This window comes from Phocoena phocoena, chromosome 20 (genome assembly GCF_963924675.1).
Source record: "Phocoena phocoena chromosome 20, mPhoPho1.1, whole genome shotgun sequence".
Lineage (NCBI taxonomy): Eukaryota > Metazoa > Chordata > Mammalia > Artiodactyla > Phocoenidae > Phocoena > Phocoena phocoena.
The window spans coordinates 2,602,814-2,674,413 of NC_089238.1; the positions used below are offsets into that span (position 1 = coordinate 2,602,814).

The window sequence follows — 71,600 nt, forward strand, 5'->3', positions numbered from 1 at the left end:
GATTTATTACTTAGCTAAGGAAGACAAAGTGTTCTCTGGAGCAATACCAAGGAAATTATCTAACATACAAACATGCCACTTTGAACAATGTTTTCTGATATGCTCACTTTGAATCAAGTTTTAATCTGTCCCACAAACAGTACAACCAGAGACATGATCCAAACTGAGCTTGCATTATTAGCTCACCTTGGCCTTGGAATTGAAGAATGACTTGGGAAAGAGTTGAATGGGGAGGGAAGGTTTAGAAACATTGTTATTTCTCATTCTTTACTTGTCCTTGCCTAGATTTATTTCCTGTCTATGGTGATTGATCCCAGTTGATGACAGATTGTTCCCTTCTTGCTGACATCAATCCAAACTTTTCATTTTAAAAAATCTGCTGTTTTCCTAACATGCTTTTGAGATGCAATTGTTTCTATATTGTTCACCTATGGTTGTTAACAGATCGTTTTTGTACTAATTTTAAATGTCAAAACTAATCTCTGTTTTTTCAAGTTAAACTTTATAATTGTGGACCTTAAAGTTGAATAGAAACTTAATCTTCAATAAACAAAATTGTAAAGGAAAAAATCATCTGTTTTCCTGATTCCGTTTTGTTGCCTATCTCTGTTCTCCTGTAGCTCACGGAGCTTCTTTAAGACGATGACTTTGAATTCTCCAGCAGGCTGTTGGTAGATCTCCATTTCTCTGGGATCCGTCACTAGGGCTTATTTCCTTCATTCGATGATGTCCTGTTTCCCTGATTCCTCGTGATCTTTGTAGCCTTGCGTTGATGTCTGCACTTTGAGAAGCAGTCGCCTCTTCCAGTCTTTATGGACTGGCTTCAGGAGGGAAGGACCTCCAGCAGACAGCCCGGCTGGAGATTCTGGGGGTCCCTCCTGGAGGCGATGTTTAGGATTGTGTGTCTTCCCTCTATGCCACAGTGATCTCGGGTGGCCTCAGCCTGCAGCAGCTTCAAGCAGGATTTCGGATCCTGGCCACAGGCTGAAGTCAGGCCATGGCAGAGAGAGCACTGAATCCTAGTCACTAGACCAGTGGCCAGTGACAAGGCCCTGGCCCATATGGCTTTGGAGAAAATGAATTTCCACAAAGAAACGGAAAGTAGTGAAACAAGTAAAGTGTTTATTAGGAGGAAAAAGAGTACATATGAATAGGCACACACGGGTGGGCTCCCAGAGAGAGTCGCGCCCTTGTGGTAGTTTGAATCACTTACATGGGGCATTTCTTCCGGGTTTCCTCTGGCCAGTCATCTTGCTTTGCCTGGTTCTGAGTCCGTACTTGGTTTATCTCAGGGTCCTCCCCTGCGTGTGCGTGCATCTCTCAGCCGAGGTGGATTCTTGCGAAGAGGCGTATGGGTAGGCTGACATCACCCCCTTTTTGACCTCCAAGGAGCCTTTCTGCGCATGTGTAGTCGGGAAGGTCTCCTCGACCTCGAGAATGAGAAATACGTGGTGTCTTATCTGGGCGGGGCTCAGCTCCTTCTCTTCATCTTGGAGTATCTGTCCACAGGAGACAGAGTCCAGCTTCTCAGCCCGGGTCCCGTCTATCTCCTGCCTCAACAGGGCTGAGTCAGGTGTGTAGCGCTGCCAACCTTTCCCCAGGGCACTGCCCCAAACTGCTGGGGCGATGGGTACCAGCTTCACCCCTTTCCCTTCTCCTGACGGACCAGCCTCAGGACCGGGGTGTCTCCCTCGGTTCTGGCAGGGTCAAGCCAGTCCGTGAGGTCTGTGCCATCCGTGGGGGCGCCCAGGTGGTCCTTGAGACCCTCGAGCGGGTTGCTGCCATCCTTACCCCATTTCTTTGATCTTAGCTCTCCCCAGGCCACAGCCACGTGGGTTTCCTCACATTCCGTGTGTGAAGAGACAAAAGCAGGTCTGTCGGGTAGCGGGTCTCAAAGGCTGGAGAAGCTAGCCCCTCGCTCTGCTTTCTCTTTCCCCACTGGGTGAGAAGGGCTGGGGGTAGGCGGCTCGGCACTGAGATGTGGCAGCTTTGGAAAGGGTGATGCGGGCAGGGTGAGGCTGTTCTCATCCTGTCCAACGTGGCTGAACTTGGATTCCGTGGTCCATGTGGGGACTGGAACTACCCTCCTGGCTTCCAGAGCCCTCACATTATTATCATCCGGGGCCAGGGCCTCCTATTTCACCATCCTGCTGACATCACTCCCACACGGCCCTTTATGATGTAGCAGAAGCTAGTTGAGGCACCCCCATTATGTCAGCCCTTATTCAGCCACACATCCAACTGGTCTCCTGTAGACTTTTTTACTTTTTTAATAAATGTATTTATTTATTTTAGGCTGCGTTGGGTCTTTGTTGCTGTGTGCGGGCTTTCTCTAGTTGCAGCGAGTAGGAACGGGGTGGGGGGGCTGCTCTTCGTTGTGGTGTGCGGGCTTCTCATTGCGGCGGCTTCTCATTGTAGAGCACGGGCTCTAGGGGCGCAGGCTTCAGTAGTTGTGGCGCGTGGGCTCAGGAGTTGTGGCTCGTGGGCTCTAGAGTGCAGGCTCAGTGGTTGTGGCGCTCGGGCTTCTCACTGTGGTGGCTTATCTTGCTGCGGGGCACAGGCTCTAGGCACGCAGGGTTCAGTAGTTGTGGCCCACGGGCTTAGTTGCTCCACAGTGTGTGGGGTCTTCCCGGACCAGGGCTCGATGTCCAGCCAGGGAAGCCCCTGGAGACGTTTTTTATTTTTCCCTTCTCTTTCTTGCTTAGCTGCACTCTGACAGTGACTGCCCTCTAGCTAAAGTTGTACTGTGCACCTGATGTTTACTCCTCCAAGACAACACTCCCTAGCACTCCTTTCCTTTGTGAGCGTTCTTCATTCCAGAAAGAGCGTCATGGAACGATAACTTTGAGGACCACCAGAACCCCTTCCAGAACCACCTGACGCCAGCCCTAATAATCCCAATGTCTCCAGGAGGAAAGAAGAATGAAGACTACATCAGCCCCCATCCTTATCTACAGCCTTGTTTTCCACCCTGAAATTATAAGACCCCTTCCTATTGCCTAGGAATCAAGGCACAGTTTTCTGTTTTTTTGTGGGGTTTTTTTTGTGGTACGCGGGCCTCTCACTGTTGTGGCCTCTCCTGCTGTGGAGCACAGGCTCCGGACGCACAGGCCCGGCGGCCATGGCTCACGGGCCCAGCCACTCCGCAGCATGTGGGATCCCCCCGGACCGGGGCACGAACCCGTGTCCCCTGCATTGGCAGGCGCACTCCCAACCACTGCGCCACCGGGGAAGACCCAAGGCACAGTTTTGAGGGCGTTAGCCTGCTGTGGCCCCCTTTGCCTGGCAAAGTAATAAAGCTACTCTTTTCTACTCCTCCAGGTTCTGTCTCTGTGTTTCTATTCGGCAGCAGTGAACAGAGGCCGGGTTTTCGGTGACATTTACAACCCTGATGAATCCATCTGAGGTCATTGTCTCCACTGCTTTTTGCATTAGTGGCACTTTTCAAAAGGCACCTAATTCCACAGTCCTAAGAGTTACTGTTCCCCCTGTAACAATCACATTCCAGAGATACTGCACATGACAGGTCAGCCCTTTCCACCTGTATCCCAACACAGTAATGAAAACCTTAGCAGGGGACTTCCTCGGCGGTCCAGTGGTTAGGACTCTGCGCTTCCACTCCACGGGGCACGTGTTCGATCCCTGGTCAGGGAAGTAAGATCCTGCATGCCGTGTGGTGCGCCAAAAAACACAAACAAACAAAAAGCCCTTAAGATTTGCCCTGGGATAATATGCCAGGGTCTGTCTGTATGTTCCCCTCTGCTAGTATTGGGGTCCTCATTGTTGTCTGGCTGGTAAGTGATCAATTCCAGAATCCCATCTTCACAGTTTTATTCCTAGGATGGCTTCTGGGGTTAAGTTTCTTGAGTTGGGTTTCTTAGAAACAGCTTGAAATGGGTGCTTTTGTATAAATGATTCAATGAATGAGTGTGCTCTGCAAAGGTGTGAGGCCAGCACAACACGGCGGGGGTGAGTGGTGGGTCTTGGGGAAGAAGCCAAACACAGATGTGGTTTGTTCTCATCCCCCAGAGAGCTTGACAACAATGCACACCACGAATCTGCTCCTTTCCTAGCGCAAGGTGTTAGTCTTTAGTATTTATCTCTGCAAGTCATTTGCTGGGTGCCGTTTGTTTTTCGGGAAGCCTAATCTTCCAGGAAAGATGTCTCTCGTTTTGCTCAAAGCAATGTTGCAGATAAGAGGGCACCTGCAAGCCCTCAGCCGGCTCCCTCACAGTGGCTGGAACATAAGTGCGTCGGTGTGGTGATCTGAACAAGGTATCCCCTACAGAAACGTACACACTAAATTCTGAGTAGTTATTAATTATGAGATGCCAAAGATACAGAGGGAAGATATGATTGGGGAATGGCTACAGAAGAAGAGGTAAGTATATTAATATATGTAATGTTCTGTGGTGGACTTTCATATACTCACCAATATGGGAAAGTATTCACTTTTACTTTTTAACAGGTTAGAATTCATATGAGGTTTAAAATATTGTTTTCTTTCTTATTCTGTGTGTTTGAAATATTATATAACTTTTTGAAGCTGGCATGTCTTACAGTTAATAAGGAACATGATTCTTTTGTGTGTGTGTGTGCATGTATGTGGGTTCCATTAAAACTTTATTTATGGCACTGAAATTTAAATTTTATATGACTTCCACCTATTATGAAATAGTATTCTTAGAACATGGTTATTTTCAATGAACCACACATTGAATTGTAGGATTAAAATTTGCTTCCTAGGAGCATGGTCGAACACAAGAACATCAGGAAATTCAGCATTTATATCTGATCCAGGAATATAAGGCCATTATTCCCACGGGAATAGGTCTTGAGCGAGCCCAGCCATCTTCTCCTGGTATATTTTATCAAAGGCTTCACTCTGGGCCACTGTAAAGTGACTTTTCCAGTCCCCAATGATTCCTGTCAAATATACAAAAAAATAAGTCCAGATCAGGTTTATAAATAAGGTCTCAAGACTTCACTTGAGCGTCTTCTGTGTCTGTCACCACTGCCAATCTGTCACGATCACTGAACTGGAAATTGCAAGGCAATATAACCGAGTGGTTAAAAGTTTCTTGTCCAGAGTCCGACGGCCACTGGTTTTTGGTAGTATGTTTGAGTCTCCAGTTTGCAATCTGTTTATATTGTGAGGTTTGAATAATCACAAAAGGCAACCCCAACAGTAATAACACCTAACCTACATGAAGTAATTTCTCATATGCCAGGCATTGTGTTAGGATATTACATGTATACCTCATTTAACCAGCAACACATTTCTTTAGGACAGTGGAGGTTCTTTTCTCCCATGCTGCTCTTACCCTGGGTCATGTAGGTAGATATGGTGTACTTGTGATTGATTGCTACCCCCAAATCATGCCTTCTCTTTCCTTTCTTTTTATTTTATTTTTAGATGTGGACCATTTTTTAAAAGTCTTTATTGAATTTGTTACAATATTGCTTCTGTTTTACGTTTTGGTTTTTTGGCCACGAGGCATGTGGGATCTTAGATCCCCAGCCAGGGATCGAACCTGCACCCCCTGCATTGGAAGGCAAAGTCTTACCCACTGGACCGCCAGGGAAGTCCCTTTCCTTTTATTTTTAACTCTCCACCCTTGAATATCACCGCAAACAGCACTACCCAGTGTTTTGTACCTTGCAGTTTTTTCTACCTCGAATGCTCTTCCCTTGGGGTAACCAAGCAAACAGTCACATGTCATCTTTTCCTTGAGGTCTCCCCAGCCCCACTCTTGTACACTGCAGGTTGAAAACGGAAACTACCCACTACATGCCGTCAACACCCTCATTCCTTCTGTGTAGTGAACATCTTTGGTCTTTAGTATAGGGTCTCAACAGAAGGTTTGGCCTGGAGCTAAGTCACATGTCTTTCCCCTCATTTTTCTTTTCCCAGGGTTTCTATTTGCCAGCTCCTTTTGGTGGAATAGATATTCCCATTACAAGTCAATACTTGTAAAGGGAGGGTCACTCCATGGGGCAAGGGACCACACCAGTGTTGTGAGCGGGAACTCTAACAAGAAAATGTGAGGGTGCCCTACACAACAACCAACACCTAGGACATGAGTGGGGACAGGTAAATACATTATTCATAGGCAGTGCTTCACCTTCACAAGTTTTCTTTATGACCTTATAAATATCCCAAATCATTCCTTAAACTCTCCAAGTCAGGTGCCACTTTTGTGATTTTATAGACTCAAGTATTTTCCTCACCCCATATCTTAGTTTATCCACAGAAGCAGAGGAATTCTCTGTCCATTTCTTCCAGGTCCTAAAATTAGAAATGCTCAGGCATAAAAAAAGAATGAAATTCTGCCACTTGCAACAACATGGATGGACTTGGAGCTATTATGCTCAGTGAAGTAAGTCAGACAGAGAAAGACAAACACTATGTTTTATCACTTATGTGTGGACTCTAAAAAATAATACAAATGAATGGATATAACAAAACAGAAACAGACTCACAGATATAGATAACAAACTAGTGGTTACCAGTGGGGAGAGGAAAGGGGGGAGGGGCAAGATAAGAGTAGGGGACTAAGAGGTACAAACTACTATGTATAAAATAAATAAGCAACAAGGACATATTGTACAGAACAGGGAATGTAGCCATTGTTTTGTAATAATGTTAAATGCAGTATAATCTATAAAAATACTGAAACCCTATGCTACACCTGCAACTAATCACCTGCAACTAATATAATATTGTAAATCAAATATACTTCACTTTTAAAAAATGCTCTCTTACCTTTTCTCATGAAACCTTTGCTTTGATCCATAAAGATATCAGGTGATAGGGAATAATTGCTATTTTATTATCTCTCATGGTCTTGAAGGATACATTCTTGAGGACTGCGTTCAGTTCTTCTGGGCTTAGCTTCTTGCCCAAGAAGTGGCTGAGCGTCTCTACACTAGCTTGTATGTCCTAGGATGAGAACCACAGAGAGTGGAAAGAAAATGACAATCGGGAAAAGGAGAGCAAACAGAGACAGCAGAGTGACGACCAGGAGGAGACAGAAAATAAGCGAAAGCAGGAAGAGGATGAGCTCGTCATGCTCGTCTGGAAACGTTCAGTCCAAGTGTGGGACAGAGGAGTGTTTATAAGAGACAGTCTATTTATTTTTTACTTTGCTTTTATTTATTTATTTATTTATTTATTTATTTATTTATTTTTGGCTGCGTTGGGTCTTTGTTGCTGCGCGCAGGCTTCTCATTGCAGTAGCCTCTCTTTGTTGCAGAGAACCGGCTCTAGGCTCATGGGCTTCAGTAGTTGTGGTTCAGGGAAGTCCTGAGACAGTCTATTTAAAGTTATGTTGGCCACGGGCTTCCCTGGTGGTGCAGTGGTTAAGAATCCGCCTGCCAATGCAGGGGACACAGGTTCAAGCCCTGGTCCGGGAAGATCCCACATGCCGCGGAGCAACTAAGCCTGTGAGCCACAGCTACTGAGCCTGCGCTCTAGAGCCCACGAGCCACGACTACTGCACCCATGTGCCGCAGCTACTGAAGCCTGCGTGCCTAGAGCCCGTGCTCTACAACAGGAGAAGCCACTGCAACGAGACGCACGTGCACCGCAATGCAGAGTAGCCCCCGCTCACCGCAACTAGAGAAAGCCCGCACGCAGCAACGAAGAGCCAATGCAGCCAAAATGAGATTAATTAAAAAAAATTTACGTCGGCCACTTTCTCTGGAGGTCAGCCAATGCTTCCTATGAATACTGACATATTCAATTCCTATCAGTCGGTCTGGGAATATGTAAATACTTTTGCCTCTATCCTGACCCTGCCAAGCCCCACCTGCCTTCCATACCCACCGGATACTGCCCCTGGGTTCCCAGATTGCTTCAGATTTTTGCCATGAAATCGTTGATAGCCCTCAGTATGTTACTAAACTCTTTGTCAGTGCCTGCATTAAATGTTGTAAAAAGAAATAAATGAGAAAATTGAAGAAAGAATGTGTACAACCTAAGGAGGTCAAAGAAGAAATGACCCCTCTTGATTTCCTCCCAGGGATAAGATCCGATCGAAAGGGTAGGATAGAAATATTAAAGAATGGATGAGAGAGTGGCATGGACTTATATATACTACCAAATGTAAAATAGATAGCTAGTGGGAAGCAGCCGCATAGCACAGGGAGATCAGCTCGGTGCTTTGTGTCCACCTAGAGGGGTGGAATAGGGAGGGTGGGAGGGAGACGAAAGAGGGAGGAGATATGGGGATATATGTATATGAATAGCTGATTCACTTTGTTATACAGCAGAAACTAACACACTATTGTAAAGCAATTATACTCCAATAAAGATGTTAAAAAATTAATTAATTAAATTAAATTGAAAGAATGGATGGAAGATAGACAGCCATGAGATGGAGCTAGAGAGAATGGTTACCTGTTGCAGCTCCTCATACTATATCACCAGAAAATTCTCTTTTCCTTTCATCTGCAGCCACTTGTGAACATGGTCAAACCACGATCCATACAGCACTGCAAGAGAAGCGGGGAGAGAAGTACCTAGTTCACTCTCGTGGACCCCACCGCCCCGGGAATGCTGCCCGCTTGATACACACCCTATGTGTCTGATGAGCAAGTAAGCAAAGCGGGAGGAATCCTTGTCCTTTCTTCTTCGTTGACATGAGAAAGAGAATTTCTGCCTTTACTGCCTGGATGGCCACCAGGTGGTGCCACATACAATGCAGTATTTAAGATGGGCATCTATTTAAAATGGATAACCAACAAGGACCGAGTATAGCACAGAGAACGCTGCTCAATATTATGTAACAACCTAAATGGAAAAAGAATTTGAAAAAGAATAGATACATGTGTATGTATAACTGAATCACTTTCCTGTACACCTGAAACTAACACAACATTGTTAATCAACTGTACTCCAACATAAAATAAAAAGTTAAAAAAAATAATGTATCTCATCTACCTGTGATGAGATTTTTGAACTGTAAAGAGAATTCAGTTAGCAAATTAAAGAGCTAATTTTAAACTCCTTCTAATTTGGAGTCCATGTCTTTGTTCTTTCTGCTATGAATACAGTTTCTTTCCCCTATACCAGAAACACATGTCTTTTGTATGTCCTTCACCCATCCCAAACCTTTGGAACAGCACATAGTGTGGAAAAAAATTTTTTTTTCCTTTCACAATGTGCATTTGAGGAGTCATAGGTCAAATGATCTTGTCACTTAGACATTGTTGAATAAGGCATTAGACACATGCAAACCTGCGTCTCTTCCCTGAGATTTTTGGTCTTCATATCAAGAGTAAACTTTCCAGAGGAAAAAAAAAGAGCAAACTTTCTGTCTCTCCTTGTATAACTGCACAATACTATATAAGTTCCCCAATTCAGGAATGGTCAGCTCTCTTTCATATCATGTGAACCAAACTAGCAGAAACCTATGTTGAGACAGAAAAAAAGTTTTTTCATATTCTTTTTCATTGTGGTTTTTTACAAGATATTAAATATAATTCCCTGTGCTATACAGTAGGACCTTGTTGTTTATTTATTTTATACATAGTAGTTGTATCTGCTAATCCCAAACTCCTAATTTATCCCCCCAACTTTCCCCTTTGGTAACCATAAGTTTGCTTTCTATGTCTGTGAGTCTATTTTTGTTTTGTAAATAAGTTCATTTGTATCATATTTTAGATTCTACATATAAGTGATATCATATGGTATTTGCCTTTCTCTGTCTGGCTTACTTCACTTAGTATGATCATCTCTAGGTCCACCCATGTTGCTGCAAATGGCATTATTTCATTCTTTTTTATGGCTGAGTAGTATTTCATCGTGTGTGTGTGTGTGTGTGTGTGTGTGTGTGTGTGTGTGTGTGTATCACATTTTTTTTGTTCAGAAAATGAAAATTTCAAGGAGAAAGGTGCAGAGATATAAGATCTTCTGTTTAATCCCATGGTTCCAGCTATTCCTACAGGAATATAGCTCGTTGACTTCTTATGTTGGATTCACTGAGACATGCTTAAATTATTTATCCTGTTTAATTATAATTGCTTGGACTTCCCTGGTGGTCCAGTGGCTAAGACTCCAAGCTCCCAATGGAGGGGACCTGGGTTCCATCCCTGGTCAGGGAGCTAGATCCCACATGCCGCAACTAAGAGTTCCAATGCCGCAAATAAAAAGAACCCGCATGCCACAACTAAGACCCGGCGCAGCCAAATAAATAAATCAATAAATATTTAATTATAATTGCTTGATCTGTTTTTTATGTTTAAGGTTGTTTGCAACTAAGGGTTTGGTATAATTAAATAGGAGAGACAGTTGTGTTTGACATAATTAGATGATAAACTCCAAGAAGTTAAAAAAACAAAAGGCAAGATTTTTCTCTACCTTGCAATAAAGACACCTAATTTTTTCTTACAAGTGTGGAGCAGGTTTCAGCACAGTCTCAATTATTACACTCCCAAATCCAATACGGAAATCGAAGCTCCTAGAAGTTAGGTCCTCCTTCTGCTGAAAATATAGCTAGTAAAATGTTGAACATTCACTGTCTGCACACGGACACTGGGAACTGTTTTTTTTTTTTGGCCGTGCAGCTTGTGGGATCTTAGTTCCCCGACCAAGGATCGAACCCATACCCACTGCAGTGGAAGGACAGAGTCCTAACCACTGGACCACCAGGGAAGTCCCCACTGGGAACTCTTAAAGGAGGGCATTTCATCCAGGAACGTCCAAGATTATGGCCAGGAGGAGCATGTTTGTTATAGGAAAAATTGTAGTAGTTAAAAATATGTTTCCTCTGTGGCTCTACGAGGGAATCAGATAGGATTCCAGAGCATTGGACAAGCTGACACAACTAAAACAGGTATTTAAATTTTTTTTGGCATTAAAGCCCTTTAAAAATATCTTTGATGGAAATCCAGATCCAAAATTTGAGTTTTCTTCAGAAATAATATATTTTTTTAATCAAAATATTGCATAAGTTAAATTCCAAGCTCTTGGGAATTCCCTGGCAGTCCAGTGGTTAGGTCTCCGCACTTTCACTGCTGTGAGCGTGGGGTCAATCCCTGGTCGGGGAACTAAAATCCCACAAGCTATGTAGAGCAGCCAAAAAAAAAAAACCAAGCTCTTTAATACAATATTTAAGGTTGTCTCTGATGGTGACCAGGCAGATATTAGTTGCTTCTTTTATATATATCTTTATTGGAGTATAATTGCTTTACAATGGTGTGTTAGTTTCTGCTGTACAACAAAGTGAATCAGCTATACATATACATATATCCCCATATCTCCTCCCTCTTGTGACTCCCTCCCACCCTCCCTATCCCACCCCTCTAGGTGGTCACAAAGCATCGAGCTGATTTCCCTGTGCTATGTGGCTGCTTCCCACTAGCTATCTATTTTACATTTGGTAGTGTAGATATGTCCGTGCCACTCTCTCACTTCGTCTCAGCTTACCCTTCCCTCTCCCTGTGTCCTCAAGTCCATTCTTTATGTCTGCGTCTTTATTCCTGTCCTGCCCCTAGGTTCTTCAGAACCTTTTTTTTTTTTAGTTTCCATATATATGTGTTAGCATACAGTATTTGTTGTTCTCTTTCTGACTTACTTCACTCTGTATGACAGACTCTAGGTCCATCCACCTCATTTAGTTGCTTCTTTCTTATCACACCCAACTCTCCAAATTTTGCCAAACTCTTCTCTCCTCATGCCCTTTCCTGTACTTGTCCTCCGTCGTTGTTCATTGGTAGCCTATGCTACAAACTTTTCTCCACATCTCAATTTTTAAAATAGTTAGCAGTGGATTCTAGAGGTCACTCTGTAATAGAATGGCAACATTCCATTTTTTTTTAAGTTGAGTACCATTTCATTATATATTTGGTTGCAACTTTATTTTTTGCTATTACAAATAAGGATAATTTGAATAGTCTAGTAAATCCATCTTCTGCTTCTCCCCACCGCAACTTTTTTTTTTTTTGTATTTTTGCTAGTACATTTTTTTCCACTGGAGAAAGGGGAGTTAAACATGAATGTGTAAATGCTAGAATGCTAGAACTTGCAAGATGACCCTACATGGGTTAGTACTGTTATCCATGCTACCAGCAACATATGAGCGTGTTGGTCTACCCAGAGTCTCACCGCCACAGCGTGAGTCAAATGTTTTGAATGCTAGCTGTGCTACAGCAGAATGATAGCCACACAAAAGTGTCCACAGCCTGATCCCCAAGTCTCTGAATATGTTACTTTTCATGACAAAATGGACTTTGAAGATGCAATTAAATTTAGGATCTTCAAAGGGAGAGATTACCTTGGATTATCCAGGTAGAAACAACATAATCACAGGTCCTTATATGAGAGCGGAAAGAGTGTCAGAATCAGAGAAGGAGGTGTGATGACAGCAGAGTGTGGAAGGATGTGGTCCACGTGCCAAGAAATGTGGGCAGCCTCTAAAAGCTGGAAAAGGCAAGAAGTGAATTCTCTCCTTGAGCCTCAAGAACAGAATGTAGCCACGCCAGCACATTAATTTTAGCCCATACGGCATATTTTGGATTTCTGAACTCCAGAATGTAAGATACTTTTTTGTTTTACTTATTTATTTTATTTTAGGCCATGTCAGGCGGCTTGTGGGACCCTAGTTCCCTGACCAGGGATTGAACCCGGGGCCCTCAGCAGTGAAAGTCCTAACCACTGGACCGCCAGGGAATTCCCAATTTTTTGTTGTTTTAAAGCATCAAATTTGTGGTAGTTTGGTACAGCAATGAGAGGAAAGGCATACACTTTCCACTATGACAGATGAGAAACCGTATATCATTGTAGCTTGAATTCATACTTCTCTTATTTTGAGTGTGGTGAATTATCCTTTTATATGTTTATTATATTTAGAAAAAATTTGGGAGAACACAAAGCACATTGGCTAAGATTTCTGTTGTTAACAGGAGGGACTACAGATTTAGCGACGTCTAGTTTTCAATTACAATGTGGGTGTTTAAATCATGGGACAGTAAGACCTGGGGATGAGACGCAGAAACTTCCGCATTCCACCTGGAGTCCACATTTTGAGTCAAACTCACCATTTCCTTGAAGGAACCGTTCCGAATATTCTTCAAATGATTCCGGCTCTCTGATGATCTTTACCATTTTCCAGAAATGATAACCGGAAGTAATAACATCTCTGGGATTTCTCATTACATAAATACACTTAAATTTAAAAAAAAAGAGAAAATGAGAATAAATGTATCCATTTCCCTTGCTCCACGCTTTTCACAAATGGAGAAAATGCCAACGCCCATTAAAGTGTTTGGCCACAATTTAGTCTTTAATTCATTTATTTAACAAAATATATTTAGAACCCACAATGTGCCAGACGTTTAGTTAGATTCTATAGAAGGAGCAGTGTATAAGATATGGATTGTTTCTGCCCTTAAGAACCTTATGGTACATGGAATGATGGTCTTTAAAGTTTTGAGAGGCAGAGATGTTATTACATTTTGAAGAAGTCTGACTTTTATTGGGATTCTGCCCTATTCATTGCTATTCCTGGAATTTCATGTTCCAGGCCTCACTATCTTTTCCTAGGAATTTCTACGATATCAGTATTTCCCAGGTACTAATCAGACAGATGTGAATGGCCAACTGTATATAAGGGTTCGTTTATAAAATTCAAAATGAATTTTATAAAATTCAAAATTCAAGATGGTGAAACCTCAAGAGGAAACAAACTTTCAGGGTTCTCAAAACAAACTTAAAAAAAAAAAGGAACTAGTTTTATGTCAGTAAACCTGGGCTAGGACATGCTGGATCAAGTGTTATATGAGGTCATTTCCAATTCGGATCATTGCTTTACTCCACTGCAGTCATAATCTGAGCTGGGTATCACTTATACGTGGAACCTAAAATATGACACAGATGTTTAAAATCAAATGTCAAATCTAAAATATGACACAAACACACAAATGCTTCCCTTCTGTTCTTATTTACAGAACGGAAACAGACTCACAGACATAGAAAACAAACTTACGGTTACCAAAGAGGAAGGCGGGGAGGGATAAATTAGGGGTATGGGATTAGCAAAGACAAACTACTATATATAAAATAGATAAACAACAATAAGCGGATTCTTAATCTACTTATTATATTTCTTAAAATAGATATAATTCATTGAGTACGTACTAGGCTCTGATCTAAGCTAGGCTGTCAGTAAAAAATGTGGTCGCTACGGAAACTAACACATTTTGTCTGTTATTGGTCTTTTTTCAAATGATCTATACATTCCTTTCGGATGTGGCTTGAGGTCATCTTAATCATCAAATTCCTCCCAGCCCTTAGCACAGATGAATAAACCCTGCTGGTTTAAGCACACAAAAATGGAGCTTCAGGGCCTCCCTGGTGGCGCAGTGGTTGGGAGTCCGCCTGCCGATGCAGGGGACACGGGTTCGCGCCCCTGTCTGGGAGGATCCCACGTGCCGCGGAGCGGCTGGGCCTGTGAGCCATGGCCGCTGAGCCTGCGCGTCCGGAGCCTGTGCTCCGCAACGGGAGAGGCCACAGCAGTGAGAGGCCCGCGTACCGCAAAAAAAAAAAAAAAAAAAAAAAAATGGAGCTTCAACGACATTGCACTATTTGTTCACAGACAAAATCTGGAGAACTGAGGTTCAAACCAGAATTTTCTGGCGTAAAGTCATAATCATTTTACAGAGTGTGGTCTTGGACTATTTTTTTTTTTTGGTTTGTTTTCCTGTTTCATGTATTCTTTCACTCATTCAATATTTTCTTTCTTTATTATTTTATTTTACTTAGGTATAATTGACATACAACATTATATTCGTTTCAGGGTTAAACCATAATGATTCCAAATGATGACCACAATAAGTCTAGTTAACACTGGTCACCAGACATAGTTACAGAATTACTTTTTTCTGGTGATGAGAAGGCTTAAGATTTACTCTTTCAGCAACTTTCAAATGTGCAGTGCAGCATTATTAACTATTGTCACCAGGCTGTACGTCACATCCCCATAATTTATTTATTTTATAACTAGAAGGTTGTACCTTTTGACCTCCTTTACCCGTTTTGCCCACCACCCACCTTCCACCTCTGGCAACTACCAATCTGTTCTCTGTATCTATGAGCTTTTTTTTTTTTTTAATTTTGGATTCCACATATAAATGAGATCAAGTGGTATTTATCTTTCTCTATCTGACTTATTTCACTAAGCATGAATGCCCTCAAGGTCTATCCATGTTGTCACAAATGGCTTGATTTCATTCTTTTTCATGGCTGAGTAATATTCCACTGTGCAGTTGACCCTTGAACAACATAGGGGTTGGGGGTACTACCCCCTACACGGTGGAAAACCCAAGTACTGCTATCTCTGCTTCAAAAGCAAAGGAACTGATACTCACCCAAGGGCAGGAAGTGGAAACAGTTTGGATAGAATCAGGACTCAAACCCTAATTCTTTTGATTCCACATATTGTGCTCTCTAATCGAACAGAAACATTTCCCCACACTTAGTTAATTTAAAAAGCAATAAAATGGGGCTTCCCTGGTAGTGCAGTGGTTGAGAATCCGCCTGTCAATGCAGGGGACACAGGTTCGATCCCTGGTCCGGGAAGATCCCACGTGCCGCGGAGCAACTAAGCCTGTGCGCCACAACTACTGAGCCTGCACTCTAGAGCCCACGAGCCACAACTACTGAGCCTGCATGTCACAACTACTGAAGCCCATGCTCCTAGAGCCCACGCTCAGCAACAAGAGAACCCACCACAATGAGAAGCCCGCGTACCGCAATGAAGAGTAGCCTCCGCTCACCGCAACTAGAGAAAGCCCGCGCGCAACAATGAAGACCCAACGCAGCCAAAAATAAATAAATAAAATAAATAAATTTATTAAAAAATAAAAAGCAACAAAATGAAAATACAGTACCATATTTATTGAAAAAAATCTTTGTATAAATGAAACTCACAGTTCAAACTCATGTTGTTCAAAGGTCAACTGTATGTATATATACATTTATATATATATATATATATATATATATATATATATATCTCACATCTTATTTATCCATTCATCCATCAGTGGATACTTATGTTGCTTCCACATCTTGGTAATCATAAATAAGGCTGCATTGAACATGGAGGTGCATCTATCTTTTCAAATTAGTGTTTTCGTTTTCTTTAGATAAATACCCAGAAGTGGAATTGCTGGATCAAATGGTAGTTCTATTTTTAATTTTTTGATGAACCTCCATGCTGTTTTCCATACTGGTTGCGTCAATTTACATGCCCACCATCCAATATTTTCTTAAATCTCTATATTGTTTTAGCATTCTGGTAGGTTGGTGTAAAATGGTAAAAAAAAAAAAAAAAAAGTTACAAAATAAACCTGGTCTTCATAATCATGGTGATCACAGTAACGTAAATATACCTGACAATAAACAAGCAAACAAATAGAAACATAGTACAATATTAATATTATGAAAAACACTGTGATGTTAGAATATTTTGATCATACTTCCACTACCACATCACATACGATTGTTTGAGGGAGTTTCACACATTTTTTCTTTCTTCCTTTTATGTATTTATTCATTTTTGGTTGCACAGCAAAGTGATTCATATATATATATATATATGTATATATATATATACTTTTTCAGATTCTTTTCCATTATAGGTTATTACAAGATATTGAGTATAGTTCCCTGTGCTATACAGTAGGGCCTTATTGTTTGTCTATTTTACATACAGTCGTGTGTATCTGTTAATCCCAAATTCCTATTTCATCCTCCCCTTTCCCCTTTGGTAACCACAAGTTTGTTTTCTATGTCTGAGAGTGTATTTCTGTTTGTAATAAGTTCAGTTTCACACAGTTTTGATAATACCTTCGGTGTCACGTTTTAAACTATAATCTAAGATGAGTGAAGATGCACATTTACAGCACAGGGTCACTCAATGTTAGGGTCCTCCTTTAGAGGTCCTGAGATTATGCCTCAGAGGTCTGTGGATCTATTAAGGGAAAGACATGCCCTAAATGATTTCACAATTAGAAAAACCCAGTGGGATTTCAAACATGTGTTCCAATCCTACATTGCTTCTGAAATACAGATGCTGATTTACAGTTGAGACACCTCCCATATAGTCATATCAATGTTGGGTACCTAGGGGTTGGGGGTGCAGCCAGGGTTTATTTAATTAAGGACCGAGTATTCTCTGGAGCAGCAGCAGGGAGATTGTCTGGTATGTGCCACCATAGCTTGGAACAAGCTTTTCTAATATGCTCACTTCACTGAATCACATTTTTTAAAATTTATTTTTTAATTGAAGTATAGTTAATTTACAATGCTGTGTTAGTTTCAAGTGTATAGCAAAGTGATTCAGTTATACATACATGTATATCTATTTTTTTATCTTCTTTTCCCTTATAGGTTATTACAAAATATTGAGTATCGTTCCCTGTGCTATACTTGTCATTTACTTATTTTATATATAGTAGTGGGTAACTGTTAATCCCAAACTCCTAATTTATCTCCCCCACCACCACCCCTTTGGTAACCATAAGTTGGTTTTCTATGTCTGTGAGTCTATTTCTGTTTTCTAAGTAAGTTCATTTCATTTGTGTCATTTTTTAAGATTCCACATATAAGTGATATCATATAACGTTTGTCTTTGTCTGACTTAACTTCATTTAGTATGATCATCTCTAATTCCATCCGTGTTGCTGCAAATGGCATGATTTCATTCTTTTTTTTGGCTGAGTAATATTCCACTGTGTATATGTACGACATTTTTTTTTTTTTTTTTTTTCTGTACGCACCTCTCACTGTTGTGGCCTCTCCCATTGCGGAGCACAGGCTCCAGACGCACAGGCTCAGCGGCCATGGCTCACGAGCCTAGGCACTCTGCGGCATGTGGGATCTTCCCGGACTGGGGCACGAACCCGTGTCCCCTGCATCAGCAGGCGGACTCTCAACCACTGCGCCACCAGGGAAGCCCTGTACCACATCTTCTTTATCCATTCACCTGTCGATGGACCTGAGTCACATTTTAACTCTGTCCCTAAAACACAGGCCTTCTGGATAACCAAAGAAGTGACCCAAACTGACCTTGCATCACTAACTCACCTTGGCCTTGGAATTGAAGAATGACCTGGGGGAACAACTGAATGGGGAGATGGAAGACGTAGAATCATGGGTCTTTCTGATCCTTTATATATTGAAGCCCAGCTTTAGTTTCTAACCACATCGAATGCTCACTGCTGACAACAGATTGGACCCAGGCAGGATCCCCCTTGTTGCAGATCAGGTTGACGATCTCTGTCATCCACAAGGTTCCTGCACAAGGAAAAAGAGAGTGTTACCCACTTCAGCCTGATAATTAACCGCACCACCACATCTTACAGACACTGTGTTATTTCAGCCATGAAGCCCCTGCTCATAACTCCAACGGATGCTTTCATTTCTCACCTTACTGTTTCCCTTTCTTAAAAAAATATTTACTGACATAGCTTATTTTAAATTTTTCATTATTTTGAAAAGGAGTGAACTATAATAAAATTACTACAGCTCAGAAAATAAAGTTTTAATTTTTGTATGCAGAATTTCTCAAAATGTAGAATGCAAAATAGTTTCTATGGGAATAATCTAGGAATCTTATATTATGTATCTATACATCATCTTACTGTTTCCCTTAAATGTATCTCACTGATTCTTCATCCTTTTTTATTTTTGAGCAGAGTTAGCTCTTTATTGTATTCTTGTTTTTATTAACAAAAGACAACAGATTGATCATAAGGGGATCAATTCTTTTTAGATACGCATTTTTTTTGTTATTTTATTTTGCAAATGGTTTAAATCAGGGCTCAGCAACCTTTTCCTATATTGGAGTATAGTTGATTTACAATGTTGTGTTAGTTTCAGGTGTACAGCAAAGTGAATCAGTTATACATACACATATATCTACTTTTTTTAGGTTCTTTCCCCATATAGGCCATTAGAGTATTGAGTAGAGTTCCCTGTGCTATACAGTAGATCCTTATTAGTTATCTATTTTATATATAGTATCGTATGTATGTCAATAGGTAAGCATTTTAAAGCTTCAAGCAGTAGATGTCCAAATTTGGGTTAATTGTTAAATCTTTGATGGAGAATACAAAGTAAAGGATTACTTTTTATCCATTTGGAGGTATTGGAGTAATTTTTTAAAAATCAGAGAATGAAAAAAAAAAAATCAGAAGAATGAAGCAGCATCTAGTAGTTGGGTGGGAAAGAAGGCTCCCAGATGCTAAGGAGTGCAAGAGAAGACCTTGCCCTCATTTCCCCTTTCCCTGTTCTCACCATACTCTTTTTGGCAACCACTAAGCTCACCAAAAAGAGAAGCTCCCTTTTCACTGCTCTCCAGGCTCCTGGGTGTTGAAGTCACTCATATTATCTGTCTCCTTCCACTTGATAGAATTGTGAGTCTGCATTCTTCAAAGACTCTGCTAATGAGAACCTACTGTAGAGCACAGGGAACTCTACTCAGTGGTCTGTGGTGACCTAAATGGGAAGGAAATCCAAAAAAGAGGGGATATATGTATACACATAGCTGACTGACTTTGCCGTACCGTAGAAGCTAACACAACATTGTAAAGCAACTATACTCCAATAAAAATTCATTAAAAAAAAGAAAGACTCTGTTCCTTGGGCTCCCCTGAGACCATCTCCACCTTTTCCCTACTACTCTTTTTTTAAGTTTTTTTTTTTTTTTTTTTTTTTTTTTTGCGGTACGCAGGCCTCTCACTGTTGTGGCCTCTCCCGTTGCGGAGCACAGGCTCCGGACGCGCAGGCTCAGCGGCCATGGCTCACGGGCCCAGCCGCTCCGTCCGGACCGGGGCACGACCCCGTGTTCCCTGCATCGGCAGCCGGACTCTCAACCACTGCACCACCAGGGAAGCCCGCCCAGTATCTTTTTCTCTGAGCTTTTCTTCCAGTCACTTTCTGTGTCACACCAAATCCCAAGACACATTTTGAACTTTGCTTACTGTGCTAAAAATCACGGGACATTATTACAATTCCAAAATCTCTGCAAAATATGTTTATGTAACAGCAAAGGTCACAGGGAGATTGAAAAGAATCAGGAATAGTGGACATACTTGGAATTCCCAATAAGAAAGAGGTTTTTTTCTCTCTCTCTCTCTCTCTGGTAACTTATGTTACCAAAGGGTAGAAGTGGGGGGGGCGGGGAGGGATAAATTAGGATTTGGGGATTGACATATACACACTACTATATATAAAATAGAGAACCAACAAGGACCTACTGTACAGCACAGGGAACTATACTCAATATTTTATAATAACCTATAAGGGAAAAGAATCTGAAAAAGAATGTATATATAAAAGAATATATATATGTAACTGAATCACTTTGCTGTACACTTGAAACTAACACAACATTGTAAATCAACTCTACTTCAATTAAAAACAATAAAAAAAACAAAACAAACAAAAAAAAAACAATAGAAGTACCTATGACTTGCCAAATTCTTTCTAACGCCCTCAACCAGGAAAAAGGATTGTGAGGTCTTTAATCTATGTAGCACAAGCCATTATTTCAGAGCATGTTGTATATTTGAGGGCTTAGTTTTTGTTTTCTGGGTCTTGAGAGCAAGGAAGAAGCTATATTCATCCAGGTGTTACAGAAACACTGGGGAGTTTGCCCCCAGACTGATCTATATTAAAACAATTGTTAGACCTATACTTGCTGACAGAACTTGGAGTAAATATTTAAGCTCCCTGAACAAAAATGTTCCTGGGTGTTCCACGACAGCAAAACCAACTTGAAAGAGATTACAAGGGCTGTAAAAACACATATGTGACCTCATTAGCACACAATCAATGCTCCAGAATTGGATCTTTGATTGTAATTATATTTCTCCATTGACTATATGAACCCTATTTTTTTTTTTTGGCCGAGCTGCGTGGCATGCGGGATCTTAGTTCCCCGACCAGGGATGGAAGCCGCGCCCCCTGCAGTGGAAGCGAGGAGTCTTAGCCACTGGACCGCCAGGGAAGTCCTCTGAGCTATTTATAGAACTGAAACCCCCAACAAATGGAAGATGTTAGCTTTCTTCATTCCAGAGAAGACCACCTGAGGCCAGATGAAAGGAGTACAGTCCCTGCACACACCCTAATCCTTACCAGCAGCCCCACCCTTGAACCATGGCTATAAAACTCCTCACCAAATCCTCCTGAGTTGGGACACACAGTTTTAAGGGGCACAAACTGCTGCGTCCCCCTTTGCCTGGCAAAGCAATAAAGCTATTCTTTTCTATTTCACCCAAAACTCTGTCTCCGAGATTCGATTTGGCACCAGTGCACAGAGGCCAAGTTTTCGGCATCAACTACGGTAACTCACCTGCCTACACCGTTTGTACCAACAGTATGGCTTATGCCGAACACCAGCTTTCCTTCTGGGAGTCTGGGATTTGGGTAGGTGCTAGGCAGGGGGAGCCTTTGTGACCAGCCCCCAGTAAAAACCCTTTGGCCCTAAGTCTCTAATGAGCTTCCCTGGTGGACACCTCACCACAGGTGTTGATGAAAAGCTTAATCAATAGTTGATCTAAGAAAGAAATGGATTTTCGGTTTTTTTTTTTTTTTTTTGGCCGTGCCGCATGGCTAGTGGGATCTTAGTGCCCAGACCAGGGATTGAACCGGGACCTTGGCAGTGGGAGTGCTGAGTCCTAACCACTGGACCACCAGGACATTCCCAGAAGTGGAAAATTTTATTCCAGCCAACCTGAGGGTTATAACCCAGGAGGCAGTCTTTCAGAAAGCTCTGAAGACTGTTCCACCCATTAGAGGTCAAAGCACAGTTATATAAGTTTTTGAGACAAAGGTTTATAGTCAGATGACGTACTGACAGTGTACACAATCCAGATCTACACGTACACGTACAAACTGAGTAGCGGTCTAAGCAGATAGGGTAGGGGGTGTCCAGAGAAAGGGAACCAGGCATGGCTTTCTTGACACAGAGAAGCCATTTTTGGCCTGAGCCACTTCGTGATCTGAGCCTGCACGCAGCGCTTATCTTTGAACAGGTCTCACTAATTAACGATTTTGAGGGAACAGAAGAATGCAGGAACAAAGGACTGTTATCAGGCAAGCGAAGGGACTACAGCAAAGATAATAAATCAGTTGTAAAGAGTCCCAGTTCCGTTTTGCATTAGCCTGAAGCACATCCTTGAGCTGTTTTGCGGAATTTAAACCCTCCTCAAGGGCCCAACCGCCAGATGAACTGGATGATGTTGACCTTTTCTGACCCTCTTGACTTCAATCAACTAACACTTGGACTCAATCTTAGCCCCAATTCTATGCTGAATTCTCCTCCCTTAGCTTAGAACTTCCCCAATTTTGCTGTTTGGGAAAAATCCCTGGTGTTCTCCTTCCTTGCTGCAAGTAATACATCCTTATTTATTTATTTTTTTTGCGGTACGCGGGCCTCTCACTGTTGTGGCCCCTCTCACTGTGGAGCACAGGCTCCGGACGCGCAGGCTCAGCGGCCATGGCTCACGGGCCCAGCCGCTCCGCGGCATGTGGGATCTTCCCACACCGGGACACGAACCCGCGTCCCCTGCATCGGCAGGCGTACTCTCAACCACTGCGCCACCAGGGAAGCCCCTGGCGTGTCAATTTTTAAAGCCTGTATATGAGACGGAAAACTCAAATGTTTGGAGGTGTTAGACACACAGGATCAATGAGTGAAGTGTGGTAACTATGGCTGACAGTGAACTAGGCAACAAAAGACCATCCAAAACTGTGTAACCAAGACAACCTACCACCTGGGAGAAAATATTTGCAAACGATGAGACTGACAAGGGCTTAAACTCCAAAATATACAAACAGCTCATACAACTCAATAACAAAAAAACCCCCAAACAACCCAATAAAAAAATGGGCAGAGACCTAAATAGACATTTCTCCAAAGAAGACATACAGATGGCCAACAGGCACATGAAAAGCTGCTCAACATCACTAATTATTAGAGAAACGCAAATCAAAACTACAATGAGCTACCACCTCACACCAGTCAGAATGGCCATCATCAAACAGTCTACAAATAACAAATGCTGGAGAGGGTGTGGAGAAAAGGGAACCCTCCTACACTGATGGTGGGAATGTAAATTGGGGCAGCCACTATGGAAAACAGTATGGAAGATCCTCACAAAAGTAAAAATAGAACTACCATATGATCCAGCAATCCCATTCCTGGGCATATATCCAGAGAAAACCATAATCCGAAAGGATACTTGCACCCCAGTGTTCAATTGCAGCTCTATTTACAATAGCCAAGACATGGAAGCAACCTAAATGTCCATCGACAGATGAATGGATAAAGAAGATGTTGTACATATATACAATGGACTATTACTCAGCCATAAAAAGGAATGAAATAATGCCATTTGCAGCAACATGGATGGACTTGGAGATGGTCATACTTAGTGAAGTAAGTCAGACAGAGAAAGACAAATATCATATGATATCACTTACATGCGGAATCTAAAATACAACACAAATCAACATACCTACAAAAAAGAAACAGACTTGGAGAGAACAGACTGGTGGTTGCCAAGGGGAGGGAGGTGGACGGGGAAGTATTGGGAATTTGGGATTAGCAGAGGCCAACTAGTTTATATAGTATGGATAAACAACAAGGTCCTACTATATAGCACAGGAAACTATATTCAGTATCCTGTGATAAACCATAATGGAAAAGAATTTGAAAAAGAATATATATATATGTATATAACTGAGTCACTTTGATATACAGCAGAAATTAACACAACATTATAAATCAACTTCACTTCAAAAAATTAGGGAAAAAAAAGCTGTGTGACCTTGGGGAGGGCACTCAGCTTCTCTGTGCCTGTCTCCTCATATGCAAAATGAGGATGACAGCAGAATCCACTTCAAAGGCTTGGTGTAGAAACCCAATGAAGTCATTTGCATACTGCATTTAGCAAAATATCTAGCAGGAGACTAGAACTTGACAAAAGTTAGCCAGTACTATTATTAATGATTTTAAAATTGAAATAATAAGAAACTACCCTTTAAGTTTCAGGGACAATGACATGAGAATAATGCAGGTAAAGCATAAGCACGTAAGAGACACTTAATAAAAAGTCACTGTATTAGTCAAGGTTCTCCAGAGAAACAGAACCAATAGGAGATATATCGATACAGATATATACTGCATATTTATTATGAAAAATTGTCTTATAATAATTGGTTCACGATTGGCAGAGAAGTCCCACAATCGGGGAGAACCAGGAATGCCAGTGGTTCCAGTCCAAGGGCAAGAGAAGACCAATGTCCCAGCTCAATAGTCAGGCAGAGAGAGTGACCCCTACCCCTTGGGGAGGACCATCTGCTTCACTCAGTCTACCGATTCAGACACTAACTTCCAGAAACATCCTCACAGACACACCCAGAAATAAACATCTGGGAACCCTGTGAGCCAGTCAGGTTGGCACATAAGATTAACCATCACGGTCCCCCCAAAAGAAGGTGAGGGAAGATTTATTTTGAAAATACCATAAGACCATACTATAAGACATCACAAAGTGGTGAGCAACGGGCTATAGCCAGCCTCCACGTGTGTTTGGTCAATATAGTGTTTGCAAAAAAATATTGATTAGTTCCCATCTCTGAAAATGGAGATGCTTTCCACACGCATTGGAATTTCTTGGGTGGGGGGCAGATCACAATTTAAGAGAATTAATTCTAGGTCTGCATTCCACGTGGCGACGCTTTGCTGGAGATTTGGGATGGCTTCGCGGTATGCAACAATTCCCATCGCTCCCTGCGTCTCACACCCAGACAGCTTCCCTCACTTGCCCCATTCGCCTGGCTCCCCGCAGGGAGCCGAGATTGAGATCCCCGGTAGAAGCAGCACCCCTAGTTCCGTGGAGCAATTGCAGGATGCGGCCACCAGGTGGCGCGCGAGTCATTCCCACGGGCCAGGGTCTCTCAGAAGAGCATCTCACACCTACCAGAGGCCCTACTACGTACCAGCAGCCTCACGTATTTCTTAAATCAATCCTCACGCGTACACAGAGGGAGTCATGCTTCCTACGTGGCAGCGGAGGCTCGGAGACAGAGGCTGTGACTCAGTGTCTCCATTTATAAGACAGGCGTTGCAGCAAGGATTCCATGAGATGGTGTGTCAAGTTGTTGGCAGAACTTCTGCTGCGTAGTCAAGGTCTTTCCAGCTCGGGGGTGGAACCCTGACCTTCAGCTGGTCCGAGGGCAGCCTGATCAAGGCTACACTTCTTGGCCTCCCTTGCAGCCGGTGTTCTGGGCCATGGGACGTGGCATAAGTGGTGTACCCTCCTCACCCGCCTTCACCTCATCTCTCCTCCTTTACATTTCCCTGAGCTTCTTCCCAGAAATCGTCCCTGGGGTACCCCCTTCCCCGCCTCCCCTCCCCCAGCTCGGGTGAAGGAAGTACTTACTTGCTTAGGATCCCCTGGGAGCCTGTACTTTTCCTCCTTACAGCACTTTTCACATTCTTATGGTTACCTATTCATTTGTCTTCCCGACCCCTGCCAACACCGCCCCATCCCAAAGGTGTCTGCAAGGTGCAGCTGGCAGCCTCGTGGCGGGGCAGGCACTCTTGAGCGGCAGGAACGAATGAGGACGTACTTCTAGACTAAAATGCCAGGCTCTCAACCTGGGCTGCACCTCCTGGGGAGCTTTTTCTTTGGCCCCAGCTTCATTGAGCTATAACAGACATATGACACTGTGTAAGTTTAAGATATAAAATGTGTTGATTTGATATATTTATATATTGCAATATGATTACCACCATACCATTAGCATTTAATGGTAAATAAATAATTTACCATTATTTATAATGGCAAATAATTAATGGTAAATAAATAATTTACCATTATGTATAATGGTAAATAATTACCATTTCCCCCAGCACCACCTGGAGCCAACTGAAGCCCAGTGTCTGCGATGGGGCCCCGCCATGGTGATTCCAAGGGGCAAGAGATTAAGTGAATGCTATAGGTTGCTGTGAAGCTTTGCAACTACGAAGGACCAGACCTTGCGGTTATCAGGTTTCTATGACCCTTAAAGTACTGAGTAAGAATCTTAACTTCCTCAAGTGTCTGTAAGGAGCCTAGCGCTCCTTAACTGACCCTTCAAGTGGTCAGAATATAAGCAGCTTTGGGCGGGGGAAAAAGCTCTTTGCAGGAAAGAGCTCTCTTCAGAAGGCATCCCTTTGTCTTGTCACTAATCTTAAACCAGGTGCCCCCATGCTCTACTTATCTCCGGCCCTAACACACCTTTCAAATCTTTTGATCACACAATACCTTGCCTAACCTATTGGTTTTTCCGTAGATCAAAGATGTAGAGGGGCTTCCCTGGTGGCACAGTGGTTGAGAGTCCGCCTGCCGATGCAGGGGACACGGGTTCGTGCCCCGGTCCGGGAAGATACCACATGCCGCGGAGCAGCTGGGCCCGTGAGCCATGGCTGCTGAGCCTGCGCGTCCGGAGCCTGTGCTCCACAATGGGAGAGGCCACAGCAGTGAGAGGCCCGCGTACCGCAAAAAAAAAAAAAAAGATGTAATTAACTGATGACCAGACCAGATCTCTTCCCTAGCTTTGCCTTCAGTAATCTCTCAAACAAACTGTGTGGACAAGATAGCATCTAGAGAAAAATCACAAGAAATCAACAAGCCTGCACACAGTGGGGGATGGTGACGACTGACCCCCCATCTCAGTGATTAACCGAGATGACTTCCCTGTTTCCCTTTAAAAGCTTTCATGACGGAGCAGAATCTTTTGTGTTTTTTTGTTTGTTTGTTTGTTTTGGAGCAGAATCTTTAGAGGTGGTTTTTGGGAGACGCTGAGTCCACCATTTCCCCAGACTGCTGGCATCCTGATAAAAGGCAGCTTTCCATTCCACCATTTGTGAGTATTGATTGGGCAAGCGGCAAGCAGCAGGAGTGATTCGATAACAAGAAGCCACAAAGAAAAGTCTTGGAGTGCTTCCCTCCTCCCACCACCCCCAGCACAGGATGACCTTATCAGCCGGGTTTCCTAATCCCCCTAATTTTATCCCTTCTCCACATCATTTTCAAACTCGAGCACATCAGAACCACCTGAAGGCCAGTTAAAACACGGAGTGCTGGCCACACTCCCTGTGTTTCTGGTCTGGACTGGGCCCCAAGGAATTTGCGTTTCTAACAATCTCCCGGTCGGGGGACCCGCAATTTGAGAACCATTAGCCTGAGTACTTTTTTTTTGGCCGTGCTACACGGCTTGCAGGATCTTAGATCCCCAACCAGGGATGGAACCCTCGCCCTCGCCATTGAAAGCGCTGAGTCCTAACCACTGGACGGCCAGGGAATTCCCAGCCTGAGGACTTTTTAGATTTTAATTTTCATGAAATAGTAATGAGTTCGTACTCAGACTGGCTCTCATCCACATGAGGTAGATGCATCTAAGACTTCCCCTGCCCTGTGGGGTGGGCACCATGATGCAGGCGTGGAAAGGCAGGTGAGGCGGGCCCTGTATCACCACCAGACTCCCCCAAGGCTCGCAGGATCCCTCGGAGGTGCGTGGGCTGTCCTGGTCTTGCTCAGGGTCAAAAAGAAAGCGGGGGGGCCTTTCTTAGGGGCACAGAGGACCGAGGAATCCAGAAAAGGGTTACGTGTTCCAATTCTGACACCAATTACAACGTGTTTTTTTCACACACCACCAAGCAATTCTCTGACACCAGCTGGGCGTCCAACAATTCAACTCAATTCTGACATCTACCCAGAGACAGCATCAGATCCCACAGGTTAAGGGCTCAGTCCCACAAGACTGCCCTGTCCCCTCCATGTCAGACACCGAACACGCATCCAGGTTGTCACCTGTGCTTCTGACCCACTGGCTATGGATTTGAGGCTCCAACGACCCCCTCCTTGGGCTCAGTTAACTGGTGAGAGCGGCTCACAGAACTCAGAAAAACATCTTACTTACCAGATGACCAATTTTTTATTTTATCTTATTTTATTTATTTATTTTTGGACACACCGCATGGCATACAGGATCTTAGTTCCCCGACCAGGGATTGAACCTGGGCCCCCTGCAGTGGAAGCGTGGAGTCCTAACCACTTGACCACCAGGGAATTCCCACCACATGACCAGTTTATGATAAAACAATGTAACTCAGGAACAGCCAGATGGACCAGATATATAGGGCAAGGTGTCAAGAAAGGGCTTGGGGCTTCCATGCCCGCTGCGGTGCTCCGCTCTCCCAAATCTCCATGTGTCCACCCACCTGGAAGCTCTCAGAACCCCATCCTCCTGGGCTTTTATAAAGGCTTTATTACCTCGGCACGCTTGATTAAATCCCTGACCGCTGACAATCGCCAGTCGCTAGGCTGGCGCCCCTGGCAACCAGCCCAGAGTCCCTACATGCTTGCCAAAAGCCATCGCACTAACGTATCAAAAGCACCTTTATCAACTCTCATTACTTATGAAATTCCAAGGGTTTTAGGAGCTCTATGCCCTAAAGAATGGGAACAAAGACCAAATATATGTTTCTTATTATAAATCACCCTTGGATATTGCTATGAAATCGCTATAATATCAGAGGTGGCAAAACGTGTGGCTAAGGGCAGATCTTTTGACATTAAGGAGATGTGCTGGGTCTAGTTACTTGCTCTGTGTTCCTGTTCAAGTGAGGCAGCCTGCTTCAGGCTTGACTTTCTTCTTGGTGAAATGGAGATTTTTGAGAGGAACGACATTCATGGGATTGCAGTGAAGGTTGAGTAATAGAAGCGTTTTATAACGCTTTGGCACACGATGAGTACTTGATACGTGGTAGCTGGCATGAGCTGATACGAATTCTATTAAACCTGTAACGTCTATCATTTTTCGAAAGCGATTTTGTGCCAGCCATTTTGCATTTATCATCATTAAAAAATAATTCTAAAACAATCATCAATGATTACTGAGCTCTTGTTAGAAAGCATTCTTAAGAGCTGTGGGGTGTGGCGCAAACTCCTAACCAGGATGCCTTATATCAGCCCAGAGGAGGGAGAGGGCGAGGCTCAGAACCCGCACCCCCTTCAAATTTGCTCCTTCTCCTCCCAGGGGGAGCTATGACGTCACATGCGGGTTAGGAGTGGCTGTTACCACGGAGACTGGGAATCCCAGCGGGAAACCCGGGTAGGGTATCCGGGGATCTCACTCACCTCCCCGGGGCACTTCTACGGAGCCCGCAGTTCTGGCTCCGGGAACGCAGCCCGGAGCGCCTCGCATGCGCAAATTTGGCCATGCCCGAACGCGACCTACGACCCCACCCAGTAGCCGGAGGTTTGCGGACCCCCGGCCTCCACTAACCGAGAATGAGCGCGGGGCCAACGCAGTACGCACGCGCACCCCTGACCTGTCCTTCAAAGCTGGTGACGTGATCGCTCCGCCAATCAGAATCCTTCTTCCAACCTGGCCCCGCCTCATTTTTTCTGGCTTTCGGCGTCTCGCTGTCTCCAAGGCAACCTTCGGACTGAGGGCCTGGGGAAGAGCGGCCCGGAGACTTCTGGATATTGTAGTCTCAAAGGGGCACAGAAACGGGAGGCACACTTGTTCGTAAAAAGGAGACTGTGATAACAATGGCTGTATTCAGGATGACTTCGTGGATAGAGAACGCTTGTAAATGGTTCTCAAACTGTTATTTTCTGGGGAAAAATAGCACCCGGATCCGGAAGTGGCCGCCGAGCAATCGGGCCGCCGATGGGAACGAGAAATGTCCCTGACCCAGCGTTCCCGTTTTCTATTCCTGGCCCTGCTTGCCAGGTCCTTCCTGCCAGGTGGCCTGGCCCGTTCGCTGGCCTCGGGGTCAGCTGTGGGGGGCTCGACCATCACTTGTGGAAGTTTCTGAGCCTATCGCGGTAACCATGGTAACACCGCACGCTCGCTCCCCGCCCCTTGCGCGGTGACGTCACGCGCCGGGCCCTGTGATGAGGCGTTGAGCTCTTGCGCCTGGGGAGGGCGGTGATGGGGCGGGTCCTGGGAGGAGCCCGGTGTGGGCGGGGCCGCTTGTGAGCTGTCCGCTTGGGGTCGGGGAAGCTTTATTATCGAAATAATCACTAGTAAATGATCGTGCCTGCTTTCTAGTAAGTGCTAAGAGACTTCGCTGGATTCACTGGCTCGTTTTTATTATTTTTTGCTCCCAATTTGGTTGGAAACCCAGACTTTTCATTTCAGGCCTGTCTCCATGACAAATGGGCCACTAGTGAGTCTCAGGAGCACGCCCGCCTCCTCCTGCCCACCCTGGGCCTTCATTTATTCATCCAGCGGGTCGTTATTAAATGCCCGATGAGTGCCCGTTGCCATGGAGACAGCAGGGAACAAAGAAGGGATGGACGTTTTGAGCGAGGAGACGCAGAAAGTGAACCCATGTTTTTCAGCCTCAGCGTTATTGACATTTGGGTCTGGGGGCCGTCCTGTGCACTGTAGCGTGTAGCGCAGCATCCCTGGCCTCCCCCTATGCCCAAATTGCTGTATAAGAGTTTTTGCTCCCCACTTAAGGACAAACTGGAAATTGTAGGTCCATATACCCAAACTAAAAACAAAGCAAAACCAACCCCTGGTCCTATATCAAAGCATTGGCAAATATGTGTACAATTACAGATTTTAAAGTATTTTTCATTGCCCCTTTTAACCAACTTTTTGATGAACCAAACGACTGGTCCTGACTGTGATGATTAGAGGTCTTATACACTCTTAATATCCCCATTTTATAGATAGTAAAACGCGGCACTGAGAAACAATAACTTCCCCAGAATGGCAATCCAGTAAGGGGTGGAGCTGGGATCTGGACTCAAGTCTTCTATCTTCTCCACTTACAAAGCAGGCAGCATAATAGAACCTCCTTATAGGGTTGCTGCCAGAATTACGTGATAGATAGGACTCTTCGCACACCTGCCACCCCATATGCAAAGTCTCAGTGGAAGAACCAGGCACTCAGCCATTTCAACAAGTGTACACTTTATTACAGAAACAGAGGGAAAGAGTTGATAAAGGCTGAAGAGGAGTTGTGGGGGAGGCCCCTGCAGATGCTCACTCAGCTACACTCTGGGCCCATCTTCTCAGAGACACCTTCCCGCCATGCCTCTGGGCAGATAGGCACTATTCCTCAAAGGACCCAACTCATTACCCTCCAAATCGGCAGTCCAGGGAACAGGGAGTTTTCGCGGGAGTTGAGACTGACTACCTGAGAGATGGAGGACTCATGAAGGCTGAGCCGAGATGGAGCAGGGCCACTAGAAAGCACAGCAGGGATCGTTTCTAAGGAAGGCAAGAAAGGAGGGAAATGTATCTGTGCATCAGTTTATATCCTAGACCACTCTCCTTGCTCACTGGGCTCTGCTCACCCTGCCCCTCCAACTCCCCGAGCTGACCCACTACCTGGAACATGCTTCCCTAGGTCTCAGCCGGCTGGCTCCTCCCCATCACTCAGTGCAAATGTCTTCTCCTCAGAGAGGGGTTCTTCTGACCACCCAGTGGGACAAAGCTGCCCGCTCCAGTTCCTCTCTGTCACAGCACCTTCTAGGAAACTCAGATGATTGCTAGTTTATCCCCTGCACTCCCACTAGAGGGCATGCTCCAAGAGCACAGGGAGCTCCCCTGCTGCAGCCCTGCTGCACCCCCAGCCTGTCACACTGGGATCATGTAGAGTTGGTGCAGGGTGTGAATATATAAGGCTTGATCTGGGCACTGGAGTCCCAGGGAGAGATCAAGCGTCTTCTTGCTCCCAGAGGGGCTCACAGTCTGCTGCGTTGGTCTGAAACCTACAGCCTGAGGGTGACTCCAGCCTCCACCCCTTTTTATAGTTTTAAAAAACTGAGGTAAAGTCCACATGACATAAAATTCACCGTTTGACCATTTTAATGAATCCAGAATCCATCATAGAGCAGTTACTCAATAAAAATGTATTGACTGCATTTCTCAATAAGTGCAGCATTGAATTATCACATGACACAGACTTTCTACTCCTAGGTGTGTGTACCCCAAAGAGCTGGAAACAGGTGTTCAAACAAAAATTTGTACACAGATGTTCATAGCAGCACTAGTAACAATAGTCAAAAGGTGGAAACAACTCAAATGTCCTTCAACTGAAGCATGGATAAACAAAATGTGGCATATCCATGCAAAGGAATACTATTCAGCCACGGAAAAGAATGAAGTGTTGTTACATGCTACAACTTGGATGGACTTTGAAAACATTATGTTACGTGAATGAAGCCAGACACAAAAGGCCACACAGTATATGATTCCACTCATATGAAATGTCCAGAATAGCTAAATCCAGAGAGAGAGAGAGAGAGAGAGAGGAGAGAGAGAGAGAGAGAGAGAGAGAGAGAGAGAGAGAGAGAGAGAGAGAGAGAGTTGATTAGTGGTTGCCAGGGGCTGGAAGGAGAGACTGCTTATGGGTACAGAGGTTCCTCTGGGGATGATGAAAATTTTTTGGAGCTAGATAGTTGCAAAACATTGTGAATGTCCTAAACATCACTAATGGTAAGTTTTATTTTTTATTTGTTTCCAAAAAATTCTTTGGATTTTATTTGATATGTGTGCAGTCAAAATTCTCAACAAGGCACCTAAACCATGAACAAGAGAAAACAAGAACAACTGCCAGCAAAATCATATCAGCAACGACTTTAGATACGGGAGTTATTCACAGAATATGAGTTAGGCTTAATATTTTAAATATATTCTCTTTTTCTTTTGGTAAGTTTTATAGGGACTTCCCTAGTGGCGCAGTGGTTAAGAATCGGCCTGCCAATGCAGGGGACGCGGGTTCGAGCCCTGGTCCGGGAAGATCCCACAGGCCGCGGAGCAACTAAGGCCGTGTGCCAGAACTACTGAGCCCATGTGCCACAACTACTGAAGCCCACGTGCCTAGAGCACATGCTCCTCAACAAGAGAAGCCACCCCAGTGAGAAGCCCGCGCACCGCAACAAAGAGTAGCCCCTGCTCACCACAACTAGAGAAAGCCCGTGTGCAGCAATGAACATCCAATGCAGGCTAAATAAATAAATAAATGTATTCAAAATTTTTTATATTATGTGTATCCTGCCACAACTTAAAAAAAAATCCCACGTAACATTTCTTGAGGGAATTCAATAAATGAATTCTTTCAGTTCTCCATATCCTTATCATTTGTGAGCGGTGGCTTGAGATTAGGGAGATGAACTTGAAACTTTTCATTCAATTCTGTGATTCTACAGTTGGAGTTTTGAAACCCCCCCCGGGGTTCCCTACTCAAACACTAGGCAATTGGGACCAAGCCCTCCCACGCTAGCAGTGGACAAAACCCCCTTCCCTGTGAGAACATACTTGGTGTCCACTTCTGGGTTACAGTAATGGCAGTAACACTTGGGAGGCTGAAGAAGGGGTGAACCAGAAACAGAGAAAGAGATGGCAGGGGTGAGGGAAGTCTACCACCTTCCCTCCCTTTCTCCCCAGTCCTCCTTCCTTCTTTCCTGCCCGCCTCCTTCTCCTTCCCTCTGGTGGCGACATCCTGGGGTCTCCCCTCTTACTGCTTCATCTTCCAGCCAGTTCACTCCGTCCCCATAAGTGACAGGATCCTCTAACCTGGGGTTTCTCAACCTCATCACCACTGACATTTTGACCTGGGTCAGTCTTTGCTGTGGGCACCGCCCTATGCAGTATAGGATGTGGAGAGGCATCCCTGACCTCTATCCACTAAGTGCCAGTAGCAACCCTTCCTCCAGCAGTGACAACCCAAAAGGTCTCCAGATGCTGCTGAGTGTCCCCTGAGTGGCAAGATCACCCCCATCTGAGAACCACTCATCTAACCAAGGGCCCATGCCAAGCCTGGCACTCATCTCCTCGGCCCCTCGGTCTTCCCCATCCCTCACACCAAATCCGTTAGCACTTCTTCTACAAGTGCTGCAAGGTCCTCCTCATCTTCACTATCATCACCAACATCCTGCCTGGGCCTTGGGTACCCGGCTCCTCCTTCCCCTCCTTCAAGCTCCCCTCTCTCCCCCTCCCTCCATCCATTCCCCCTCCTCCTCCCTCATTAGGTACCCTGATCTTCCTACCCAGCCTTCTTTACTGTAGGACACGAACAAGAAGGTGACCATCATGTAGGCGCATCTCAACGCGTTCCACCTGGTGTTCTTTCTTCGGAGGCTTCTTCAGGGTGGTAGTAGTTGGGTGAAACTTCACTGGGGAGAACCGAGTGGACACAACCGACGATGTGAAGACCTGCCCTTCCCTGTGTGGACATCCTGCCCTTCCCGAATCTCTGTCCGCACAGATGTCCCTCTGAACCCCACACCCACAATCCACATGACTCCCAGATTGAAATGTGGTCCACTGCTGCCGGGTTCCTTCACCTCTCCTCTCCATCCCCAAGGCGCCAGCCTCCCTTTCCCTCCTGACTACCGTTGCCCCAGCCTTCTACTGAACTCTCCTCTCCCTCAAACCAGCTCCCACCGGGGCCGCAAGGATCTAACACCCAGATCTGACCGTGTCACCTCCTCATTGCAGACCTCATCTAGTGCACAAGTCCTGTTTTACCTGCCCAACTGTTTTTCCCTCTTCTTTTTCCATTTTAAATTTTAATGAAACTATCACATACAAAAAAACTAATACAAATAAAGTTAAATACAAAATGGAGACAGGACTTGAAAATTCCCTGAGCGAGGAACCCATGTGAGTCGTGGAAGTTAAACTAAATCTAGCTTCTTTCAGGAACATAAGCAAAATTTAAATTATTTCTTTTAAATGCCTCTGATAACCATAAGAGGAACTTAAGTCATCTTCCGCAAAATGGTATAAGATAGTCCCCTTTTAACCAATCCCACTGCCATCTGGAAACCTCATTGTAATAACCATCACTTTAAAGCAAAAACAGGGACTTGCCTGGTGGCGCAGTGGTTAAGAATCCACCTGCCAATGAACGGGACACGGGTTCGATCCCTGGTGCAGGAAGATCCCACGTGCCGCGGAGCAACTAAGCCCGCATGCCACAACTACTGAAGCCCGTGTGCCTAGAGCCTGTGCTCTGCAACAAGAGAAGCCACTGCGATGAGAAGCCCACGCACCACAATGAGGAGCGACCCTCGCTCGGGGCAACTGGAGAGGGCCCACGCGCAGCAACGAAGACCCAGCGCAGTCCAATAGATAAATAAATTTATTTATTTATTAAAAAAGAAAAAGTCTACAAATGACAAATGTTGGTGAAAAGGAAACCCTCCTACACTGCTGGTGGGATTGTAAATTGGTGCAGCCACTGTGGAAAACAGTACGGAAGTTCCTTTAAAAGCTAAAAATAGAACTACCATATGATCCAGCAATCTCACTCCTGGGTCTATATACATAGACAATGAAAACACTAATTCAAAAAGATACAGGTACCTAAAAAAAAGAGAAAGATACAGGCACCTCAGTGTTCATAGCAGCGCTATTTAGAATCGGCAAGACGTGGAAGCAACTTAAGTGCCCATCAACAGATGAACGGATAAAGAAGATGTGAGATATATATATATATATATATATATATATATATATATATATATATATATAGAGAGAGAGAGAGAGAGAGAGAGAGAGAGAGAGAGAGAAAGAGAGAGAGAATATTATTCAACCATAAAAAGAATGAAAATTTGCCATGTGCAACAACATGGATGGATCTGGAGGGTATGATAGTGAAATAAGTCAGAGAAAGACAAATACTGTGTGTTATCACTCATATGTGGAATCTAAAAAATAAAACAAATGAATGTATGTAACAAAACGGAAACACACTCACAGATATAAAAAAGAAACGAGTGGTTACCACTGGGGAGAAGGGTAGATAGGGGTAAGGGATTAAGAGTTACAAATGACCGTGTGTAAAAGAAATAAGCTACAAGGATATATTGTACAGCAGAGGGAGTATAGACATTATTTTATAACTTTAAATAGAGTAAAATCTATAAAAATTTTGAATCATTATGTCGTACACTTGAAACTAATGTAATATTAATCAACTATACCTCAATACAAATTATAAAAATATGTAAAATCATAATTTAGTCTCATAAAATAGCATAATAAATAAAACAGGTTATAATCTAATTGGAAGATTATCATATAGTAAGTACAATTTGATCTCTATATAATACTTTGGGGTCAATAATAATCTGTATAATAAAATATTTCATTTTATTATTTATAATATATTTATATATTGTAAATAATAATAAAATTTAAAATAAATAATATAATAAAAATAACATATTTCAATATTTCTTTATAAATTTATTTATTTATTTATTTTTGCGGGGGCTGCGTTGGATCTTCTTTGCTGCTCACGGGCTTTATCTAGTTGGCGAGCGGGGTCTACTCTTCATTGTGGTGTGCGGGTTTCTCTTTGCGGTGGCTTCTGTCGTTGCAGAGCACGGGCTCTAGGTGCACGGGTTTCAGTAGTTATGGCATGCGGGCTCAGTAGCTGTGGCGCATGGGCTTAGCGGCTCCGAGACATGAGGGACCTTCCCAGACCAGGGCTTGAACCCATGTCCCCTGCATTGGCAGGCGGATTCTTAACCACCGCGCCACCAGGGAAGTCCCACAATAACATTTAAATATACCATTCTAGTAAAAGGAAAAAATGGCAGGTCATGTGAATTACCAAATGAAGGATCAAATTAATTCCCACACTAACAGCAGAAAGATTTATTTTTTTTTTTAAACAGATACTCATTCCTTGAAGCATCAGTTAGTGAAACATTTCCTCATTTGAAGAACTGGTTATTTTACTTTATTTTTTCATTTTATTTTTTATTGAAGTATAGTTGACTTACAATATTACATTAGTTTCAGATGTACAAAGTAGTAATTCGATATCTTTATAGAATATACTACATACTTTATTATAAAATATTAACTGTACTCCCTGTGCTGTATATTACATCCTTGTAACTTAGTTTATACCTACTAGTTTGTACCAATTAAATCCCTTCATCTATCTTGCCCCTCCCTCTTCTTTCTCCCCACTGGTATCACTAGTTTGTTCTGATTCTGTGAGACTCTTTTGTTTTATTGTCCCTTTTTTTACTTTTTAGATTCCATTGGTTATTTTATTTTATTATTATTATTATTATTGGCCATGCCATGCAGCATGTGGGATCTTAGTTCCCCGACCAGGAACCAAACCTGTGTCCCCTGCATTGGGAGCATGGTGTCTTAACCACTGGGCCACCAGGGAAGTCCTGGTTATTGCATTTTATTTTATTTTAATTTTTTGGACACTTTAAATTATTTTTAATACAATTTTTAAAGGTTACACTCCATTTACAGTTATTACAAGATATTGGTTATATTCAGCACTATTCACAATAGCCAACACATGGAAACAACCTAAATGTCCATCGACAGATGAATGGATAAAGATGTGGTACATACATACAATGGAATACTACTCAGCCATAAAAAAGAATAAAATAATGCCATTTGCCACTACATGGATGGACCTAGAGATTGTCATACTGAGTGAAATAAGACAGAAAGAGAAAGACAAACACCATATTATATCACTTATATGTGGAATCTAAAATAAGACACAAATGAACACATCTATGAAATGGAAACAGACTCACGGACATAGAGATCAGACTTATGGTTTGCCAAGGAGGAAGGAGGTGGGGTAGGGATGGATTGAGAGTTTGGGATTAACGGATGCAAACTATTATTGATAGGATGGATAAACAACAAGATCTTACTGTACAGCACAGGGAACTATATTCAACATCCTGTGACAAACCATAATGAAAAGATTATGAAAAAGAATGTATGACTGAATCACTGTGCTGTCCAGCAGAAATTAACACAACATTGTAAAGAAACTATACTTCAATTTAAAAAAAAAGCAACCATAGGCAACAATATTGAGATTCTAACCAGCAAAGAGGTACACTTCAAAACGATGGCCTTCTATTTGTGCCTCTGGAGGCAAAAAGTACAACATCCAGTTTGGCAAGAATGTAGGAAAATGATCACCCTGCTCTCTGCTGGCCGGATTGTGAAGTGTTAGTTTCCCGGCAGGTATTGTATCTGGTAACATATACTAAATGTTGTATGAATGTGCATGTGTCTTGACCCAACAATTTACAATTATCGAAATCAGAGAAATGTTCCAAACTTGCTAAGAAGAGTTAATTGTCACTTATTTATTGTTACATTAAATTAATGACAATGGCTAAATACTCCCTATCTTTAAAAAAATAATAAATATATATATTATATATAATATATATATATATTATATATATATATATAGGCTATATTCCCAGTGCTGTACACTACATCCTTGCAGCCTGATTTACACCCAAAAGTTTGTACCTCCTACTCCCCCACCCATATATTGCCCATCCCTGCCCTCTCCCGACTGGTCACCACTAGTTTGTTCTCTATATCTGTGAGTCTGCTTCCTTTTTATTATACTAGTTTGTTGTATTTTTTAGATTCCACATATAAGTGACATCATATGATATTTGTCTTTCTCTGTCTGACTTACTTCACTCAGTATGACAACCTCTAGGTCCATCCATGTTGCTACAAATGGCATTATTTCATTCTTTTTATGGCTAATATTCCATTGTATATACATACCACACCTTCTTTATCCATTTTTCTGTTGATGGACAGGGGTTGCATCCATGTCTTGGCTATTGTAAATAATGTTGCTGTGAACTTTGGGGTGCATGTATATTTCTGAATTAGTGTTTTTGTGTTCACTTGGGTGACAAGTTCTTCTCATCTCACAGAAGAGTTCAACAATCAACCATAGTTCATATGAGGATCCAGGGAGGTCAGTTGTTTTCCCAAGGTCTCCGAGTTAGCTCGGAGAATAGAAAGTTGAATAGAAAGCCAAACCTTTCGAAAACCCACTTCTATCTGTCCTGATTTCTAAGTATTCTCTTTAGACATTCCCACTTGGGACTTACCCCACAGAGCCCTCTTGACCTCAGTGACCTCAAGTCACAGACTTGTTCTCAAACTGTGCCAGGAGATGAAATGTCTCTATTTATATGGAGCTGGGGGAAATTCCAGGGGTCCCTGACTGTTACCCAGTAAGCAGAGTGATTGGGTTAATGTTGTGGAACGAACCATTTTGCATAATCCAGGTGGATTCAATTTTCCATGGAAACTTCACCAGGAGAAACCATGATTTATTCAAGGGGCTTCCATATTGGTTTTGTGGTAGACTTCTTTATTGTACTTTATTTATTCTAGAATTTTATGGATTGCTTTTTTTGCGGGGGGGTCGGTGGGTGGGAAATGGATTGGTATTCCTGGTTTAGTGAATTATTTTCTCATTTGCGTGAAGTGTTCCAGGGAGAAAGAGAATAGAGATCTGATAGTTGGTGGGTTACCTAACTACTTTTTCTCATGTAAATAAGGCTTAAAAGACTTTTTTCTAGGACTTCCCTTGTGGCACAATGGTTAAGAATCCCCCTGCCAAGGCAGGGGACAGGGATTCTATCCCTAATCCAGGGAGATCCCACATGCCTCGGAGCAACTAAGCCCATGAGGCACAATGACGGAGCCTGCGCTCTAGAGCCAGCAAGCCACAACTACTGAAGCCGGCGCGCCTAGAGACTGTGCTCCGCGACAAGAGAAGCCACTGCAATGAGAAGCCCTCGCACCACAATGAAGAGTAGCCCCCACTCGCCGCAACGAGAGGAAGCCCACATGCAGCAACAAAGGCCCAATGTATCCAAAATAAATAAATAAAATTAATAAAAAGTTTATAAAATTTTTAAAGACTTTTTTTTCCTAATATCAGCTGATGAGCTCAACTATAAGAACCTATTTCTGAGTAGACATTTAGAAAACCAGAGGCTGAACACCAGCAGGGAAAAAGAATGATGTCTATCAATTTAGGAAGCCTTCCGTTTTGTAAACACCTAAGGAAGCAATATCTGAAAAGGTATAGAGGGAACATATTTCAACATAATAAAGGCCACATAGACAAGAACACAGCTATTATCTACTCCACGTAGAAGTCTTGGAGGAGGAAATACACAGAACACGCTTTGACAGAAAAGTGTTTGTTTATTTGAAATTTAAATGTCACCGGTTATCCTGTATTTAGTCTGGCCACCCTACACGGAGCATCCTATTTTACAATGAAATCGTGCCTAACAGGAAGACAATCGACAGCAGCCTCAGTTTCGTGATGAAGTACTGAAAACCAATGAAACATGACTTCATTGGAAGAAGAACACAGAGCAAAAGCTTATCAGAAAAGCATAGCCTACACTAAAGTAGAAAACAAAATCCAAAGGGAATTATAAGTTAGCGCTCAAGGACCCTCCTAATTCACGTGAATGGAACCCCATTAGGTTCCAGTATAATCCTAAATTCTTCAAATGTCATCCTTTCTTGATATTACATAAGTAACAAATTATCCTGAATTTCCTTCTTGGATCAGAAGAGACTGGCATCTGAGGGCAGGGACTGGGGCGAGTCATTTGGAATGTGTTTTCTGGTGGCGTTTGAAAGTCCCCAGCTGACAGAAGGCACTGTGACACTCGGGACACACATAGGGTTTGAGCCCAGAGTGGGTGCGTCGGTGAACATTGAGGTTCCCTCTGTGGCTGAAGGCTTTGTCACAGTGCTCACATCGGAAAGGCTTCTCCTTGGTGTGGGTCCTCTTGTGAGCACGCAACGTGGAGTCGTGGGTGAACTTCTTGGGGCAGAGATCACAGCAGTATGGCTTCTTGCCTGTGTGGATCCGCTCATGAGCTCGCAGGTCCGAAGACTGCATGAACCCTTTGTCACACGTGTTGCATCGAAAAGGTCTCTCTCCTGTGTGTGTCCTCTGGTGAAGGGTAAGCTGAGATGGATAAGGAAATCTCTTCTTGCATTCCCTACATTCATAGGGTGCCCATGCCTGGGCTTCTTTTCCCTCAGGAAGAATGTTGGGTCCCACCGTGCTAGGTGAACCAATGAAAGGGGACCCAAGTTGTCCTGAGAATTCTCCTTTGTCCAAAGATGTGGTTTCTTCTTGATGTACTTCTTGGAAACTGGGACTGTTGGCCTGTTTCCTTTTGAAACCTCTTAGACCCCTCAGAGAACCTTTTCTGTATCCACTCTTAGTAGAAACTTCTCCCTCTGGAACACAAGAGGAAAACGTTCAGCATCCACATTTGAAATATGAATTCCTTCTTGGGGATTCTTCCCACCCTCTGCCCTCTCAGAACGTTCTGAAAAAAGAGATTCAGCACACAGCATTTAACAAGGAGCATTTTCCGTGGTGCCAACCTCACTGAAACCCAGAGCTGATGTGGCAGAGAGCCTCCCATCAACTAAACAACCTAAGAGTCTAGATTATGACACACTCTGGAAAGGGGATGATGGAGAAGGTTGGTTTGGAGAACCAACTCCCCCCGCCCGCCCAAGGGATGGTAATGCTGGGTACCCAGCCCCAAGCCACCATAGGAAGGGAGTCACTAACTCCTCTGAATTCCAAGTTTCCAGACTCACCAGGACCTTTCAGATGTTCAGGCTCTTGAGATTGATGGGTTCTTGTCTCTTCCGTGTCTTCCATCAGGTCTTTCTCCAAGTTCTCCTTGGATGTCAGACCCTCCATTTCACCTGTTTCAGGAAAGGTCTCTGGCAGGAGACCTTTCTGGTCCTGCCAAGGAGCAACCAAGCAGAGTCAATAACCCATCTACCTTAGTCCATGGAAAGCTCTGTTTCCTCTTTCCCCATCCCCGTCATATCATGATCTAAGACTCCAACTTTCTTAATATCAGTTTGGGGGATATGCCCTGACTTCTTCTGGGCCACCCCCATCACCCCAATTGATAACCATCTCCTGATACCTAAGTCTGTCCTTGATCTCTACTGGCCACATCATGCAATCAAGTCTTGATACCACAGTTGGCACTCTGAATTCTCAATGCATACATCTCTCTGTGTCATCTCAATACTCCCTGCCCCTGACTCTGGAAGCAAAGGACCCTGGGTACATTCTCCCAAGTTCATCACGTTTTCCTACTCTGTTTGAGTTCGTCCTTCTGATGGTGGTTACACAGTACATGGTAAGATGATGAGCAGCATCCCTAGTCTCTACTCACTAGAAATCAAGAGCATCCCCTCCCCCACACCCAACTCCATTTGGAAAAATCAGCTGTCTCCAGACATTCTCCAGTGTCCTCTAGGAGGAAAAATGAGTCGAATTGGGAACCACTCCTTCAACTCCAAGGGTTGACAATATTGTGAACTATGAAGTGCCTCTGAGGAAAGCAACCATGTGGAAATCAGCTGTCAGTGCATTTACCCGCGGCAAACTGACCTAGCACCATTCCACTGAGGCAGGATTCCTTTCTCCCCACTCTTAAAACTACACGTATTCATGGCAAAGGGACAAAGATGGATGAGTCTTCATTCTCACACAAGCTGGAAAATGTCTAGGAACTTAAGGCATCCATGAAAATCCCTGAAGCCAATGGGTCCATTCCTGTCCTTTACCAAAACTCCCAATTACTCTAGCAGCAATGTCCACCTGAACCTCTTCTAAGTTCTCCCAGACTCTCTCCAGAGACCAGGGCATCACACACTCACCTGCCCCCTTGACAGGTCCTTGGCTCCTGTCAGAATATGCAGCTCTCGTCTTTTCTGCTGGCCGTTCTCTGGAGGTATCTCACTCACAGGGGATCGGGGCTCCCTGCATTGGTCTCTCTCATCGTTCATGTCACTGGCCTCGGATTCAACCATCTCAACTTCTGAGCTTCGCACAAGAAATTCCTGTCCTTGTATGCGGACTATGGTCTGTGAGGGAAAAAACTCAATCGAGATCCGTCTCCTATATGACCTGGAAAGCAGCTCTCAAGGCAACCAATGGCATCGTACCATACAAGCGCACTTTTTTTTTGTTTAAAAGATCTACATCCCTCAAGTTGGGACAGCCAAAAATAACTCTCAACGATGCCCAAAGAAACCTCTCACCCATTTGAATATCAGTGATTTAGAGTCAACCACTCAGATCCTATCTTGTTCAACCCCCAGCTTACAGGTCCCATCCCATCTCTCCCTTTCCCATACCAATCCCAAGGTTCCTACTCACACACTTCTTGGGTTTATGCTTATTTCTTAGCATGTCCTCCAAGGCTTTGCAACTCTGCACCCCCGTTTCCTTGACTAAGACCTGGCACTCCAGCGGCATGCAGATCATAAACTGCTCCAGCACCAGCTTGTCCATCATCTGCTCCTTGGTGTGAAGATCTGGCCTCAACCACAGATGGCAGAGCTCACGGAGTCTCCTCAGATCCTGGACGGGGTCAGATTCCTCTGAGCTGATAAACGTTCTGAAGTGAACATGCCACGTTTCCTGGTCACAGTCTGGCTTTTCCAAAAGTGTATCTTGGTGTGGAACAGACACTGGTGGCTCTGATCCAGGGCCGTAGGGGAGTTTTCCTTGACCCCAGAAAAATATCTGGTCCTCAGCCATGTTGACAGAGAAATTTTCCAATAGGACACTGAGGAAACACTTGTAGAGCTGGTGCCAATTGAATTCCGTGGAAAGGGATTTCCTCACTTCTTCTCAGCAATAGAGTCACTGTTCAGAAGGCTGGGATTAAAAAAAAAAAGAAAGAAAAGGAACGGAAAAGAATGAACCAGATGAGTTTCATTTTATTCCACCCTTCCCTCTCCCATACATCCCACATCCAAATACTGGACATCACTACCCCCCTGGTTCAATATTTCATGCCACAGACAATAATCCATTCTATTAAAATTCTGACATCCACCTTTATAGGAAAACCAAAAAATGTCTGGTCAAAATATCCATAGCGCCACGGTTCAGAAACCCTAGTTGAAAAAATGAACCGTAGCACACCACACCACGGACTATGGAAACATTCTGCGCATCTCACAGAAGAGTTCAACAATCAACGATAGTTAGTGTGGGGTTTGAGGGAGAACTGCTGCTTTCCCAAGGTCTCCGAGATAATGCAAGGTGAATAGAAAGCCAAACCTTTCTGAAACCCACCTCCATCTCTCCTGATTTCTAAGCATTCTCTTTAGACATTCCCACATGTCACTTACCTCTTGGAGCCCTCTTGCCTTCAGCCTCCTCAAGTCCGGGACTGGCTCTCAAAGTGTGTCTGGAGCTGAAATGTCTCTATTTATATAAGAGCCAGGGGAAATTCCAGGGGTCCCTTCCTATAACCTCATCATCCCAGTGATTGGATAAAGGTCTTGGATGGAACCATTTTAGATAATCTGGGTAGATTCAATTTTCCATGGAAACTCCACCAGGAGAAACCATGATTTGTTAAAGAGGACTCCATGTTGGTTTTTTGTAGATTATCTTTATCATATTTTATTTATGTTAGACTTTATGGTTTGCATTTTGGGGGGAAACAGATGGGTTTTCCCGATCTAGTGAATTTACTCTCACTGCCTGGAGAGTTCGAAGGAGTTAGAGAATCGAGATCTAATGGCTGTAACCAAATTGGGTTACCTACTCTTTTTTCTTTTCTCATGAAATAAGTTGTAAAAGACTTTTGTTTAAAAGCAGCCGATGAGCTGAAGTGTGCGAAGAACCTATTTCTTTTTTTATGTTTTGAATTTTTAAATTTTATTTTATTTATTTATTTATTTTTAAAAAGTTATTATTTATTTATTTATTTTTGGCTATGTTGGGTCTTTGTTGCTGCGCGCGGGTTTTCTCTAGTTGTGGCGAGTGGAGGCTACTCTTCGTTGCCGTGAACAGGCTTCTCATTGTGGTGGCTTCTCTTGTTGCAGAGCACGGGCTGTAGGTGCGCGGGCTGCAGTAGTTGTGGCACGCGGACTTCAGTAGTTGTGGCTCGTGGGCTCTAGAGCACAGGCCCAGTAGTTGTGGCCCACGGGCTTAGTTGCTCCGCGGAATGTGTGATCTTCCCGGACCAGGGCTCGAACCCATGTCCCCTGCATTGGCAGGCAGATTCTTAACCACTGCGCCACTGGGGAAGCCCTATTTTATTTATTTTTTTATACAGCAAGTTCTTATTTGTTATCTATTTTATACATATTAGTGTATATATGTCAATCCCAATCTCCCAATTCATCCCACCAGCACCCCTCCCCCCGCCACTTTGCCCCCTTTGTGTCCATACGTTTGTTCTCTACATCTGTGTCTCTATTTCTGCCCTGCAAACTGGTTTCTCTATACCATTTTTCTAGGTTCCACATATATGCGTTAATATACGATATTTGTTTTTCACTTTCTGACTTACTTCATTCCGTATGACAGTCTCTAGATCCATCCAAGGAGAAGAACCTATTTCTGAGTAGGCATTTAGAAAGCTAGAGGGTGTACACCAATGGGGAAAAAGAATGACATCCTATCCAAATAGGAGGCCTTTATCTCAACAAGTATAGAGGGAACATATCTCAACATAATAAAGGCCAGGTAGACAAAACCACAGCTATCATCTACTCGATGTAAAAAAGACTTAGAAGAGGAAACATACAGAACACTCTTTGACAAAAATGTGTTTGTTTATTTGAAATTTAAATTTCACTGGTTTTCCTCTATTTTACCTGGCTGCCATGCCAGGAGCATCCTATTTTACAATGAAATCACTCCCAACAGAAAGACAATCAGCAGTAGCTTCAGTTTCATAATGAAGTACTGAAAACCAATGAAACATGCATTGTTTTTTTGTCTTTTGGGGGTTTTATTTATTTATTTTTGGCTGTGTTGGGTCTTCATTTCTGTGCGAAGGCTTTTTCTAGTTGTGGCGAGCGGGGGCCACTCTTCATCGTGGTGCGCGGGCCTCTCACTATCGCGGCCTCTCTTGTTGCAGAGCACAGGCTCCAGACGCGCAGGCTCAGTAGTTGTGGCTCACGGGCCCAGTTGCTCTGCGGCACGTGGGATCTTCCCAGACCAGGGCTCGAACCCGTGTCCCCTGCATTGGCAGGCAGATTCTCAACCACTGCACCACCAGGGAAGCCCAAGACATGCATTGCTGAAAGAAGAACACAAAGCAAAAACTTTATTTTAAAAAACATACGCTTGGGGCTTCCCTGGTGGCGCAGTGGTTAAGAATCCGCCTGCCAATGCAGGGGACAGGGGTTCGAGCCCTGGTACGGGAAGATCCCACATGCCGCGGAGCAACTAAGCCCTTGCGCCACAACTACTGAAGCCCGTGTACCTAGAGCCCGTGCTCCGCAACAACAGAAGCCACCGCAAAGAGAAGCCCGCACACCGCAACAAAGAGCAGCCCCCGCTCGCCAACTAGAGAAAGCCAGCGCGCAGCAACAAAGACCCAACGCAGCCAAAAGAAAAAAAGAGAGAGAGAGAGAGCTCAAATAATGGGGTTTACACCAGTTAAATACAAGGATCCTGCATATCTCAAAGACCCTAAAGTTTGTAACATCAAAAAGAGGGAGTATGTGCTCGCTTCGGCAGCACATATACTAAAATTGGAACGATACAGAGAAGATTAGCATGGCCCCTGCGCAAGGATGACACGCAAATTCGTGAAGCGTTCCATATTTTTCACCTAGAGGGGTGGGATAGGGAGGGTGGGAGGGAAGGAGACGCAAGAGGGAGGAGATATGGGGATATATGTATATGTATAGCTGATTCACTTTGTTATAAAACAGAAGCTAACACACCATTGTAAAGCAATTATACTCCAATAAAGATGTTAAAAAAAAACAGGGAGTAAATTCTATAAAGTTATCAGCAGTAAATTTATTTTACAGTTGAAAAAAAACAACAACAAAACAGTTTCCAAAACCAGCAACAGGCAGGTGGAGTAGAGTGCTGGGGATGGAGGCTAGGGCAGTCTACCCATTCGCTCACCAGTGGCCTTCCACAGGTCTAGGATCCCGAGGGCTATCTTCTCCTTCCGGCCTCCATCAGTCCTGGCCGGGGATTGGGGGCGGCACGACCAGGTGGTCCTTAAAGACAGGGAGAACACAGAATCCAGCAGACCCAGAGCACTGCTCATCGGATGGGGCACCTCCACCGAATCCGGGGGAACAGGCTACACGCTGACCATCCCTACTTGCCAGGGAGAGGACTGTGGCTATGACAAGTAGACGCTTGCTCAACGTTATCCCACCACTAAGTGGCAGAACTGGGGTTTGAGCCCAACTGCGTCTGGACCCAAACCTCACATCCTCTCTGCTCTGCCACACCGTTGTGTCACTGGAATGTTGGCATGTGGCTGATTTAACTGTCATGAAGCAGCACATCCCAAGTATACAGCAAGTACCCAATGAAGATGTGTTGGGAGAACGGGGAGAGAGGGTGGAGGATCCTCCCAGGAATTGCTGTAGTTTATCTAATCTTCACAGCATCTCCATGCAGCAGGGGGACATCGTTATACCCATTGTCACAGATGAGGAAACTCTGGCGTTGAGAGATGAAGGCGGCACACCAAGCCAGGGGCAGAGCCGGGACTTGAAGCCAGCGCTCTGGCTCCAGGATCCATGCAGTATATCACTCCACTAGACTAACCCTCAAGACAGGTCAGGAAATAAAGCCCATGGCCTTGAGGGAATGTGAGTTTAGGGTTGTTACAGGGTTGCCAATGCACTGCTCACAGGCAGGAGCCAGGGATGGAGCGCTCAGAGCAGGCTCAGTCACTGGAATCCAGGAGATAGCCAGCACTGTTGAGGGTCCAGCCTCCTTGCCCCTGGACAGAGATGGAGAGAGAAGACTCAGAGACAGAAAGGGCAGCCAGCATCCCACAGGTCTGGGAAGACGTGGGTCAGCACGCCGCTTAACCACTAGTCTGTGAGGTGGGTTCTCTTAATCCACATTTCACCAATGTGGAAATTGAAGACTTCCTAAGACCAGCAACTGGGAATGAAAAGAAAGCTTTAAAAACCACTGCTGTAAGTCCTTGACGTGTGTAGTGTATTGTCACAAATCTCTCTCTCTCTCTCTCACACACACACACACACACACCCAGGATCAAATCCAGGCTGCATCACTGCATGACTGCAGGTAAGGTGCTGAGTTCCTTTGATAATTATAACGGCTAACATTTATTGTGGGTTTTACTACATGCCAGCGTCAGTTCCGAGGAGGACTGGCTACCTAATCTAGGGGGCCCAGTGCAAAATGAAAATATGAGGCCCCTCGATGAACACGATTAAGGATTTCAAGATGACGGCAGGGCATCGTCACGTGGGGCCCCTCCTGGCATGGGGTCCTGTGTGGCTCTGCCGGCTGCTTGCCCATGAAGCCGGCTCTGGGTCTAGTCCTTGACATATTTACTCACCTAATCCTCCCAACAACCCTGGCAGGTAACAATTATTAGTAGCCTTGTTTAACAGAAGAAGAAACTGAGGCTCAGAAAGGTTGGGCTAATAGCCTGAATGAACACGTTTCATAGCAGAGCTACAATTCAGACCCAGGCAGATATGGGAGTCTTAACAATTATGTGTCCTGAATATTTAAGCCTTGGTTTTCTTTTTCCTTTTTTTTTCTTTTTTTTAGCATAATAGGAATAACGTACATTTATTGAGTAATTATTATGTACCTATACTCCAAAGGATTGTGGCCTAGGAAACACATCCATTCACCTTGCAGTTTTGTCTGTCTAGATCATGATGTACACTTGTTAATTCCTGTCTTGCTGATAAGCCTCGGTTTTCCATTCTGTCAAAGGGAAGTAACACGATAAAGTCTACGTTCGAATTTGCCGGATAGAACTGGCCAGTGCGTGTTCAGGGTTTAGCACTGGTCCTGGGGCCAAGAAAGCACCCCACACCCATTAGCACATGTCAAAATCCCCTGAACATCCCATCAGATGGGGATCATTATCCTCTAATTGTATAGAAAGAGAGAAACTCAAAGAAACTGAAGTGGCTTACCCCCAGCCACCATGGAGCATAGCTGGTACCCCAACATGTGGCAGCCACACTGACTACCTGCTGAAGGTCATTCTAAGAGCCTGCCACCCCTACTCCCCGCAGAGGATCACCAACAGACAGAGATAATAGGCAACGTGCCAGAAGTCATACAGCTAGAAAGTGACAGAACGGGACTTCCAACTCAGCCCCGTCTCCACGGCCCAGGCTCTGAATCAGGGGCTCTCAAAATGTGGTCTCAGGACCACCAGAACCAGCATTGCCTGGGAACTGGTTAGAAATGCAGACTCAACCACAAACTCTGGGGATGGCACTCGGTGCCTTGTACGTTAACACGCCCTCCAGGGGATTATCCTGCTTGTTACAGCCTTGAAAATTTACGATGATGGGAAGCTTTACCTTGGAAGGCATCTTTGGGCATCTCTGGGCAAATACTAATCAATAGGAAGTTTTTGCTTTGGATAAGCTGAGCCCTCACCCCCTGTATTCCACCCGTGTTCTGCTCTACCCTCCTGGGACCGAGGAGGTGAAATCAGCTCCGCTTCTTTCTTCTCCTATTTTTTTAATTTATTTTTTTGGTCGTGCCCCGTGGCATGTGAGATCTTAGTCCCCCAACCAGGGATCAAACCTGTCCCCCTGCATTGGAAGCGCAGAGTCTTAACCACTGGACTGCCAGGGAAGTCCCTCTTCTCATATTTTCACAACTTGTTTCCTGGCCCCAGCTCAGCCAGGAAAATTAGAACTCTCTTCCTAGGAGGGCAGTGACAGGGGATGCTACAGGTGTGCAGGAGCACAGGAAGGTCTCACCCGGTGGACAGGAGCAGAGGCTGGAGTTTCCGCCAGGCGGAGCAGGATGCCAGGAAGGACCAGTAGGACAGACAGAGCCATCTGAGGGCTGGAGGGATGGGCGCTTAGGGCTGCAGAGCACTGCAGAGAAAGGGTAGTGAGTTTGTTTACTTATTCTGTAGCTTTACTGAGGTATAATTGATAAGCAAAAAATGACAGACATTTAAAGTGTACCTCTTTGTAAGTTTGGACATATGCTTTCACCTGTGATGCCATCAAGGCAATAGACACATCCACCACCTACAAAAACTTCCGTGGGTTGTTTTTTGTTTTAGTTTTTTGTTTATTTTGTCACATAAGATCTATCCCCTTAATGTATTTTTTCCTTCCGGTTTCACTGAGAAATAATTGACATGCAACACTGTATTAGATTAAGGTGTAACTGTCACTGTTTGCAGACGACATGCTACTATAATAGAGAATCCTAAAGATGCCACCAGAAAACTACTAGACCTAATCAGTGAATTTGGTAAAGTTGCAGGATACAAAATTAATGCACAGAAATCTCTTGCATTCCTATACACTAATGATGAAAAACCTGGAAGAGAAATTAAGGAAACACTCTCATTTACCACTGCAACAAAAAGAATAAAATACCTAGGAATAAACCTACCTAGGGAGACAAAAGACCTGTATGCAGAAAACTATAAGACACTGATGAAAGAAATTAAAGATGATACCAACAGATGGAGAGATATACCATGTTCTTGGATTGGAAGAATCAATACTGTGAAAATGACTATACTACCCAAAGCAATCTACAGATTCAATGCAATCCCTATCAAATTACCAATGGCATTTTTTACAGAACTAGAACAAAAAAATCTTAAAATTTGTATGGAGACACAAAAGATCCTGAATAGCCAGAGCAGTCTTGAGGGAAAAAAATGGAGCTGGAGGAATCAGACTCCCTGACTTCAGACTATACCACAAAGCTACAGTAATCAAGACAATATGGTACTGGCACAAAAACAGAAACATAGATCAATGGAACAAGATAGAAAGCCCAGAGATAAACCCATGCACCTATGGTCAACTAATCTATGACAAAGGAGGCAAGGATATACAATGGAGAAAAGACAGTCTCTTCAGTAAGTGGTGCTGGGAAAAATGGACAGCTACATGTAAAAGAATGAAATTAGAACACTCCCTAAAACCACACACAAAAATACACTCAAAATGTATTCGAGACCTAAATGTAAGACCGGACACTATAAAATTCTTAGAGGAAAACATAGGAAGAACACTCTCTGACATAAATCACAGCAAGATCTTTTTTGATCCACCTCCTAGAGTAATGGAAATAAAAACAAAAATAAACAAATGGGACCTAATGAAACTTCAAAGCTTTTCCACAACAAAGGAAACCATAAACAAGACAAAAAGACAACCCTCAGAATAGGAGAAAATCTTTTCAAATGAATCAACAGACAAAGGATTAATCTCCAAAGTATATAAACAGCTCATGCAGCTCAATATTTAAAAAAAAAACCCTATCCAAAAATGGGCAGAAGACCTAAATAGACATTTCTCCAAAGGAGACATACAGATGGCCAAGAAGCACATGAAAAGCTGCTCAACATCACTAGTTATTAGAGAAATGCAAATCAAAACTACAATGAGGTATCACCTCACACCAAATGCTGGAGGGGGTGTGGAGAAAAGGGAACCCTCTTGTACTGTTGGTGGGAATGTAAATTGATACAGCCACTATTGAGAACAGTATGGAGGTTCCTTAAAGAACTAAAAATAGAATTACCATATGACCCAGCAATCCCACTACTGGGCATGTACCCAGAGAAAACCATAATTCAAAATGACACATGCACCCCAATGTTCACTGCAGCACTATTTACAATAACCAGGTCATGGAAGCAACCTAAATGCCCATTGACAGACAAATGGATAAAGAAGATCTGGTACATATATACAATGGAATATTACTCAGCTATAAAAAGGAACGAAATTGGGTCATTTGTTGAGACGTGGATGGATCTAGAGACTGTCATACAGAGTGAAGTAAGTCAGAAAGAGAAAAACAAATATCGTATATTAACACATATATGTGGAACCTAGAAAAATGGTACAGATGAACCAGTTTGCAGGGCAGAAATTGAGCCACAGATGTAGAGAACAAATGTATGGACACCAAGGGGGGATGGGGGTGGTGGTGTGATGAATTGGGTGATTGGGATTGACATGTATACAGTGATGTGTATAAAACTGATGACTAATATGGACCTGCTGTATAAAAAAATAAATAAAATAGAATTCAAAAATTAAAAATAAATAAATTTAAAGAAAGAAGCAGAATACAAGGGGAAGGGGAAGAGGAACAGCCAAAAGGAACACTTTTCAGGTATGGGACTCAGATGGGATGGAGTAGGCAGAGAAGGGCTGCTTTTGTTATAAACCTTGCAGTATAACAAAGAAAAAAGGAAAAAGAAGTAGAACATTAGCCACACCACAGAATTTCCCTTCCAATCACTATTACTATTCCCTTCAGGGTTAAACTGATTTTGAACCTTGTAAATTAGCTTAGCCTGTTTTTGAACTTTATATAAATGTAATACTACTGTTACACACACACACACACACACACACACACACACAGATTAAGGTGTACAGCGGGGCTTGACATAGGTATATATTGTGAAATTATTACAATAAGTTTAGTGAACATCCATCACCTCATATAATTGCAAAAAATTTTTTTCCCTGTGATGAGAACTTTTAGGGTTTATTCTTTCAGCAACTTTCAAACATATAATACGATGGTATTGGTAATGATTGTCACCATACTCTACTTTACATCCCCAGTATTTATTTATCTTGTAACTAACTGAAGGTTTGTACCTTTTGACCATCTTCATCCAATTCCTCCATGCCCCCAGCAACCTCGGCCTTTGGTAACCACCAATCCGATCTCTTTTTCTATGGGTTTGTTTTGTGTTTTTTTAAGATGCCACAGAAAAGTGACATTATACGGGAACTTCCCTGGTGGCACAGTGGTTGAGAATACGCCCGCCAGTGCAGGGGAGCTGGGTTCGAGCCCTGGTCTGGGAAGATCCCACATGCTGCGGAGCAACTAAGCCCGTGCACCACAACTACTGAGCCTGTGCGCTAGAGCCCGTGAGCCACAACTACTGAGCCCGCGTGCCACAACTACTGAAGCCCGCATGCCTAGAGCCCGTGCTCTGCAACAAGAGAAGCCACCGCAATGAGAAGTCTGCGCACTACGACAAAGAGTAGCCCCCACTCGCCGCAACTAGAGAAAGCCCGTGTGCAGAAACGAAGACCCAACGCAGCCAAAAACAAACAACAAAAAAAATGAGATCATACAGTATTTGTCTTTCTCTGTCTGACTTTTAACATGTTATAAAGTGCAGAATACCCTATTGTTAACTGAAGTTTCATCCCTACGTCTTTTTGTCTTAAATATATAATAGAAATTTAAAACGAACATTTCCGAATTTTTTGAAGTTTTTGTGGAGCACACTTATTTAAGTAAAACAAGAGAGCTGTTTTACTTAAGTTTTATTTAAGTAGAACAAGGGAGAATACCAAAGGAAGGAAGGAAGAGGGTATCTGATACATAAAATATACCCCACCAAACCCCACAATGCATGAGTGACCCAAGTTTAAGGACCACAGAGGCATCACCACTCCCCCCCTACCCATTCCCTTTGGCCCATCACCAAGCCCTGAAATGCCTCATTCTCACTCCATCCTCCACCCCCTTCCCAGACCTCCTGTCCTTGTACCTGCCCTCACCTGTGCCCCGTCACCACTTGCCCCCATTTCTCCCCTTCCCCCCATCCTTTCCTACCTCCCTGTATCCTCCCAGGACCATCACCACCTCCCTGCTCTCACCTCACTGGATTTGGCAGCTCTCCCCAGCTCGCTCCGGTCTGGTCTGGGTCCCAGCTCCCCGAGACTCCAGCTTTTGTGCCTGAGGAGGGAAAGCAGGGGAGGCAGTGCTCAGCAAACTAGGAGACAAGAGGGAGAGAGAGTGTGGAGTTTGGACTGGGGCGAGCTGAGCGTTCACCCGCAGGAGAGGCTTTTCCTAGCTGCTCTGTGAGGTCACAACAAGGATGCTTCTCAGAGGGAAAAGTTTCTCTGCCGCAGTTTTCCCCACAGGCCCTCCAGCCCGAGGCGTCTGCTCTGCATTTATCGAAGGACCTCCCCCGTGCCGCGTCTGTATTTGCGGGCAGGGGGCAGCAGGGGTGGGTGGGTGCAGAGCTTGGTATTCTTAGTTCTATCCTCAGCCTTGATTTCTCTTGACCTGTAGCTGGTGTTTGCAGTTCCCTTGCTGAGTCCTTTTCTCCTCTCCTGCACGAGGCACCTGGGTCACCTCTTTCCTTGTTTTTTGTGAATCTCCCCCTCCTTGGAAAATAAGCTCAGTGCGGGAGGGGGGGCGTTTAAGTCCCGCTCACCACTGAGTTGCTAGCACAGAGGTGCTCCACCAGGTGGGCACATTCGGCTGTGCTCGGAGACTCTTTGGCTTGTAGCGACTTGGGAGGGTGCTTCTAGCATCTAGTGGCCAGAGGCCAGGGGTGCTGCTTGACACCCTCCAGTGCAGAGGACAGCCCCCCAGCAAAGAACAATCCAGTCCCAAACGTCCATAGTACCAAGGATGGGAAACCCTGCAGCAGCCCCTAAACGGTACCCAGAACTCAAAAAATACTTGTTGGATGAACAAATGAAGTGCATGTGTGTGTGTGCGTGTTTATCTCCCCCCCTCTCCGTTTCTGTTTCTGGGTTTATCTGTTTCTCTGCCTCTTGGCCCCGGACAGCATCAGTTTTCCAGAGGCATGTGCTCCTGGCTTTGCGCTGTGATTCCTGACATTCTAGTCCTCACGGGACACGGTTTTCCTCATCTCTATGAAGAAGGGCCGCGCTCAGCCTCTGAGACCCTTGCCTGTATTCCGCGGGGCTCCATTCCAGCTCCTCATTCCAGCCCTCCTGGAGTCCAAGCTCGCTCTGCTCGCCGCACAACAGGCCAATAAATCGGAGACGAAGCGTTGAGGCAAGGAGTACGACTTTACTCAGAAAGCCGGCAGACGGAGAAGATGGCAGACTAAAGTCTCCAAATAACCATCTTATCGGGGTGTTATCTTTCTTTTCTTTTCTTTTTTTTTTTTTTTTGGCTGCGTTGGGTCTTCGTTGCAGCGCGTAGGCTTTCTCTAGTTGCAGTGAGCCGGGGCTACTCTTCGTTGCTGTGCACGGGCTTCTCATTGCGGTGGCTTCTCTTGTTGCTGAGCACGGGCTCTAGGCGTGCAGGCTTCAGTGGTTGTGGCACAAGGGCTCAGTAGTTGTGGCTCGCGGGCTCTAGAGCGCAGGCTCAGTAGTTGTGGCGCACGGACTTAGTTGCTCCGCGGCATGTGGCATCTTCCCGAACCAGGGATTGAACCCGTGTCCCCTGCATTGGCAGGCGGATTCTTAACCACTGCACCACCAGGGAAGTCCCTGAAGTAATTTTAGATGTACAGAAAAGTTGTCCAAATAATTTCCAGATACTCAGAAGCTCTACATGTTTACGTTTTACCACCCACCCCTCTGCCTCTCTCCTCTCCATATAGGTGCATAGAGATATTCTGAACTGTGAGAGTAAGACGCAAACATGATGCCCCTTCACCTCTAAATTCTTCCCTTTTTTCCTAAAAACAAGGACGGTCTCATAACCACAGTAAAATTGTCAAAATTGCAGAATTAACACTGATACTGTGCTGATATCAAAGCTACAGACCTTATTAAAATTTCACCAGTTGTCGTAGTAATTCCATTTATAGCAAAAGCAAACAAACCCCACCTCCACACCATACCTCTCTAGTCCCCTACACTGGAAGCCTGCCTCTACCTTCCTTGTCTTTCTTGAACTTGACATGGTCCTTGACATTTTGGGGTGCACCAGTGACTTGTTTTGTGGGACGATTTTCAATGTGGGTTTGTCTAGCATCATCTCATGATTAGATTCTTGGTATGCACGTTTGGCAGGAAACCCACAGAAATTATTGCTGTGCTGTTGTAGGAATTATCTCCTTCTGGGCACATCCTATCGTGGGAGCCTGGGAGGTCAATTCATCCGCTCCAGGTGATGCTAACTTTAATTGCCTAGCTAGGATGGTGCCCATCAGGTGTCTCCACTGCAAAGTTCCTTTTGTCCCTTTGTAATTATTAAGTGCCTTGTGGGAAGATAGCTGGTGAGTATGTAAGTGTGCTTCCTTACTCTCCCTCTCTCTTTCTTTATTTTTTAAAAAATTTTATTGGAGTATTGTTGATTTACAGTGTTGTGTTAGTTTCAGGTGTACAGCAAAGTGATCCCGTTATACGTATACATGTATTCATTCTTTTTCAGATTCTTTTCTCATATAGGTTATCAAAAAATTCCTTGCTCTTTTTTTTTTTTTTTTTTGCGGTACGCGGGCCTCTCACTGTTGTGGCCTCTCCCATTGCGGAGCACAGGCTCCGGACGCGCAGGCTCAGCGACCATGGCTCACGGGTCCAGACGTTCCGTCGCATGTGGGATCTTCCCGGACCCGGGCACGAACCCGTGTCCCCTGCATCGGCAGGGAGACTCTCAACCACTGCGCCACCAGGGAATCCCCCTTCCTTGCTCTTTTGAGAGAGTTTTTGGAAGTATATCTCTCTACATATATGGCTATGGATATGGATATGCATATACATATATCTCTCTTCCTTAAAAAGCCCAAAGCCCTAGGAGTTGTTATATCACCCTGTTACCATGAGAGGGAGCCAAACCTAGGACGACCCAACACCCAGAGTTTCCTTGTGTTCCTTTGTTACTGGTGTGTGTGTGTGTGTGTGTGTGTTAAGAACACTGGCATTATATGTGGAATTAAAAAAATGTTACAAATGAATCTATTTACAAAACAGAAATAGAGACATAGATGTAGAAAACAAACTAATGGTTATGGGGGTGGGGGAAGAGGGCGAGGATAAATTGGAAGATTGGGATTGACATATACACATTACTATATATAAAATAGATAACTAATAAGGACCTACTGTATAGCACAGGGAACTCTACTCAATACTCTGTAATGACCTGTATGGGAAAAAAAATCTAAAAAAGAGTGGATATATGTAAATGTATAACTGATTCACTCTGCTGAAGAGCAGAAACTAACAATTGTAAATCAACTATAATCAATTAATTTTTATTAATTTCAAAAAGCACTTCTCATGAGATCTTCCCTCTTGAAGAATCTTGAGGTGCCCAGTCCGTGGTTATGCAGATCTCTGGAGCATATGCATCTGGCATAACTGAGTACCTTTCCTGGCCACAACAACGTGAGACGAGAAATCAGAAACAGAGGAAAACTGTAAAGTTCACAAACACGTGGAAATTAAACAGCACATTCCTAAGAACCAAGGGATCAAAGAAGAGATGGAGAGGAAAGTCAGGAAATACCCTGAGTTAGGCTAGATGACAGATTTTTGTAACTTGCCCTGAAGGCTTCCCGAGAGATTACACCTCCCACCCCCACTGTTACACCTAAATTTTCATGGGGCGGGCCGGGGGGCTTTTAAGGCCAAGGTATCAACAGCGACTGGTCCTCAATGCGCTCATCCAAAGGGTGAAAGAATATGCCACCCCAAAATATGCCATATTCGCATCTTGATTACTCTGAGAAGTGGGCACCTGACACGAACAGCAAATGCAGGGAGAGACTTCCTCCCCCACCCCCCTCCTTCCACAAACACATTCTACTTCTGCTGGGAACACTCATTAACATCCAAAGGGACTGATTATCCACTGCATTTATTTACTATCTAGTACTTGAAGAAATGAGGTGGGAGGACTTAGCCTGCTCCCAGCAAACAATATATTTAAGCGTCTACTTTAGGATTAAGGTTGTAAATTGAAAGAGCAGAAACTTGGAGCAGGAAGCAGAAGGAACTGGGTTTTCCGTCTGCTGTCTCCTTCTATAGAATCCTGAGAAAAAAATAGGGAAGTAGAGATGGGGTGGATAGAGATAGGTAGGTAGGTAGGTGGATGATTGATAGATTATAGACAGATAATTGATAGTTGCTATATACCTGAAAGATATAGAGAGTGATGATGGATAGATGATAGATTGATAGATATTGATAGATGATATATAGCTGACAGAGATGATAAATGGTAGATAGGTATAGATGAAAGATAATTGAAAGCTACACAGCTAAACAATAATACAAGACCTTAATTAAAAGTGCTTCACAGACTTTTGTGAAGATTGAATGACTTAATGTTTAAAGCATTTAGAACAGTGCCAGCTACTTACGGAGTACTCAAAAACAGGAGCTATGGCTAGGTAGCTACACAGCTGGATATCTGCATGGATGGATGGAAGGAAAAAACAGAGAAAAAGAGAGAGGAAAAGACACGGAGAGTCAGAGAGAATATCTGCACCTAAGATTCATGCTGCTTCTAAGAGTCAAGGGAACAAAACAAATATTTCCAGAGCAATGCTAAGTGAATGATAAAAGGATAGCTTCTGTATTGGACTTCTACTCTACGCCATGCACTGTGCTAACGTCTTTATTTAGGCTATCTCGTTCAATCTGAAAATAGCCCCATAAAATAAGTACTATTATGATCTCATTTTACAGAGGGGAAGTGCAGGTTCTAGAGCTGGAATAGTGTCACTCTCCCAGGGGTCAGAGACGAGATTCAGCCACAGCTCAGGTGCTCTTTGGCCAGCACTCCCAGCCAGTACATCGGGCTGCATCTTGGGTTCCACTGTCAGCCACGTGAAGCAGGCAATGAGCGTCTCAGTACATCAACATCCCTATGAGTTTCTGATTAATTCTTTACTCGCAAATCCTAGAAGAAAGGTAACTCAGTCAAAAGTTATACATATTCTGAGGTTCTTTTTGTTTTTAATTAATTAATTAATTTATTTTTGGCTGCGTTGGGTCTTCGTCACTATGTGTGGGCTTTCTCTAGTTGTGGCGAGTGGGAGGCTACTCTTCGTTGTGGTGCACAGGCTTCTCACTGTGGTGGCTTCTCTCGTTGCAGAGCACGGCCTCTACGCACGTGGGCTTCAGTAGTTGAGGCACGAGGGCTCAGTAGTTGTGGCTCACGGGCTCTAGAGCACAGGCTCAGTAGTTGTGGCGCATGGGCTTAGTTGCTCCGCGGCATGTGGGATCTTCCCGGACCAGGGTTCGAACCTGTGTCCCCTGCATTGGCAGGCGGATTCTTAACTACCAGGGAAGCCCAGAGGTTCTTAATATATTTACAAACTGTCTTTCAACAATAGGGTGCCAGTTTGCAGTTCCATCAACACTACAGACAGGTACCCATTGCACCTGGGAAGGTTACAATTTTGAGGGAAGGTTAGTGAGAGGGGTTGGGAAGGACCCAAGCATTGTTGGTGCAGAAGAAAGACCTAATTGAATTACTGAACCAGAAGGGAGGGAATTCTTAGATTTTTTAAAGAGGGATGGGTTGGTGAGGCTGCAAATCATGATATCAGAAGGGTCAAGATATCCAAGAGGTGACAGGATAGGAACCCATGGTCAGGAAGAGAAATTTCAGGGTTGACCTTCCTAAGAACATTTCTGTGTGAAGCTGGTGAATCGGAATGGAGTGGAGCCAAGGAGGCGTAAGAATGTGGAGGACAGCACGTGGAAAGCATCAATGGTGCTGCCGGTGCGTTCACGCCGGGGACTCAAGTGGAGTGATGCAGCGAGGAACGTGCTGATTCGTGCTGGAGCTTGCGAAGGTGGGAGAGCTTCCTGCAGCTCGGAAGATGAAAACAGCCATGATGGGGAGTCAGTGGAATAGTATGGCTTAGGCTTTAACAGGCAGTGGGCCGCAAGATGTGGACATTTTTAAATTAAAGTATAGTTGATTTACAATGTGTTAATTTCTGCTGTACAGCAAAGTGATTCTATATCTATATACGTGTATCAATTCTTCTGAATATTCTTTTCCATTATAGTTTATCACAGGATTTTTTTGGGGGTGGGGCACATTTATTTATTTATTTGGTTGTGCCGGGTCTTAGTTGCGGCAGGCAGGCTCCTTAGTCGTGGCACGCGAACTCTTAGTTGCAGCACGCATGTGGGATCTAGTTCCCTGAGCAGGATCGAACCCGGGCCCCCTGTATTGGGGCGCGGAGTCTTATCCACTGCGCCACCAGGGAAGTTCCCCTATCACAGGATTTTGAATATAGTTCCCTGTGCTATACAGTAGGATCTTGTTGTTTATCCATTCTATATATGAAAGCTTACATCTGCTCACCCCAACCTCCCACTCCATCCCTCCTCAGCTCCTCCCCCTTGGCAACCACCAGTCTGTTCTCTATGTCCATGATTCTGTTTCTATTTCATACACAGATTCATCTGTGTCATATTTTAGATTCCACATATATGTGATATCATATGGTATTTGTCTTTCTCTTTCTAACTTCACTTAGTTTGATAATGTCTAGTTGCATCCATATTGCCGCAAGTGGCATCATTTCATTCTTTTTTATTGCTAATATTCCATTTTGTGTGTGTGTGTGTGTGTTTGTGTGTGTGTATGTGTATGTATACATATCTTCTTTATCCGTTCATCTGTTGATGGACATTTAGGTTGTTTCCATGGCTTGGCTATTGTGAATGGTGCTGCTATGAACATAAGGGTGCATGTAACTTTTTGAATTATAGCTTTGTCTGGATATATGCCCAGGAGTAGGATTTCTGGATCTATCTATCTGGTAATTCTATTTTTAGTTCTCTGAGGAACCTCCATACTGTTTTCCACAGCAGCTGCACCTACATACATTCCCACCGACAGCGTAGGAGGGTTCCCTTTTCTTCACACCATTTCCAGCGTTTATTATTTGTAGACTTTTTGATGATGGCCATTCTGACTCGTGTGAGGTGATCCCTCACTGCAGTTTTGTTTTGCATTACTCTAATAATTAGCGATGTTGAGCCTTTTTATGTGCCTGTTTACCATCTGTATTTCTTCTTCGGAGAAATGTTTATTTAGGTCTTCTGACCATTTTTTGATTGGGTGGTTTGTTTTTTTGTTGTTAAGTTATGAAAAGGCTTTGTTTTGTTTTGTTTTGTTTCGGTACGCGGGCCTCTCACTGTTGTGGCCCCTCCAGTTGTGGAGCACAGGCTCCGGACGCGCAGGCTCAGCGGCCACGGCTCATGGGCCCAGCTGCTCCGCGGCAGGTGGGATCTTCCCGGACCGGGGCACGAACCCGTGTCCCCTGCATCGGCAGGCGGACTCTCAACCACTGCACCACCAGGGAAGCCCAAGTTGTGAAAAGTTTTAAAAGAGAGAACAACACAAGGCAACCTCTCGATGTTGAGTCAGAGGGAGCACGGGAAATGGTACAGAGATGCTTGTGTGGGAGATGGCTCCTTCAAGAGAAGAGATGCAGAGAGTGGCTGCATCTCTCCAGCATGGGCCTCCCTTGTAGGTGCACAGATACTATTAGTGGAATGGAAAAGGGGGTAGAATCTTGAGAAGTGTGGGAAAGGAGAGAGCATTCTGCTATTGGCTCTGCCGGGAATGCTCCTGTCAGATATGGCTCAAGTGACTCTGTTCCTTCAGAGTCTGCAAAACTGTACAGTGAAAAGAAAAAAAATTTTTAATAGTAAAATAAAATGAGCTAAAATATCATAATAAAAAGATGGGGCCAGACCTTTTCATGACCCTGGCAGGCTGTGTACTTTTTGTTAACAACTCTGGTTACCATGACGGTTTGAGGAGGGCTGTTAAATGTTTTGATGGGAAAGGGGGGTTCTCTCTAAACAGACACGTGAATGATTTTGAATTTTACGTCTTTTGGGTTAGGCAGGTTCTAAAAACCGCTGCCCACGTGATGTGTGGTCCAGCCACTTGGCATTTGTAATAATCTGCTCAGATTGAAAGTTGTAGACCCATACTTGTCTTTTCAGTCTTATCAGAGAATTCCCCTCACATACACACAATGAAGCAACAAACAGGACGTCCTTGTGCAGTTTGAAAACCATTTGCATGAAAGCTTTATTTCTCTTTCCTGCCTGAGAAAGGAGGTAAAGAGAGATTTCCGGGGCGTCAGGAGACAGGCATCCTTCTTTCCCGTGGCTCAGCTTCGAGCAAGCACCTCTGTCCATTGTGCTGAATATTCCTGCATCTCCCTCAATCAGTTCCTCCTCATCTTGGACCAAAATCAAGGGATTACAATTAACCCTCTAAAGGACATGGGTGTGTTATTGTTGGGGCTGCGGGTCTGGATTAGGATTAAGGTCCCTCTCCCTCTCCTGCCCGTAAATAACCCAGAGGTCAGTGTCGTCCCAATGCCCCCCACTTCCCCACTCCTGTTTTCACAACTTCATGCCCCAAAAAGAAGGGATTTGGGGAGTCAAGCTTCAGTCGTTGCCCTGACTCAAGAGAGGGGCCGTGAGGAGGCATCTCTGCATCTCACTGGCCGACTGTGGGATTGTGGTAGATTCTCTGCGGGTCTGTGGACCTCCATCTCCTCACTGGTTACCCGGGGAACCCACTGTATCTTGGTTTTTTTCCTACGTTTATGGAACCTGTTGTGCCATTTTGTGAGTGGGGTGGGGGTGGTGCAATAGATCTGATTATCTTTCTTTCTTTCATTCTCGCTGCTGTCACCGCCCGGAATGTTTCGAAGAGAGGTCATGCTTCTGCGGATACTTCTAGCTCATTGCCTCCAGCTCCGGGTAGTATTCAGTAAAGTCATAATTATTGATTTTTTAAAAATCTCATACAAATAGATACCAGTGCTGGGTTGATGATTTATTGGGCTTCTTTACGACGGACCAGCAGGATGCAGAGCTTGTTGGATTAGGACTGGATGAACCAGGGCTGTGTGGTTGGTGGGGAGGGATGCCGAAGCAGGGCTGCTGCTTAAAACTGGTTCATGCCGCACCAGACGGTCAACCTCCACACCTGGCTGCTCCGTCTGCCAGACAGAATAAACCTGGTCCCCACACCCACCTAGCTGTGTTCGGGTTAACCTCTGACTTGGCAGGAGTGGTGAACCAACCCCTCTCCAAACAACTGTTAGCCCGACACAGTTTCATTTGCAAGGAGTTACAGGAAACTCGGGTGGGAGGGGGTGGTGGTGGTGTTTTTTTAACACTCTAGCATGATTTTATAAGGTTGCAGAGCTGAATTCTCACCCTATTTCCGGGTTTTGGACAACTTTTCCTGAACGGTGTGCGTGCACCTTCTCTTCCCCCCTCTCCCAGGGTGGACGTCCGAACAGCCTTGCGAGGCACAGGGCTACACAAGTGCTCCTGTGTGTGGCCGAGCACGGGAGTTTATCGGGGTGGGGTGGGGGCCAGGGCGTCAGTCCACCACGGCTGATGCTGACACGCTACAGAATCTGGAGTCCTCCCAGCCGGTTCCGCTTGCGCCCGCCTGCACCGTCAGCAGCAGGGCACATGCTTCCTACCGCCGTGCAGAGGGTCTTTCTGTTCCATTTCAGCCTCCCAGCTTCTCCTTCCCACCCTGACCCCGGCCACTGTGTGAGCCTTGGAGGAAGGCACGGCCCATCACCAGGTGTGGGAGCCAAGGTGGGACCAGCGCTCCCCGGCAGGCAGACAGGGGATGGGGGTGGTACCTGTGTGGAAACAGGCGAACCTCCAGCTGTCAGAGCTCTTCATCTTCCCAGCTGTCAGAGGTGTTTTCTCCCCCCTCCAACCCCTACCATGCCCGAGGCTCATCCAGCACTGTGATCCCCAGTGACACAAAGGTGGAGGGGGTGGGACATCTCGAGGGACCGTCCACACTGATGGATGCAGTGTGTTGGGGTAGGAGGTCCCCAGACGGAGGTCCGGGATGGAGGCTTAACAAGCCCAAGCCACGGTTGTGCTGGCGGCAGTCTGGGGCCCCTGAGCGACGGTAGGAGCTGGACTAAGTATTATTGCTGGGTGATGAGCACACATCAGGACACCGGGGCCAGACACCCAGCTCAGATCTGTGACTGCGGCCCAACCACGCACCCTTTCGATAACTTGGGCCCCTCACCTGCATGATGGGAGTAACCACAGTGCTTGCCTCCTTGGGTTATGACGATTAAAAGACCTGATGGCTTTAAGTGCTTGAAAGAGGGGCTGGCACATGGCACGCTCTTGTCAGACCCAGTCTTCAGCCCCCAGCCCCGTGGCCTGACACCTCCACTCTCCTGCCTTGTGCTCCTGCCAGCTCCCTTGTGAGGTCCTGCAGCAGATGACGTGGCCTCTTGAAGCCAACTTCCTCTGCTATAGACATGGCCACATGGACCTCTAGTGTGGAAGGACAGCCCTGCCACTAAAGGTGCCCTCGGTGCTCACTGATTCTGCTGGCCTGGCAATGCAAGCGTTTGCCGTCATTCCGTCATTTAGTTTCCAGAATGGGCCCCTTCTCAGGGGCCTGAGATCATGGAGCCTGGGAGCTGTTAAGGCCAAGACTCCAACCCAAGCCGTTGGGTGCTGGGCTGAGTCTGGCCTGTGTGCGGTGGAAGCAGGGAGACCTGCTCCTGGGGCAGTGAGTGGGCTCCATAAGGTGGCGTGTGCCTGCGTTTCCCCCACAGTGCAGACCCCCACGAGAACTCATCTCTGTCACCTCTCACGGGGTTCATCTCATCTCTAGGCTCAAGGAAAAGGAACCAGCCCCCTGGGCCCAGGCTCCCAGGGCCCTGCCAGCTGGGAAGGTCTGAGGGGGGGCCCACAATGCCCCTCCCATCCTGGGCAGCATGGGGAGGGCGGCCCCCAGGACAGACGCAGGGCACTTGGGGTCTGCACAACTTATCAGTGGCTTTATTACTCTCCAGATGCTGGTGAACTGTCGTCTCTGACGCGCTTCCCACAGGCAGGCATCTCTGTCCATCCCATGCCTTCTGGCTCGCAGAGAGACAAGCCAGACCAGGGAGCCCACTGCCAGAACCCAGGTCTGTCCTGTCGGAGCCGTCCCCGACTCCACCCTGGGGGGTGTCTCCTGGGGGGGGGGGTTGTCCTGTCGGAGCCGTCCTCCACTCCGTCCTGGGGGGTGTCTCCTGGGAACAAGACCCAGTCCCCTTCCTCCAGCCTCCTCTAGACCAGGGGCCCCGCCTGCTGCTCCTGCCCAGTCCTGCCCCCGACCCGGGAGAGGGAAGGACTGCGGAGTCTCCTTCTATAGGCGGGAGAGACTGCGAGGACGAGGACGGCGTGAGATCCGAACAGGAATGAGGTTTGGGACATAAAGTGAGAGTTGGGAAGGAACAGAAAGCTCTAGGGCACCAGGAGGACAAAGGAGGGGCCGGTGGAGGAGAGAGACAGGGGGCAGAGGAGCCGCGAGGGACGGGAGGGGTTGCACGGCGGGGCGGGGGCTACCCCAGCGGCCAGGGCGGGAAGGGACCCCCGCCTTCGGGGCCCGGCGCCGCCGCCCCGCCCGCGCCCGCCGCGCGCCCGTGGATGCGCTGGTGGCGCAGCACGTGCTCGCGGCGCCCGAAGCCCTTGCCGCACTCCCAGCAAGCGAACGGCCGCGCGCCCGAGTGCGTCTTGCGGTGGCGCACCAGGTGCTCGCGCCAGTAGAAGGTCTTGCCGCACTCGCAGCAGGCGTGTGGCTTCTCGCGCGCAGGCAGCGGGCGCAGGGCCGGACCCGGGCCGCCAGGGTGCGTGCCGCGGTGGCGCCGCAGGTGCTCCTTGCGCCGGAAGGCCTTGCCGCACTCGGGGCAGGCGTGCGGTTTCTCGCCCGAGTGGCTCTGCCGATGGCGCAGCAGGTGCGCCGGCTTCAGCGAGGCCTTGCCGCACTCGGGGCAGGACGCAGAGCCCGGGGCCGCCAGGAAGGCGGGCAGGCCGGGCGCCGGTGGGGGCGGTGGCGCTGGCTGGGGGCTGCCCGGCTCCTGCTTGTAAGGGCGCGCGGCCTGGGCGTCCCCCGTCGCCAGTTCCTCAGCCCCGGGGGCCGCGTCTCCTGCAGGCAAAGGTGCAGTCAGGGCGGGCGCAGGGCACAGCCGGGCAAGGGAAGGCCACAAGGGCGGCCCGTGTCCTGGCTAGAGGGGTGGTCCCGGGGCAGGAGGGGAACGCTTAACGCCAGGGAGCCCTCCGGGAGGGAAGAGCGTTGTCCGCCAGCTTCTGATTCATCCCTGGGTCCCCGTACCGCACAGGGCCTGGTGCAGAGTAAGTGCCCAATGAACGAACGGATGGGTGGATGGATGGGAGGAGGAAATCGATAGCTAGGTAAGTGGTAAATGGGAGTGTGTAGACGGATGTTGGAGTGGATGGATTGGGTGATGGATGGATGCGTGGGTAAGTGGGTGGGTAAGTGGGGATGGATAAGTCGGGTGGGTGGATGAACCACACATTTCCTTTCTTCAGGTTTCCAAACTGCTCTATGGAATTCCAAGGAGATAAGCAACCTTTAAGTGTCACACTAGGACGGGTGTGATAAAAACCCGTTAGTCTCTCCCTCTGTTCCGGGCACGGTGCCGAGCACGTTGGTGTGCCGTCTCATTCCACCCCCGCTGTGGTCCCCGTTGAGGGGCATAAGAGGGCACTGCCTCGGGTTCCCAGCCACCGTCCCAGCGCTGCTCCCTCTCCGACCCACGCCCCTCTGGAGGTCCACAGGCACCACCACCCCCCCCACCCCCCGCCGACCCGGGCTCTACAGGTCCTGATGGTGTCATCAGAAGGGCCACCATCCTGACACCTCTACACGTGGCCTCAGACATGATCCCCAGCTCCTCCGTCCTCTCCAGCCACAGCCCTGGCACAAGGTGAGCGCCACCCTCCCCCACCGGGTCTCGAGGCGCCTGAGTCCAGGCCGGCTACCAGAGTCACCTTTCTGCCTCTGGTGGGCATCCTCGGGTTTTGCCTCCCGGGTCTGTTACCCGCTTTGACGAGATTCAATCTGATTCTCCCTTCCTCATCCTAATGCCTGTGGTCGGGGTGGAGCCAGCACCTTCCCCAGCTCCCGGCCCGGGCATCGGCGCCAGGCTGGGCAATGAGAAGAGAGTCCTGCACAGTGCCTGGGTCAGGAGAAGCATGACTGCAGGAGGTCTCGCCCCGCGAAGAACTGGGGCTCAAAGGCTCTGAGGTCAGGCTGCCGGGGTGCAACCCTGGCTTGGCCGGCACCTGAACCTGGGTGAGTTCACTTCTCTGTGCCTGGGTTCCTGCAGCTACAAAAGGTAGCTGATGATGCCGGGGATCTCAAGGGCGGGCGCGGGATTTTGGCGAGCTGGTGGGACCACGCCTGGCGCATCATGGGCGCTCGCTGTCCTGTCTGACCCCCCCCCACTAGACGTGCCCTCCAGAGCCGGGCGTGTCTGATTCAGCTCCTGTCCTGGTGCCAGCACGGGGCCTGGCTCACAGCAGGGATGTTCACTGGACAAATAAAGGACGGACAGGAGAGGGTCCCCCGGGGCTGGGAGCGCTGTGGGGAAGGAGTGAGCTGCTCACCTGAGGGCGTTACCCCACCGTCTTCCTTTCCCACGCCGACCCCGGAGCCTTCTGCCGCATCCCGAGGTGCCCTCATTGCTGGTCCCTGAAACCAGAGATACCACAACCCCAGCTGAGCAACCCGAGCCACAGCCTCTACTTCTCTCCCTCTCAGTCCTACCGCTCGCTCCGGGGGTAGCCGGCTACCAAGCTGGAGGATGCTCAGCCACCCCACGGAGAGGTCCATGTGGCGAGGACGGAGGCCTCCAGCTGACCGCCGCGTGAGGGAGCTGCCTCAGAATCAGATCCTCCAGCCCTGGGCCAGCCTCCAGGTGAGGACAGCCCCAGCCGGTCTTAAACGCAACCTCGTGAGAGACCTTCAGCCAGCATTGCCCCAAACTCCTGACCCACAGAAGCTGCCTGAGATGATAAATGTTTACTGTTCTGAGCCACTAAGTTTGGTGCGATTTGTTACACAGCAGATAACTGATGCACCTGCTTTGAATCTTATTTTAGCTTTTTAATGCCTTTTGCAAACTCGACAAAATGCAGAAGGAAAAGAGAGAAGCTACTTTTAACTCAGCAAAAAATAAAGGAAGTTGAGAACAGAACTTTTCCCAGCTCAACCGGTGGACAGCTCCAAGCAGCACGGCACCAGCCAGAAGACCAGTGGTTTACAAAGAAGCTTCACACTACTCTGGTTCCTTTATACTTTCTCTCTGTTCCTCGAGCCCGTGCCTCCAGGAAAAGACCAGAATCCTCCTGGTGCTGAGGAAGAGCTGTCAGGGGTTACAGGCACACAACCCCCCTTCTCACATTTCACTTGTTTCAGTGCTTTCGGACCCAAGCAGCTGTTAGGCTGCAGACCAGCGATGCCGACAATTCTGCCAGCTGGCGAGCAGACGGCAGGAAGCTTCCAGGGCCTTTTAGGAAAGTTCGTTGTCAGGGATCCCTAAATGCCCACCTTGTCTGGTGGTGGCGGGAGAATCCACACGGTCACCTTGCTACTGCAGCACACCAGTGCGGCTTAGGGCGTTACGGCAACGCAGGTGCTGCCACGTCACTCGCGTCTGCTGTGGCCTGGTCACTGCCACGCGCTCAGCTCCTACCTCTGCCCGGAGCCCCGCCTGCACCTCCAAGCCCAGGCAACAGCAAAGGGCCAATGGTGTCCTGGGTGTGCCAGGCGCTCAGAGCCCCACGCTTCTGCACGCGCTCTTCCCTCTGCCTGGAGCCCCCTTCCCACCCGTGCCCGGCCTGCCCTCCTACACACCCTGCAGGCCCTGGCCAAGCGCTGGCTCTGCCACCTCCCACAGGCTCAAGGGCGCCCCCATCCTGGTACCCTCCACACCGCACTCCCGGCAGCTTCATCGAAGCGTGACACACGTACAGTGAATGCACATGGTTCACGGCACACGACCCGAGGAGTTCCACGTGCGTATGTGCTCACGAAGCCCCAGAACGCACACGTGGCCCCGCAAGCTTCCCTGTGCACATCCGGAACCTTCCCCCTTCCCTCCAGCAGGGCAACCACTGATGGGCTTCCCGGCACGATACAGTGGTCTCTGTCTTCTAGGGCTTCATGTTCATAGAGCCATACAGTAAATCGGTACTTCTTCGGGGGGGAGGGTCTAGTTTCTTTCACTCAACATCATTATTTTGAGATTAAGGAAGAGGGCCTACATTTGTCTTTCCTTGGTTTTGGTACCAGGAAAACGCTGGCCCTGTAGAATGAGCCGGGACGTTTCTTCCTCTTCAGATGTCAGGAAGAGTTGGTATGGTCATTTTCCCCGCAAAAGGCCTGGTCGGCCTCCCAGTGGAGCTGCCTGGCTCGCACGCTCCAGGAGGGCGGGGACTGGCCTGTCCCACTTCTGTGCTGACCTTGGCACCAATCTTTTTATAAATAGCAGCTTTGTCGCGACATGACTTATACGCCAGAGAATTCACCCACTTAAATTGCAATTCCCCGGGTTTTGGTACATTCCGTTGTGCAACCATTACCACAATGGATTCAAGAATATTTTTATCACCCCCAGCCCCCGTACCCCGCCCCTGTCAGCAGTCACTCCCCATTTCCTCCCCGCCAGCCTCCGGGAACCGCTAATCTGCTCCCCGCCTCCATGGACCTGCCTCTTCTGCGAATCTCACGGCAACGGAATCATGCAACGTAAAGTCCTCGTGACCGGCTTCTTTCACGTTTTCCTCGTGTTTCTGATGTTCGCCCACGGCATAGCCCGTCAGGGCTTCGCTCCTCTATGGCTGAGTGGTGCCCCGCTGCGTGGACAGGCCACGTTCTGTTGATCCACTCACCGGCCGGTGGACATGAGGGCTGTTTTCACTTCTTGGCTGTTACGAGTGACGCTGTCTTGCTACCACTCAGGTCGTATCGCATGCGAGGTTACGTGTGGTGTGTTTTCACTTCTCTGGGTTCACACACAGGAGTGGGGCTGCTGGCCCACGTGGCCGCTCCACGTTCAACCCGAGGAACTGCCAGACTGCCCCCAACTGCGGCTGCACCATTTTACATCCTGACCACCTCAGAGGGTCCCGACCCCCGGAGCCTCTCACCGCAGCCCTCAATGGACACTGAGCAAGTGCACGGACAGAGGGACGGAGGTGTCCAACCACCCGCCTTTGCTCCAATGGCTCAGGACATGCTCCTCGAGGAAGAGGGTGAAGACAAGGGCGTGCCGAGGTGTGGGGCGGGGCTGGCACGGGGCCGCCTGGGTCCTGGGTGCCTCCAGCCACAGACCTGCTTGGGGGGCCCAAGCGAGTTACTTCCCACGCGGGGGTCAGTTGTGGGGGGAGGTGGGCAGCACATGGTCTCACCAGGAGCCCCCGCTCAGACTGGTGGACGCCGAGCTCCCAGCTCCCTGGCCTCAGTGGGGCCTGGTAACCCCAGGTGACGCCTGCCGGTGTGCAGGCAGGGTGGGAGCAGGACGCGGGCCGGCTTGCCCCGGAGTGGAGCCTGGGAAGCTGCACTGCCTGGCCACCCTGCGATTCCCAGGCACACAAGCCTGGGAACTTTATACTGCTGGGGGCGGGGGCGGGCCTGCAGGTGGCCTGCGGGCTCTCTGGTTCCGGGTCACAGGCACAGGACGCTGGACTGTGCCAAGGCTGAGCGCCATCCCCAGGAAGATGCTGGGCCAGGTGTTGGCACCCAGCAGGGGACAGAGGCAGGGATCTCAGGCCACAGCACATGGGTTCTGTCCCTCTCACCCCCCCAACTGGCTGTGTGACCTTGGGCAAGTCACTCGACTTCTCTGAGCCTCATACCTTCACCTCTGAAATGGAGAGGATGACAGCCTCCAGTGCCCACCCCTCGGGACTGCGTGGGGACAGGCAGGCCATGCTGACAGTGCGATCTGGGGGAGGTCTGGCCCTGCTGTATCAGCCTGACCTTCAGACGGACCTGCGATTGAGGTCAGCCTCCCCGATTGGGAAGCCATGTCTACAGAGGCTGGGGAGGCCCCCTGGTTGGCAATACTCATGCTGTCCACGTGACCCGGGGTGACGAAGCTCCGTGAGGGTCTCCCTGCCCCATCCGCCTGCTCCCTCGGCCGATTTTAAGCTGTGTCCTTTCACTGTGATGAACAGCAGCTTTCCTCGAGCTCTGAGTACTTCCCATGAACGACTGAACCCGGGGATGGTCCTGGGACCCCCGAACTCTGCACACGCGAATCACCTGGTACCTGCCCAGTGCCCAGGCTTTTCCCTGAAAGGGCCAGGGGCAAAGGTTTTCGGCTCTTCGGGCCCTCTGGTCCCTGTCGCGACTGCTCAGCTCTGCCCCGGGGAGAAAGAGGCCACAGGCGCACACGAGTGGACGGTGCGGCCGTGGCCCCGTGAGGCTGTGTAACACCACAGCCCCAGAGGCTGGCAGATACGGCCCTCAGGCTGCAGTCCGCTGACCCCTGGGGTGCAGCCAAGGGCTGACCTTACCCAGAGAGAGGTCTGGCCTTTGCCCTCACCTGCTGGGAGGGGAACCGCTGAGCCCTCACTCAGCACATCCTGCCTGCCAGGGGCCTTGGGCCGTGCTGGACACTCCAACAGCGTAATTCATGTGAAGGCTCTGGGCCACACGGTATCCGCTCAGCCTTTCGCGGGGGCTGGAGCCCCAACACCTCCAGGCGCGGAGGTGCGGGGAGCACCCTGGTTGGTGATGCTCCCTGTGTCTTGCACACGTTGTCGCCAGGAGTTGGCACCGCCCACGAATCCCCTGGGAGGAACCCTCCTGGATCCTGCCCTGCTGCCCCCTCCTCGGCTGATTTCATCCGTGTCCTTCCGCTGTGACCAGCCACAGCCGTGTGCAGGATGGAGCTGAGTCCTTCCACTGAGCTGTGAGGCCTGAGGGTGGCCCCGGGGACCCTGAACTTGCACTGAGCATCAGGAGGGTGGGCCTGTGTACAGTCCCTCTAAACATCCTCACCGGCCTGACTTTCCCACCCGACTCGACCACACCCTAGACCTCAGGGTCCCACGGAGCCTGTCGTGTTTGTCTCAGTGTGGAGCTGAGGACCCCCGGCCCTGGGGAAGGCAGACGGCA

The 71,600-nt window shown here is 46.3% G+C and overlaps 2 protein-coding genes, 1 non-coding gene and 1 pseudogene across 4 annotated transcripts in view; 1 reads left to right on the forward strand and 3 right to left on the reverse strand.

Moving 5' to 3' along the window:
• Nucleotides 1–4,813: 4,813 nt before the first annotated feature.
• Nucleotides 4,814–29,285, reverse strand: LOC136140909 (3-beta-hydroxysteroid sulfotransferase-like; annotated as a pseudogene).
• Nucleotides 29,286–40,496: 11,211 nt separating this feature from the next.
• LOC136140703 (zinc finger and SCAN domain-containing protein 5B-like) lies at nucleotides 40,497–43,238 on the reverse strand. The gene is made up of 4 exons (XM_065898874.1): nucleotides 43,101–43,238; nucleotides 42,599–42,805; nucleotides 41,516–41,666; nucleotides 40,497–41,143 (listed from the first exon to the last, which is right to left on the reverse strand). Exons 1-4 carry the CDS (start codon nucleotides 43,236–43,238, stop codon nucleotides 40,497–40,499), a joined length of 1,143 nt encoding a protein of 380 aa, XP_065754946.1.
• A 3,179-nt stretch (nucleotides 43,239–46,417) lies between these two features.
• LOC136141576 (U6 spliceosomal RNA) lies at nucleotides 46,418–46,524 on the forward strand. The gene has a single exon (XR_010657750.1). It is a non-coding gene; the product is annotated as a U6 spliceosomal RNA (small nuclear RNA).
• Nucleotides 46,525–65,001: 18,477 nt separating this feature from the next.
• The window catches only part of ZNF444 (zinc finger protein 444), a 6,974-nt gene continuing 375 nt past the window's right edge, over nucleotides 65,002–71,600 (reverse strand). Inside the window, exons 2-4 of one of the 2 annotated variants that reach the window (XM_065898875.1) lie at nucleotides 71,177–71,206; nucleotides 67,082–67,166; nucleotides 65,014–65,594 (exon numbers count right to left, since the gene is read on the reverse strand). In XM_065898875.1, coding sequence (XP_065754947.1) covers nucleotides 65,014–65,594; nucleotides 67,082–67,166; nucleotides 71,177–71,206 — 696 coding nt within the window. Of the gene's footprint in view, nucleotides 65,598–67,081; nucleotides 67,167–71,176; nucleotides 71,207–71,600 lie in introns of both variants that reach the window. The other variant, XM_065898876.1, reaches the window with a different exon arrangement.

Bases quoted from the DNA above. Each gene is read 5' to 3' on its own strand.
- LOC136140703 (XM_065898874.1), bottom strand. From the start codon at position 43,238: ATGATGGACAAGCTGGTGCTGGAGCAGTTTATGATCTGCATGCCGCTG. The intron at 42,806-43,100 runs GTGAGTAGGAAC...TTTCCCTCACAG, and splicing joins AGCATAAACCCAAGAAGTGT to ACCATAGTCCGCATACAAGG. The intron at 41,667-42,598 runs GTGAGTGTGTGA...GCTCCTTGGCAG, and splicing joins AGGACCTGTCAAGGGGGCAG to GACCAGAAAGGTCTCCTGCC.